We start from the raw sequence: 71,570 nt of genomic DNA, 5'->3' as shown, positions 1-71,570 counted from the left end.
TGAAGAGCCAGCTCTAGCACGTGCTCCTAGGCACTTTGTAAGAATGAAAGGTGGGCCACATAATAAAAAAGTAGTACACTCTTTTGATCTACTATTGTACATGTTAGCTAGATGGGCTGTAAATGACATGGTAATGGCTTATAGCCAGCAGTTGGCTATACTATTAACCATGCTCTTAGAGACAGAAATCAGGGCTTTGATTGGAGGAATGACCGGTCAAGTTTCTCCTTCTCCTCCAATCTGCTTGCACCTTGGTCCCGCTGCACCTTCTAACGTGACTTATTACACCTAGACGGAGGGAGTCGTACGAGATACGGTGGCACACTGACTTAGGTCGAATACAAGTGCCCAAAATTGTGTGCATGTTATAATAAGGATTCACTTAAAATAGTACGTGAGCGAACAGAGGGATCAATTGGACAGTGTTCCCGAGCAGTAGCGAGATGTGTGAGGTAAGATACACCGCTGGCGCTTTTAATTTTTCTTATTAATTTGTTTGTTTCACCCTCTGACTGGTGGGACCCAACGTACTACATGGAGAGAGGTAAGGTGACTAAGGCTGCATTATTTATGCACCACTGTGGATAGTCTTACCACCAAAGCCACATGACACGATTATGATTTAAATCCCAATGACTCCCACACACACAAAAAACACGGCATGCTTGTCACACGAATGCAGGAATGTATAAAAGGTTATTTTCCTCTCGTTGAACATAACGAGAGGGTTGTGTAGCTGGTTAGCCTGTTCGCTCATCAAACTTGAGGTCTCGGGTTAGATAACTACACTTGAGCATAATTCGTGCCAGGAGGATTCTTTGACTGGTCAAAATGGATGGTAACGGAGCTATACGATCTCGTAGTGATCGTATAATCACCTCATCACGTATAAGCTGCAGCCTCGGAGCTTGTTTTCTAGGGTTTGCACTCTTCACACTCTCTCCAGTATATATATACACACTGGAGCCTCAGCGCTTGTAGTTGCTCTCTTCACACTCTCTCACCCTCTCCAGATCTAAACAAGACTTCATTGGCCTCTCTCTCTCCCCTCACTGCTGGTCTGCTTGTTGTTGCTCTCTTCACACTCTCTCACCCTCTCCAGATCTAAACAAGACTTCGCTGGCCTCTCTCTCTCCCCTCACTGCTGGTCAAAGAGTCGTCCGCCGGGAAGGGAAGGAGGCTTAATGCTGTCGCCGTCGGCGAGGGAGGGAATCCACTACCGGCGCAGCTGTTCACTTTCACCCAGCGGCGGCGCGGGAGGGCCTCCGACCCCTTCTTCTTCGCCGCCGTACATAGTGTGGGTCGAACGGCCTCCGGTCACCCACCGAACCACACCCCAAGAACCTTAATGTATAATTTACTTATTCCACATGCATTGCTCTAGCTGCATGTGGGCTTTTTCCGCTTCTGCACTCGAATCTAGGTGTTGGATCAAACAGGAAAGTAGTGGGGAAAGTTGTATACCATGAATCTAGGACATGGTTCAAAGAGGAAAGGAATGGGGGAAAGTAGTGGGAGAAGTTGTATAGCATGAATCTAGGACGTGGTTCAAAAAGGAAAGGAAGGGGGAAAGTAGTGGGGAAAGTTGTATCGCATGAATCTAAGACGTGGTTCAAAGAGGACAGGAATGGGGGGAACTAGTGGGGAAAGTTGTATAGCATAAATCTAGGACGTGGTTCACAGAGGGAAGGAAGTGGGGAAAGTACTAGTACAGACTGGCTATCCAGCACCTACGTTGGTCGAAAAGGGAAAACAATGACAAACGCAGTACGCACATCTATAACGAACTGATCTTTTGTTTTGGGGGACAAGGCTATAGAGTTTGAGCAGGACTAGATTTGCTGCGCTCACATAGGGAAAGGTGTCTAAAGATAAAAAAAACTAGGACCAACACAAATATGCTCCTTGGTTGTTTGTTCTTTGTTGCAACAGACTGTGCATCACCCCAGTACATCGGTAGATGCACATGGTGCTGGTGTGTCCACTGTCCCGTGCAACTCTTTAGTTGTTGTTAATTTAAGGCCCTGTTTGGTTAAAAACTCCCTAGTCCCTACCTGCTTGGTTCCAGGGACTAAACATGGACTAGAGGTTATTAAATGACATGATAAAAGACCATGTTACCCCTAGTAGTGAACTAATAGAGACAAGGTGCGATGCATGGCAGGGGCAACTATTGGAAAAGTCCCAAAAAGACTCCCTCGGGGTCTTCTTTCTTTAGTCCCAAATGCCCACTTTTAGTCCCTAAAAGTCCTTCTTGTTTGGTTTAGATGGGACTGACACGGAGTTTTTTTAGTCCCTCCACCAAAATGTCCCTATAAACAAACACCCTCTAATAATGCCGCTGGAAAATTGATGCAATGCCATAGTTAAAAGCAAATTACATGTTTAACGAATTTTATTGTTAATATAATCTCTCTGTTAATATTAATCAATGCCACCGTTTGAGAAATGCTACTGTCTTGCTTTCTTTCCCATTTAGATAAGGTAGATGCTTCTTTTTGTTGGCTTCTGTGTCATCCACTGTTATTGACCACTAGTTTTTTCCTTTGCACCTCTGTGTAAACAGGGTTATCTACTTCACCTCATTGCCATTGTGACCTTTTGTTGCACTGCACAAAACACTTTTGTTTTAAGAGTGTTTTGTGCAGTTCAACCAAAATGTCACACCGACAATGTTGCTTGATTGCTTGATCTTAGTGGAACTGCACAAGAGGAGATCTTACTTCCTATCCGTGTTGGCAAATTTGGTTCAGAACTTCTTCTTGTGAGTTGTTTGAATTCCGCGTCATGAGAGGTCAGTACTAGCCTTCTTTCACATGATTCTGTAGTGTGCTTTCATATGTTGTGCTACTTGTACGGTAATGTTGCTTGATTTTAGTGAACTGCACAAATGGAGACAAGACTTCCAATCTGTATGTGCAGCGTAATATCCCATTGAGGTAAGATAAGGGTATTTCACAATTGTTGGCCTGTATTTTGCCACTTTCATCAGAAAATTAATGTCATTGTTTAGTGCTATACTTGTGCAACCTAATTGACATGCCAAATCTTACATTGAAGGCGAAGCTTGTCTGTTATTGAACCAAGTAATGAAGGGGAAGAACAAGCGGAAGAAAAACAAAAATCAACTCCTGGTGCTGTAATGAAGCACTGGAACTGTGATGACACAAGTAATGATATAGTTTTGCATCTTAATTTATTGCTATGGCTGGAACGAGCAATTGTTTTGCCACTGATTTGATGCCACTCTTAATGTAATACGTAATTATCTCTACTTGTGCAAACAGGATTCTTTGAAGATACCATATATTTTAGTGGAACTGCACAAGAAGATGTTGGAAACATTAATTTAATCGAGGAGTATATAGTAAGCATGGCCACCACAGTAGATAGAAACAGATGGTTCCGGAGAAATGCTTCAACTGTATGCTCTACACAATAAGCCTCCTGACAAAGGTTCGTACTCGCCCACTGATTTCATCCATATGATTGAGCTTTGTCATCTCTATTGGTGTTGTGCTACTATTTAGATGCTGTCATCAAAAAGTGGTATTGTCCTTGAGAAGTGCTTCATCTGTGTTGTTTTAAATATTTCCTTTCCTTTTTTTCGAGCAAACAGGGATGCTAGCATTTAGTTATCCTCTTGTCTTTGCACAACAGGATCATCCTCCTCTGAAGAAGAATATGGAGTACGTGAAGTGACTAGTTCCGATTATGCCAGGATGAAGAAGCCCTGTCATCAGAAGGAGCAGTTGAAGGATGGTTACATTACCCCCCACAAGATCAAACTAACTTCAGCTCAGAAGGACTGACAAATCTCCATTTTCTTGCTGTGATGCGCGAGTACAATGTTGTTCTAGGATTCTTTCCGGTGAGTTCCATTTTTCCAAAAGTGTGCTCTACATGGACCGTGTAGGTGCCTGTTTAAACTGTCAATTCATAGTATATTTTGCTTTATACTAATCACTTTTTTTGTATTTGTGCAAACAGGGGTGCTCAGCTTGATTTCAATGGGAACTGCACAAAATGTTCATGAATACATCGAATCATTCATTTCCACCACAAGAAAGGAGGTGCCGATAAGTTCAAGGCGTTGCAACATATAAGGGCGAAATCATACAAGCTACGCGCGAATTTGGTTGATTTTGGTGGAACTGCACAAAAAGAACAGCTGGTTTATTTAGCATGAGGTGCCATGTCAATGTCCGAACTAATCGCAAACCCTGCCCATTCCACAATCGTAGGCGTTTGATATTTTGGAATGGGAAAACCTTGTCAAATTTTGCTCATTGATTTTAGCAAGAAGACATGCGTTTGATATTTTTGAATGGGACGCCCTTTGCTGTTAGCAGCGTCGATCCATTTTTGTTTATTCTTTAGTTGTGAAGTAAATATTGGCTTTGACATGTGAATCGCTGAGATGCATAATCATTGATTGTTTTGAATGTTCTCTATGACATGTGAATCGCTGTGATTGCAATGTACAGGAACGCTAAAAAGCTGCTAAAACTCTTTGTACTCCATTTGTTCCTTTTTACTTCGCACATTGTCCGGTAGCATACAACTGAAGTTCTCAAGTTCTCTAGCAAATGACTGTATCTCATGAGCTTGCTCAACCACGGAGCACTCTTCAATCAGCCTGTAATCATAGAGTTGCTCCATGATGTACAGCTCAGTGCCAGCAACCGGAGGGTAGCAGCGGTGGCCTTACTTGGACCCGAGCGGCGGCGACCTACCGTGTTCTACTCTTCCTCGTTTTCTGTGTGGCGCGGCCTCGTTGGCAGCGGGGCGGGGCCTCGGCGGAGCCGGCAATGTCCTCTGTCTCGCTGCCGGCGGGCGGCACCTCGGCGGAGCGGGGAAAATCCTCCCCCTCGTTGCTGGGGTGGGGCCTCGGCGGAGCCGGCGGTGTCCTCTGCCTCGTTGTTGGCGCCGTGGGGCCTCGCCAGTGCAGGGCCTCGTCGGAGCCGGCATTGTCCTCTGCCTCATCCTCGGTCTCGCCAAACAGCGCCTCGGCCGCTTCATCGCCCTCTTTGTAGGCAGCCGCAGCCTCCGCCACCCGCATGCGGTATCGCCAGCGCTCGAGGCGGCCCTCGCGGGTGGAGCGATACGATTCGAGCAGCGCCTCCTGCTCCGCTCGCTCCACGGCGATCTGCTCCTCCGCCTGCAGGTGCTCCCGGAGGAGATGGTGGTTGTAGGCGGCGTCGGCCCGCGCCTCCCGGAACTGCTCCTCACGCTTCTGCCTCACCGTGTCCATATATTGGGCACGGGCCTCGCCGATGGTCATGGTGCAATGCACCGGCGAGGATGGAGCGGAGGAGGGGGTTGGCGCCGGATCGTCAACTACCATGTTCTCCATTGGGACGTCGTCGTCCTCCGGCTGCCTGCCGGCCAGCCAGTCGGCAGCAATGGCTGCCATCTCCTTATGGTCCGTCGTCCGCCCGTCCCGAAGAGCGCTGGAGCGCGAGGAAGCCATGGTGGGCAGTAGTGGTGTCGACAGGAGAATAGGAACGGATGCGGATGACTGCGGCTATGGACGGCGCAGCAGTTTATATAGCAATGGTGGGCGGCGGAGGAATGGACGTGTGGCGCCGGAGTAGCCGCCTCGGCAACCACGTATCATTAATGTGCGCGGCAGAAGGACGGACGGACGGCACTTGTGTCGTTTGAAGGCGGAGCAATCGCATGCACCGGGAAGCGGGGCGGGCGGCGCTGACCGTTTCGGGCGGAAAGTGCGCGCGGGCGAGGGAGGTGGTCTGGGTGGGCCAGGGCAGTCAAACTCGTGCTTGGCAGCGGGTCGGTCCAGCAGCCGGACATGCTGGCTCGCCGGCTACCTCGCCGAGCTGAGCGACGACAATCAGACGATGGACGTAGCTTCCGACCAGGAGCCGGCGCCACTGTCCAAGCCGGTTCATGCCGTGTTCACCATAGAGTAGGTGCGGCCGCACTTCGACGCCCTAATGGCGGAAGAGCTACCAGCGCAGGAGGACCTGTGCTGCAACCTCCGTCTCCTCAACAAGCACCCGTGAACAAGCGAACGACAATGCCATCGCGGACATGTGGCCCTATGATCCTGGCTTCCCGAATGAGCAGCGGGCGCTGTATCAGACCATCTGTAGGGCCCGCGAGGCCCTCTCCGTCGTCCTTCGAGTTGTTGCGCTCGCTGTGGCGCCGCCGTCTCGCGTTGTCAACATGGTCAACGGACATGAGGATGAGGAGATGACTTTACTTGGAGAGGATGACAGCAAGTGCCTCCTTATTAGTATATAAAACTATAATTTGTTTGCTTCCTCCTGGTTTCCTGACATCACGGTCCCACACCATTGTGAACCTATGTAGTCAATAAACGAGAGAATTGCGCAAGAAGCGGCCGACAGCTGGGACCAAGCAGCTCGAGCAGTATTTGTGTTTTTGAGGTGTGAGCACTGCAGAGTTTTTCTTGAGCGATGTTTAGCCCAGATATTAATTTTTCTCCTCTGAACAACAACAAAAACATCGCTGCAGCTATTAACTGGGCGGGCTATGGCCCGTCTAGCCCAGGCCAGATATCCAGCCCAGATATTAATTTTTTCAAGCTGAAAATGGCTAGCCCAGCTATACTTTTTTTTAGGAATACCCAGGCAAGGTCAAGTTGTTATTCTCCGCCCCGCTGGGCTGCAAATCTTTCCTATGAGGGATGCATTAGGCTTAACAAGAAAATGGGCTTTAAGAAATAATAAATGAGATGTAATTATAAAAACTGGGTAGTAACTATAAAAAATGCACCAAACACGTAATTACTTTATAAAATATTATTTTTGGATATTGAAAATTTTAATCTCATTAATTGTTGCGTGCGCAATGTTTCGTTGGATTTTTACGTAATATAAATTTATATTGAAATTGTATTTAATCTGACTAGAAATTTCGGGACAAAAATATTTCGGATCCCATCAAAATGTGGGAAATTTTATTGAATTCTATTTTGAACGGTTGGTTGAAATGGGCTGTACTTTTAACAAACTGTAAATGGGCTGTAGTAAATTCCATTAGAATTCAAAAATTGGCTGCACATTCTTGCAAATCACAAATGGGCTATAAGTTCTCAACCACACACTTGTGGCCTTACTAAGTTGACGCGTCCCCTCAAAAAAAAGAGTTGACGCGTATGCAAGGCTTTGTCAACTTATAGTCAACACACGGTTCTAGCAGCAGTGGCCGTTGGATGTCCATCCAACGGATGCCGTGCTGCTTCTTCAATCTCGGATATTCTAGCTTCACCCGCCCAAAAAATGATTCCTCCCCCTAACATCTGGGGCGCACCGTTTCGGAAGCTGACCTGTGGGCCTACTAAGTTGACGCGTACCAAGGGCTTTGTCAACTTAGTCAATATGAACGATTCTAGCTCCAGTGACCGTACGATGTCCATCCAACGGCCGTAGTGCTTCTTCAACCTCTGGTCTTGTTGCTCCAGCCGCCCAAAGCAGCGCCGGTCGTGCCGCATGCTCCTGCTTCCCGTGGCCGGCTGTGCTGCCGCGGAGGCCTCACCGCCCCCTACTATTCCCACCGCTGGCCAGGCCCTGCGGCGACGGCAGCCTCACACCGCAGCCGAACCAGTGAACCCTCGTACTCCTCTCCGCGCGGGCTTCCACTGCCGTGTCTTCCCCGGCTCCGCATCGTCCCTTTCCTAGGCCTCGCCGTCGTCCACCGCCCTGGTGCTCTCGGCACGGTGTGGTCAACATGGTCAAGGAACGACTTCCATCGGAAGAGTACTGTACGTGGAGAGGCTGACAGCTGGGTCCACGGCGGCCGCAAGGAAGTGCCTCCTTATTACGCGCAAAATAATTATTCCTCCACCTAACAGCGGGGACCCACCGGACGGGCAACTGTATTTCGCAAAACAAACGTTCCCCCCGCTGTCAGCTCGGACCCACCGGAGGTGCCTCCTTATTACGCACAAAAAAATGAATACTCCCCCTGCTAGTTGGGACCCAGCTTGGTGGGAGGCTGACTTGTGGGCCTACTAAGTTGACAGGGACGGAGTGCTTTGTCAACTTAGTCAATATGAAAAACGATTCTAGCTCCAGTGACCATACGATGTCCATCCAACGGTCGTAGTGCTTCTTCAACCTCTGGTCTTGTTGCTCCAGCCGCCCAAAGCAGCGTCGGTCGTGCCGCATGCTCCTACCTCCCGTGGCCGGCTATGCTGCCGCGGAGGCCTCGCCGCCCCCTACTATTCCCACCGCTGGCCAGGCCGTCCCTCTACTCACCCACACCCCCTGTTATTCTGCAGCGACGGCAGCCTCACACCCCAGCGAACCAGTGAACCCTCGTACTCCTCTACGCGTGGGCATCCACTGCCGCGTCTTCCCCGGCTCCGCGTCGTCCCCTTCCTAGGCCTCGCCGTCGTCCACCGCCCTGGTGCTCTCGGCGCGGCGTGGTCAACGTGGTCAAGGAACGGCTTCCATCGGACGTGGACTGTACGTGGAGAGGCTGACAGCTGGGTCCACGGCCGCAGCAAGAAGTGCCTCCTTATTACGCACAAAATAATTATTCCTCCACCTGACAGTGGGGACCCACCGGACGGGCCACCGTATTTCACGAAAAAAACGTTTCCCCCTGACTGCTGGGACCCACCAGCTACATCTTCGCACGCAAGGAAGTGCGTCCGGGCAAAAAAAACGATTCCCCCCTGACTGCTGGGACCCACCAGCTACATCTTCGCAGGCAAGGAAGTGCCTGACAGTCGGGACCCACCTGGTCGAAGCGTACGTAGCGTTGTCATTCTGGTCGCGAACGTGTACGTACATACTGGTCGATGTAGAGGCGCGCACGTAGCATGTACACGTACATACAGCGGCCAGTGTGCAAGAAAGAAAATACGACCACATACGTACATACGGGCAGGGTCTCGAACGCCTACTCGCGCATACGTACGGCCAGGGCTCGTGTACATGGCTGGGTCGGAACGGAGAAACAGCGTCGTCGTCGTGTTCATGGGGAGCCAACCGGCTGGGTCGGAACGGAATGCGTCGTTGTGTTCATCGGGAGGGCTTGGATGGAACAGCTGATGGAAACGAGGCCTGGCGTACCGCAGAACAGAGGAAACGGCCTTGTGTTCGACCGGCCGCGTTCGAAACGGGATCCTGTTCATCGGGAGGGGTCTGGCGTACCGCAAAACGAAGGAAACGGACCTCCTATGGTCGAAACGGGGGTCCTGTTGATCGGGAGGGGTGTGGTGTACCGCAAAACGGAGGAAACGGACTTGTGTTGGAGCGCTACGGTCGAAACGGGGGTCCTGTTCATCGGGAGGGGTGTGGCGTACCGCAAAATGGGACTCCACGGGATACTGTTCATCTCCACCGTCGACCCCCTCCAGCCTCCACGGGCTATTGTTCATCCACCGTCGACCTCCTCCAGCCTCCACCTGCGACTGCTCATCCACGGGCTCCTGTTCATCCAGCCTCCACTGCGCGCTACTCCACCGGCTACTGTTCAACCAGCCCTCTCAACGGGCTCCTGTTCAACCACCCCTCCACGGGCTACTGTTCATCCAGCCCTCCACCGTCTACTGTTCATCCTGCCCTCCACGGGGTGGTCCTGTTCATCCTGCCCTCCACGGGGTCCTGTTCATCCAGCCCCAATCGGCTCGAACAATCGGGGTCCTGTTCATCCAGAGGCAACGCCACGGGGTCCTGTTCATCCACCCCCATCGGGAACTGTTCATCCAAAACCCCCCCAGCAACGCTCACGGGGTCCTGTTCAACCACCCCCATCCAGAGGCAGCATCGATCGGCTTCAGTTAACAGCAGTAGCGAAGGAATCGCTCGATCGGGTTCAGTTAAAAACCATCGATCGATCACTCGGGTTCAGTAACGCGTAGCCTGCAGTGCAATCGCTCGGGTTCAGTTAGAGCCCAACGCCTCGTTCGGGTTCAGTTAGAGCCCAACGCCTTGCACACACACGCGTACGTACGAGAGAAACGCGCATCGCTCGGCCCCCGACCACCCACCATAACCGGGGACTCCCTGATATTTTCCGCGCCCTCGCTTCTATCACGGTTTTTTACGTCATGGACGGCCCAAAGAATGTCATGCAGCTGCGTCTCCGGCCCGCCCAGGACGAAAAGCCCATTTTCTGTCATGATTTTTTGTCATAGAAGTAGGACCCCACCACATCTATGATGATACCGGGTTTTGTCACAATTATCGTCATAGAACTGTCATAAGTATGACAGAAAAGATTTTCATTCGGCCCAAAATGTCACGGATGTGTCTTTTTTTGTAGTGCCATACACCCTGGAAACATCATATACAGAGCCAAAACCCTATTTCCACCGCCGCAACCTTCTGTATCCGTGAGATCCCATCTTGGGGCCTTTTCCGGCGCTCCGCCGGAGGGGGCATTGATCACGGAGGGCTTCTACATCAACACCATAGCCTCTCCGATGATGTGTGAGTGGTTTACCTCAGACCTTCGGGTCCATAGTGATTAGCTAGATGGCTTCTTCTCTCTCTTTGGATCTCAATACAAAGTTCTCCTCGATCTTCTTGGAGATCTATTCGATGTAATCTTCTTTTGCGGTGTGTTTGTCGAGATCCGATGAATTGTGGGTTTATGATCAAGTTTATCTATGAACAATATTTGAATCTCCTCTGAATTCTTTTATGTATGATTGGTTATCTTTGCAAGTCTCTTTGAATTATCAGTTTGGTTTGGCCTACTAGATTGATCTTTCTTGCAATGGGAGAAGTGCTTAGCTTTGGGTTCGATCATGCCGTGTCCTTTCCCAGTGTCAGCAGGGGCAGCAAGGCACGTATTGTATTATAGCCATCGAGGATAAAAAGATGGGGTTTATATCATATTGCATGAGTTTATCCCTCTACATCATGTCATCTTGCTTAAAGCATTACTCTGTTCTTATGAACTTAATACTCTAGATGCATGCTGGATAGCGGTCGATATGTGGAGTAATAGTAGTAGATGCAGAATCGTTTCGGTCTACTTGTCACGGACGTGATGCCTATATACATGATCATACCTAGATATTCTCATAACTATGCTCAATTCTATCAATTGCTCGACAGTAATTCGTTTACCCACCGTAATACTTATGCTCTTGAGAGAAGCCACTAGTGAAACCTATGGCCCCCGGGTCTATTTTCCATCATATTAATCTTCCAGCACTTAGCTATTTCTATTGCCGTTTATTTTACTTTGCATCTTTATTTCTCTTTTCCATAAAAATACCAAAAATATTATCTTATCATATCTATCAGATCTCACTCTCGTAAGTGACCGTGAAGGGATTGACAACCCCTTTATCGCGTTGCTTGTGAGGTTCTTATTTGTTTGTGTAGGTGCGTGGGACTCGAGCATGGTCTCCTACTGGATTGATACCTTGGTTCTCAAAAACTGAGGGAAATACTTACGCTACTTTACTGCATCACCCTTTCCTCTTCAAGGGAAAACCAACGCAGTGCTCAAGAGGTAGCAAGAAGGATTTCTGGCGCCGTTGCCGGGGAGATTTGCGCCAAGTCAAGTCAAGATTTGATTTCCCGTCACCGAGCCATTTCTGGCGCCGTTGCCGGGGAGTCTACGCACAAGTCAAGACATACCAAGTACCCATCACAAACTCTTATCCCTCGCATTACATTATTTGCCATTTGCCTCTCGTTTTCCTCTCCCTCACTTCACCTTTGCCGTTTTATTCGCCCTTCTTCCGTTCGATCTTGCGTTACCATGTGCCTTCTTTTTGCTTGCATCTTTGCTTGCTAAGAGTTTATGGATCCCCACTTGCTAATCTTTTTAAGAGATCCAATTATGATGAACCTATTGCTAGTGAGTTGAGTGCACTAGATTATCTTTATGAGGTTTTGCTTGAAATTCATGAATATGAAAATTGTGATGAAGAAATTTATGAAAAGATTCACGATAGCTCCTTGAATAAAAAGCATGATTGCAATGATTTTACTATAAATTCTCTTGATGTCAATTGTTCTAATAATATGCAAAACCCTAAGCTTGGGGATGCTAGTTTTGCTATGTCTACCACTTGTTGCAATGATCATGATTGGGGTGATTCTTCTTATGATCTTGAAAATTTATTTAAGCCCCATGATGAATATGAGATTGATAATAATGTTTGCAATAATATTGAAAGTGGGTTTGGAAGAGTGTCGACTTTAGATCCCACGTATTTGAAGAATGTTCAATCTTATGATTTTTTTTATAAAAGTGGGTTTGGAGAGGTCATGACTTTAGTTAATGATATTCCCACTATTTTGGAAGAGTGTCAACTATGCATACATGTGGATCGTGTTAAGAATATGTTTTGTGATAGCTATATTGTTGAATTTTCTTATGATCCTACATGTAATTATTTATGAGAGAGGAAAGTATGGTTATAGAAATTTTCATGTTACTAAATTACCTCTCATTATGTTGAGATTGCTATCGTTCCTTTCCGCTTCCTTGCATATGCTAGTTTTTGCTTGCTATGATAATTTGTTTTTCTATGAGATGCCTATGCATAGGAAATATGCTAGACTTAGATGTGTTTGTCACGTGTTTCATGATGCTTTCTTCGCACTTCAATTCTTGTCTTTTATGCGATCATCATTAAAATTATCAATGCCTAGCTAGGGGCGTTAAATGATAGCGCTTGTTGGGAGGCAACCCAATTTTATTTTAGTTTTTTTGCTTTTTGCTTATGTTTAGGAATAAATATTTGATCTAGCCTCTGGTTAGATTTGTATTTATGTTTTAATTAGTGTTTGTGCCAAGTGAAACCTATAGGATCTTCTTGGATGATAGTTATTTGATCTTGCTGAAAATTCAAGAAACTTTCTGTTTGCAAAAACAATTGTTAAAAATCACCAGAACATGATAAAATAATGATTCCAATTGCAGTAGATCAATAAACAAATTATCTAGGTCGTCCTATTTTGGTAGATTTTTCTGAGTTCCAGAAGTTTGCGTTAGTTACAAATTACTACAGACTGTTATGTTTTTGACAGATTCTGTTTTTCGTGTGTTGTTTGCTTATTTTGATGAATCTATGGCTAGTAAAATAGTTTATAAACCATAGAGAAGTTGGAATGCAGTAAGTTTAACACCAATATAAATAAAGAATGAGTTCAATACAGTACCTTGAAGTGGTGTTTTGTTTTCTTTCGCTAACGGAGCTCATGAGATTTTCTGTTGAGTTTTGTGTTGTGAAGTTTTCAAGTTTTGGGAAAAGATTTGATGGATTATGGAACAAGGAGTGGCAAGAGCCTAAGCTTGGGGATGCCCATGGCACCCCAAGATAATCTAAGGACACCAAAAAGCCAAAGCTTGGGGATGCCCCGGAAGGCATCCCCTCTTTCGTCTTCGTCCATCGGTAAGTTTACTTGGAGCTATATTTTTATTCACCACATGATATGTGTTTTGCTTGGAGCATCTTGTATGATTTGAGTCTTTGTTTTTTATTTTACCACAATCATCCTTGCTGGACACACCTTTTGAGAGAGACACACATGATTCGGAATTTATTAGAATACTCTATGTGCTTCACTTATATCTTTTGAGCTATATAGTTTTTGCTCTAGCGCTTCACTTATATCTTTTAGAGCACGGTGGTGGATTTGTTTTATAGAAACTATTGTTCTCTCATGCTTCACTTATATTATTTTGAGAGTCCTACAAAACAGCATGGTAATTTGCTTTAATTGTGAAATTAGTCCTAATATGCTAGGTATTCAAGATTAGTAAAAACTTTTACTCAGTGAAGTGTGCAATGCATGTTCGTGTAAGCTATACACAATTATGAAATTATAGTAATAATCCTAAGCAGATATCACACCATCGTTGTAGATTTAATAGCTGAGCTTACTCTTGGTCGTGCCCCGAGAATGCATGCATGCTCGACTATTGCTTACTCCTTCCGTTTCAAAATATAAGGTATATTTTTTTAAGTCAAATGTGTGCATGTTTGACCAAGTTTCTAGAAAAAAATCAATATATACAATACCAAATTTATATCATTTGATCCATCATGAAAAGAATTTTAAAATACCTATTAGGTAGTGGAGTTGTTGATATTTTTCTATAATCTTGGTCAAACATACAATTGTTTGACTCGCACAAAAACCGATGCGCCTTATATTTTGGAACAGAGGGAGTATCTTACAACAATTCTTCATATAACCATATGATTTTGAATATAAAAATGGTTGTATGAAGAACATGGAAGGACTCGAGCCCTTAATTACCTCATTTTTGCAAGGTTCTTCAGAGGGGAGGTGGCTTTGTAGTTTGAAAGAGTCAGAAAGAACCACCAGTTGAATCTCATCAATGTTGTGACCCGCCATATCTTCATAAAACATGTCTTCATTAATATCCTTGGTTTCAAGACCTCCGTTCACTTTAATGGTCCTCATGATGAACTCGTTTGTGCGAAGTGGAGCCATATCAAGATCATGTGTATGAGCTGCAGGCAATGTTATATCCACCCTATATTTGGATTATGGTCGCACAGTGCCCTTGTTTGGTTCTATGGAGAATGTAAACGGGCTATGCGTTTCAATCATGAAGGCAATTAAACCATTTTTTATCATTGTTGAGTTAGACTAAACATAATATATGCACATTGTTATGCTCAGAACTTGCAAACATTAGCTCGAACGGCTCAACCCCAAGCATATCATCCACCCAATAATGCTCCTGCATTTATGCCAGAATGCCACATATCTAGCACCGTAGGCCATTCTTCAAATGAATCCATTTAAAGAATAATGGCTCTAGTAATATGGTCCAAGAAAATATGGATTTTGAGGTTTATAGGTATGGAGGAGCATATGAGATAACCTGGTCAACGGTAGATTCATTAGCATTCTCAATGGGGTTATTCGTACTTCCCATTTTAGATATTCTGCTCATTATATCTGATGTAGGAGGCCATTCAGAGGAGGCCTCCTTCTGGCATAGTGCCCCTATTTTGATGCATTTTGTTACTTGTTCTATACCAATGGCGTTGTTTTCATTGATTTATTCCATTTACGCCTCCATCTTATAAGTATCTGCCAGACGAGAAGGAGATATAGTGAGATATTTTGAAAAAAAGAGGCTCTTTTAATCATGGGCCTATGCACCAATTATATTTCATCTAAGCAATCTTTGTATGCATCGTGCAAGCACATGAACCATTTCATCTATAAAGTTTTCAAGTGAACATATCACTACAAGGAACCCACATTTGGTGAACTCCAGGAGAAAATAAGTTTACAACATTTTGTTGTCATTGCGGATAAATAGTTTATGTAGACATCTAAAAATTGTCCATTTAAAGAAATTCATGAACCCCGTTCCTACTTTTATATAGCTCAAGGACTGCTCATGGAGGTGGGGAGCACATGCAAAAGGAAGACAATGGGGAGTGTTCTATCAACCAGTCCAACTGGCTAACGATTTAGATGTTTTTCTTGTCACTGTGATAAGGCGGGCGCTATGCGCCCGTCGGTTGTACCGCTAAAAACAATAGGTGCCTTCCCCACCGTGTGATTCAATCTTGTATGAGTGTTCCCAGCTAGCCATCGGATGAGTCAACACAAACAAGCACTCCTCATCAGTAGCACACAACACGTTATGTGGCATCTTTCTTCCCCATTGTAGCATCGTCGACGCGCGGGTGACGTCCATCGCCGGCAGGCTCTCACCCTACTAGTAAAGGCTAGCACTTAGAAGTTGTTGGCGTACTAGGCTGGAAACTTAATATATGGCTCAGAATTCTGCCGGTGTTATTACAGTTTTGGAAAAAAAATTGGGGGTGCAGCTTGGTAAATTGACCAGCACATGTACTGTTCTGTACATTTTGTTTCTTTTACTTATTTTTGTTTCCATTATATTTAAATTTTAAACCTTCATCGCTCGTTCAAAAAATGTTAATGTACTGTTAAGAAAATGTCCGTGCAACTTTTAGGAAATGTTCATAGCATTAATAAAATGTTTGTGATATTTAAGAAATGTTCATGTGTTTGATAAACATGTTCGTGACATTTAACAAAATTATTATACAATGTAAGAAAATGTTCCCGTAACTCAAAAACATGTTGATGGCATTAAACAATGTGCATGACATTTAGAAAACATAAACAAAATGTAAAAAAATCATGTTATTTGAAAACAAATGTATAAACACAGTACAGATGCAGACGCCCTGTGTCTAAACATTCGTTTTTTGAATTACTTGAATCTTCTTTTTATATTTTGTAAAGATTTTTATCAGATGACATTGACAAAATGTATGTGAAACTTTAGAAAAATGTTCACGTGTTTCAGAAATATGTTCGGGGTATTTAACAAATATTTACCCAATGTAAAAAAATGTTCGCGTCGTTGTAAAAAAAAATTTGTGTCAGTTTGAAATAATTCATCATGTATTTGAACAATGTTTAACATATACTCAAAAAAAATTTCAAAAACATGTACTTGGAAAATGTACATCACGTATTTAGAAAATGTCTAATATGCATCAAAATAATGTTGTTGTTTTTGCGAATAGCATCAAAATAATGTTAGGGATGTCTATTGAAAAAACTAGACATGTGTTGAATAAAATAATACTCTATCTATCAAGATTAATGATTATTTTATGAAGAACAACCTTATCTGCTGTCTGGAAAAAGAATTGCTGGAGAAAATTCCTAATTAAGTAATAGTTGAACCTTTTGATGCAGTAAAGATCCTCGTTGGATAAAACGAAAGGCAATGTGCCAGAGCTCCTCATTTGATAATGATTTCTTTTCCTTTCAAGTTGTAGGTTAGATTGTCGGAATAATATGCGGACATCCTCGTCTGGAACTTCACAATAAGATATTGTCATATTGATATAAGTTATTTTTCCGTAAATGGTTAGTTTTGTTTCCCTTTGCAATGAACTTGGTTACGTTGTTGAAAATGAAGTTACTATACCCAGATTTTAGTTTATAAGCATGCTTGCCTCATTGGTTTGTAAATATGGCCATACATTCTTGCTCCCGCTCAAGTTTTTCCTGGGTCCACCGCTCTATGGAGAGCTTTCGCTAGCTAGTGCGACCTCCGACAGGCAATGTATGGGAGGTGTGTGACGAAATGGCCAAAAGCCCCTTTATTCCTTTTCTTTTTTTGCTTTTTCTATAATAATACATAAATAAACTTAGAGAGTTTTTTTATGTAAACAAAATTCTCGCCGTTGTTTGTACAAGCTCCTGAATTTCAACAAGGTTGCTCCAGTGAGACTAAAGCCTAGAGGCGACAAGAATTCTGCTCACAACACATCGCACCGTTGGTGGAAGGAGGGTGCTAATTTTTACAGGGACTTTTCTTATTCCTATATTGAAGTTGTGTCTGGGTTTATTTTACTAGGCCATGGGCCTTCTAAAAGAAAAGGTTCATTGGAAACAAATAGGCACCTGTCAGTCGAGGGGGATACTAATTCTCGCATACAGCGAACCGGATGATGCCCTCGTCTGAAGGACACCCTAAATGGGCTGCCCCAATGCGGGAGCAGCACTGGCTCCCTAGTGAACGTTTATTTTTCTTGTTTTTATTACTTTTATTTATATTTTTGAAATGGAAACATATTTTGCTTAATTTTTTAAAACAGTTTTCATCGCACATTTTGGAAATGTTCATGCAGTGTAAAAAATGTTCGGGCGGCTTTAACAAAATGGTGGTGACATTTAGAACAATTACTCGTTTAAAAAAAGTGGTCCATGATTTTTATGAAAATGTTTATATAATGTAAAAATAATACTCGTGTAATTCATGTTTCATTCCATTCACAAAAATGTACCGGGCGTTCTGCAGAAAGGTTCACGTGTTTCAAAACAATTGTCATGACATTTAAAAAGTATGTTGTACATTGTAAAAATATATATGTCTGCGTAGTTTAAAAGAATGTTTTGTGCCATTATATAAATGTTCAAAGTATTTTCGGAAAATATTTAACCTGCATTCAGGGGAAAAAATGTTGAATATATGTATTTGAAAAGATTACACCATGTATTTAAAAATTGTTCAACTTGTATCAGAAAAATCTTACGCGTATCTAAAAAAATGTACGATGTGTGTTGAAAAACTAGACACCCCTTGAAGAAAAAGGAGAAAACCAAAGAAAAAAACCCGAAGACGAATAAAGGAAAAATGAAACCGAGGAAGATACGCAGAAAAACCGAAGAAGCAAGCCGAAAAGCGAAAGAGCAAAACCGGGAGAAAAATCAAAGAAAACCGTGCGACCGGGCGGCCCAAGGGGACTCGCCATGTCGAGACCTGCCTGACATGTGGGTCCCGGCGTAACCTCCCACATCTCACCGGGGCCCACGCCGGAACCCTCTCTCCTCTCCCGACCTCTCTCTCTTCCCTTCTCCAGATCGAGCCGCCCGCCGCCGCCGCCCCGCCGCGCCGATCTGCCGCTTCCCCAACCCCCGTCGCCGCGCCGCCAACCGCCGCTCACCATGTTCAAGAAGTGAGTACCCCCTTCCCCCCTCCCCCTCTCCGTCCAAACCCGTACGCCTGACAGCGGCCAAGTAGACGAGTGGCACTGGATTCAGAGGCGCCATTGCCGTCGTGGGAGAGAGCTAGAGAGGAGGGAGGGGCGCGTTCCGAATCAGAGGCTCGGGCTTGCCTTGCAAGCACTAGTCTCCCAACTGCACGCTGCGCTTGCTCTGGCCATTACCAATCCCCGTTGGGTGGTTCAATGCAAGATTTTTGTACCCTGCCAAGTGCTAAGCACTAACCATGACAAAAGCTGCCTCTTTTTTTGTCCCTAGGTTCTCTTCCGAAGACATATCCGGGCAGAATCAGGTCAAGGCGTCTGTGCAGCGGAGGATCCGGCAAAGCATCGCCGAGGAGGTTATGTCTAAAATATCCGCATAGCCCCCTCTATATATTATCTTTTGTTTCGGCTGCGGACCCTGCTATCTTCTTCTCTTCAGCTATACTGAAGTTAGCAAGTTTGTTTGTTGCAGTACCCTCTCCTCGAACCTTTGCTGGAGGACATGCTTCCAAAGAAGTCGCCGATGATTGTTGTTAAATGGTCAGTGGTTCCCCATCTTTCTGATTCAGCTTGCTTGATATAGTCTGTTGAACAACCTTTATTTATTGGTTAACATGCTTATTGCTTAATAGCCTGCCTTTGTTATGCCGGTGCTGCTTCTGACATACCGAGAGTTACATTGGCTATTTCCTAGTTCTTTCTACTTCTAGAGGCCAGAATAGGTTAGGTTGCATGTAATTGCTGGTAGATTAGATTGATGACCAAAGACTACTTCAGCTTTTATTGGCAAGATTGTTGCTTCTACAAAGAACTAATGCAGTTGGTTTCTTTCCCTAGCCAAAATCATCTCAATCTTGTGGTGGTGAACAATGTCCCACTCTTCTTCAACATCCGTGATGGTCCATACATGCCAACCCTGCGCCTTCTTCATCAGTGTAATTTTCTTCTCTCTGTTTTTCTGGCATGCCGTCGCTACATTTGTTTCTCCCCTATGACGTACATCATTATCTATGGAATTTGCTTCTATTTTAATATGTTTGGGCTTGCCTATCTGTTAGAGAATTGGAGCACCATCATTCTTAACATTTACCTGTTGAAGAAAGAAAATGTCAACCAGAATGGAAATTATATGAGTTATTATTCGTAAACGCAGAACATCAAAATATCAAGAAACAAGAATGAGCAACTAGCTGCGGGCGCAACCCTTGTCAAAATCCATTTTTTTTCAGTTTCAGAACATATCATAGATGAAGTGCTGTAATATGGGCGTTTATAAAAGAATTAAACAATAGCGTGACCATTTGTGTACTGAGCAACAATACAAATTTGTGTGGATAATTTGTATACTATTCGCCCCTTTCTTGTCTTCTCTGAATAGCACATAGTAAGCCATATTTGCGTACAAATTTTCAAAAGCAAGTGTTCATGTTATAACATGTATATGTATGCCCCTGTTTTGTTTCCATTTTTTAAAAACTTCAAGATGCATGTTTTCAGCATGGGGTGCAGGGACAGCTAGTTGCGAAAAATCTGCATTCCAAAATACCGCCCTTTGTTTTGCTAATTTATGCTTGCATTTGATCAGATCCTAACATCATGAAGAAGTTCCAAGTGGACAGAGGTGCTATCAAGTTTGTTCTCTCTGGTGCCAACATAATGTGCCCTGGACTCACATCGCCTGGTGGTGTGTTGGACAATGAAGTCGAGGAGGAAACGCCAGTGGTACAAGACTAATCTTTTAAATTCCAGTTCATCCATTTATAGATACAGTACAAATGGAATCTCGTCTGCTTCAGTAGACTGTCATATCTAGCAACATAACATTGCTATATTTTAGTGTCTTTGTTTCTAGTATTTTCACATGAGTTAAATTTAGCTGTCTGCAGATTAGTGCACTTCACTAGTTCATAGTATTGTAATTATTTGACATTCGTTACTATGCATCCTAATACACTTTAAAATGATGAAAGAGGTTCCTTCTCCTGAGCATGCCAACCACCAGACTAATTATTTATCTCTTGAAAACTATAATTGTCAGGCTATAATGGCTGAAGGCAAGCAACACGCATTGGCGATTGGATTCACAAAGATGTCAGCGAAAGACATGTAAGCTCCTTTTTGAATTATTAATCACTAGTGGTGCTTCGGAGTCTCTAGAGTCTCTAAATTATACTCCCTCCGTCTGGAAATACTTGTTGGGGAGATGGATGTATCTAGATGTAATTTTTGTTCTAGATGCATCCATTTCATCAATTTCTACGACAAGTATTTCCAGACGGAGGGAGTACTTGTGAAGCATGAACCTTGCGCTCATGGTTTCTTTTTCCATCTTTTTTGACGTTTCAGTCAGGTTCGGTCCTAATGTTTCCAAATGTTAAAAAGAATACATTTGTGGTGGTCTCCTTTGGTATTCCTTACTTTACATCTTAATACTATGTGATAGTACCTGCAAATTAAATCTCAACATAGCAGAACCTTATGCAGATGTACTTATAAACTTAAGCCTTCCTGAATATTACATCCCATAATTCTTTGCTAGTATCATGTCTTGCATTTGGCCATGGATAATGCTGCTCCTGAAATCCTGAGCTTTTGCAGAAGCACCATCAACAAAGGAATTGGAGTTGACAACATGCACTATTTAAATGATGGCCTGTGGAAGGTACTCTCTGCTTTTCCCTCTACCTTAGAGCATCTCCAACAGGCGCCCAAAAAGAGCTCCGCGCACTAAAAGTTTGTTTTTTGGGGCGCCGGACAGCTCCAGCAGAAGCTGTAGCGCTAAAAGTTTTTGGGCGCGCGCTGAAAAACACTATCGCGCGCAGCATATTTGGGGCGCCGGATTGCGCACGCTTCACAATTTGCACTGTCTGCTTTTTGGGCGCGCGTTTTTGGGCGTCTGCTAAAGCAAAGTTGGTCCCGACGCATTAAAAGTGCTACAGTGGCGTGCTATAACGTTTATTGGGCGCGGAATTTTTGTGCGGCCGTTGGAGATGCTCTTATGAAATACTCCCTCCGTTCCTAAATATAAGCCCTTTTAGAGATTCCAATATGGACTACATATGGAGCAAAATGAGTTACACTCTAAAATATGTCTATATACATCTGTATGTAGTCCGTGTTGAAATCTCTGAAAGGGCTTATACTAGAAACGGAGGGAGTAGTTGTTGTAATTGAAGCGCATATCAAGTGGCTTTGCCAGATTTGTGACAATTAGTACCAGATGGTCATTGACAGCCCCTTTTTACCCTTGCAATTTGTTCATGATTGCCACAGCAAGCTCCTTGGGAGCAGAGGAACAGAGATACAGTTGATACATAACACATGCTATTTTGCTAACTTTGGTTTTGTTCATTTGACAGATGGAGCGGCTTGAGTAGTAGGATCGCCGAGGGAAGCAGAATCAATCCGCAGCAAGGCCATATGGAGCTGTAACTAGGCGCATCATGTGTCGTTTTCGCATGGGAGAAATCTTAGTTATCTTAGTTTGGTACTATGCCGCCGCTGAGAACCTTGTATGATATGACATCATCGCTGACCATTTACACTTTTACCAATAACAGTTCAGAAGAACACCCTGTTGTTTATGATGCAGCGAAAACAGAAATATACACTGTTGTGAACTTTACTGAATTTGGTGTTTTATTTACTGAGGTTCTAAGGCACCGCAACCCCAGAGTTTCCTGAAGCTTCATTTGAGCTGTCCTCTTGCCACAGAAGCAGAATCCTCTGTAATTTCTTGTGACATACTCTTTCCGTTCCAAAATATAGAAAGTGTATCAATTTTCATGCAAGTCAAACTTGTGTATATTTGACCAAGATTATAGAATAAAATATCAATGTCTACAATACAAAATAAATTAGATATAATACTTCTTTTCTGATATAAATTTGGTACTGGAGATGTTGATATTTTTTTCTAAAAGACTAGGTGAAAAAACTGTTACACAATATACCTCCATCTGGATTACTTGTCGCGAAAATAGATGTATCAAAAACTAGAATATATCTAGATACATTCATTTCTCCGATAATTCCGGACAGACGGAATTTCTCCAAAGAGTAATTCCGGACAGAGGGAGTATTTTGGAACGGAGGGGGCATGAGCTGATCCTCTGTAATTCCAACCATAACATCCAAGTTTGGAATGACACATAATTGAGCAATCTTCTGCACTGAAACCATCTCACGTTCAAGATGGACAAAGCAGTAGTGCCAACACTGCAGCTCAAACGAGTTACGCTTCTCATAAAATATAACTCTTTCATAAAATAAAATGTGACTTATGGAGTACAACGACGACAAACGCAACGATGTTAGATTATGTCTTCCAAGCAATTCACAGCAAACACACATAATATATCCTTCAGAAAACAGCATCCGCCCGCTACAAGCTAAGCTATTCCAGGAGAAACCTTCTTGCATCCAAGAGTAGGCAGGCCTGCTGTGGAAGCTCTCAGGATCGACGAGTCACGGGATCAAACGGTGTAGCGGTTCTTGGGGCCTTTGTCAGACCTCTTTGCATCCTCCTGCAAACAAGCAGAAAGAGACGGTGTCAGACAGTGACAGCAAAGACACAATGCAATCCAGGCTCAAGTGCAAGCGACTCACATGAACAATGAACCCAATGGAGTCCTTGTAGTCCAGAAACTCCTTCCACTGCTTGCCAATGCTTATCTGGTAAATAAAATAGGGAATGAGTTCAGAGACTAAAAAACGATGACTGGCTGGAAATGATACAAACAGAAACTAGACAGTACATATGCTCATGTATCCATGGCGGCACAGAAAACAAAACCGTTAATAGTACTCCCTCACCTATTTGTACTTCACACTGAGATAGGTGATATAATTTACCCAGGTACCCTCTGATGATTGATTTAGAATGACATGGGAGTATTTTGCATAATGCTAATGAATGAGTGCATATCAGAGAAAATAAATAGAACTATGTTGGGGAATTAAGAACATTTATCAATGGAGCTTCAAATAAACATGTCTCGCCATCCAATGGGGCTCCGCTTGGATGGCCGTTTTCTGGGCCAAAACCAGCGTAAAATACGGCTCCGAATTGTTTTTCCCTCCAGCTGGAAAAACACACTTTGTTGGTCGTTTAGGTGCAGCCCAAAATGATCGTTCTTTCGTTTACACCCGTAAGAAATTAGCGTCTCCAGGGCTCCGTATTTTTTCCGGTGGGATTTCGTGTCGGCCGGTAAGATACAACTGTATCTTAATACACGCAGAAAGCAAAAACGGCCATCCAAGCGGGGCCTGGAGTATAAAGATCTCCTAAATGTATCACACTTTATGATGCTACAGAGGACACTGTCAACAAATGCTAACACAATTAATTGTTAGCCACACTTTGGCTTGCCTAAGGGAATTTGCCACACTTTTTGTGTCTATGACATATGGGGTTCACTGCTCATAAAAAAATTCTTGCCTTAGGTGTGGCTAGAACCAAACACCCACCTAACTTGGTCAAACTTGCCTAAGGTGAGGTGTGGCAAAGTGTGGCAATATGTGGCTAGAAACCAAACAGCCCCATTTTGAGCAACTCAAGTTAGGCAAGTGTGGCAAAAATAATGTGGCAATATAAGGCAAACATAGTCACAATCCAAACGGCCCCTAAATGCTTACACAAAGAGTTGACATAAAAATATAGCCGGAGAATAACACAGACAAATGAGCGTATGTTGCAAGAAGAGTCAAAATAGCTTAGGAGTTACGTAGCACAGCTGGAATATTTGGTTGAAATAGTGAAACTTTCTTCTAATACAAACTTATTTTGGGGAAAAAAGACATAGAAACACAGTAAACCGGAAGATAACAGGTCAAGTTTCATCAACAATGTTCTGCTGTTCAAATTGTACTGCACACATCCTTTCAGGAATATAAGTTAATTCAATTATGCACATAAAATGGGAGCATTGCATACATACTGAAATTTAGCACAATCACACTGTAAAGGGCTACACAGTCAGGTCACCCCTTTTATATGCAAGGTCACAATATTATTATGCATGCTTATATCCGAGACAGTTTAAATTACGATGTTGTAAACTACATGATTGTTGCCTGCAATCAAAGAACAGTTTTATAGTGTGCATTTTATTATACATACCTGAGCAGCTTCATTGGCAGCATTTTTGGTCCAGATAGCTACTCTTTCCTGTTTCTGACGCACGCTAACGACTGCTCCACAAATTTCATCACCAAAGTCAAATTGTTCACCAATCATTGCCAGCAACTAAACATAATATTTGTGAAAAGGGAATTAGGGTGGAAGTCACAGAAAAGATAATTATGCAACAAAAATGATGCAAAAAATCCTTACAGTATGCAACCAGAATGTGTCAGATTTCCCTCTGCCACAGCTGATGGTCCATTTACCGCCATTGGCACAAATGGGGTCTTCCCATTTTGGCTCAATCTTGTTCTTGAAGCAATGGAAGTCGGCTCCCACATTCAACTTGCTAGGGTTATGGATATTGTTGTAAAGGCTGAAATACCACTCAACTTGTTAGACATAAAAGAATATATCAACAGATGAAAGCACAAGCTCAAAAACAAATGGAAATGCAAATTAAATTATCAACACAAGCATAACCAAATTTCTGAAGCAAGCTAGTAGCACGAAAGAAATCATCCTGAACTATATTTCGTGAGTATGGTAGATAATCTGGTGAACAGGTTAAGACAAGCTACAGTGTCATGCAATACACACTATTCAGCAGCTTAATGGACTATCTCAAATCAGTGAACATGGCATGCTTGCAGGTGGCTGAAAATTTCTCATAGAACAAGATCCAGAAACATAAGTATATTTTTAGTTCATATAAACTAGATTTTAGAGGTGTCAAGTATGAGTACGATATTACACAAACTTAACCTACAGAATTTCTTAAGACTACAATAGAACATTGAGTATTCTAAGTAATCTTAGCTGTATGTAACACTAGTTCATCCTAAAATCTAACATAAATATCTAGAAATAACTTATGAGTGCGTCTTGCATCAACTTAAGAAGAATGTCTTGCAGGGAATCTAACTTCAATCTTCGGGTATCCTTCATTGTTAGAAGCAATAGGCTAATTCAAGACAACTGAATTTACACATATAGAATTATCAAATTCAAAGCCGAACATCCAAACAACCGGAAAAGAAACGTAATCTCGAATTTCCACATCAAGTATTTCAGAAAAACCTTCCAACATTTCCATAGATGCTAAAAAAGTTCCTAAAATAGAAGGAAACACAAGAGAAATAAGAAAATGACGAAATAGATTTTTTTCCAGCCATATGTGTGATTGAGTGATCGGTCAACAAATTAATACAGGTATTATTGGTTAACAGCAGCACAAAGAGATACATTTGGATGCATAAAAAATTATAATGATAAGAATATCTAGTCACCTACCAAAGCCTAAAATAAAAATTGTCTTCAATGTACGCCTAGACAACCAGAACAAAAAAACAGCATAATACACAGCACTACAACGCCGTGCCCCATCAAATAATCATGGTAAGAGTAAATAAATGAAATAATATGAATTACTATTAAGAATCAACAAGTAGCAAGCTTGAAGATATGCATCATTCAGAACACGGTGTCCACTTCCTGCCTATGAAACGTGGTGATGTTATATAAGCCTCCCCGTAATCTCAAACCCAGACGTGCGCACCGGACAAAACGCTGTGATGATTCACTTGCAAGCTACTAAAAGGAAACCCTGGCCTCTTTTAACCAGTATATACCCACGGCGCTGCCCCTCATACATGGACCGCAACAAACTGACCAACGCAAAATCAATAGCCACCTGCCTAGCCCCAATCGCATCCACTAACTAAACCTAGCACATCGAAGCGACAAAATTTCACCCAGCCAGCCACCGCAGCGACGCCAATCTTAGGGGAGAGGATCCAATCGAACCACATAAACGAGAGGGGGGTCGGGTTGAAGGGGGGAGGGAGGCAGTACCCCCAGAAGTCCTCGACGGTGGAGAAGGTGTGGATGGGGTGGATGGTGCTCCCCCAGGCCACCTGCCTGGACTTGCCCTGCGGGTTGTCGAACCAGAAGGTCCAGGCGTTCTCGAGCGGGTGGGCGGTGATGCGCCCCGCCGCGGCGGCGGAGGAGCCGTCTCCGTCGTCCGCGATCTCCCCCTCCTCCCTCTCCTCCGCGCCCGCCGACGCGGGCCTCGTCTCCGTGTCCTCGGCCATCCCTGCGGCGGCGGCCGGAAAGTCGCGGGCTTTTCTACGGCGGGCGGCGCGAGCGAGGAGAGCAGGCGACGGCGGCGGCGGTGGTGAGGTCTGGTCTCGCCTTCGCCCAGATGGAGACTAGTAGTAGAAAACGAAGGGGCGGAGTGGGCCGGGCCGGGCCCAGAGCAAGGCCTATCGAAGCCTAATCGTCGTGTTCGCTTAGGTTTGTCACCGACCTCTCATATAGAGTAGTTTGTCTCGTCTTCGCTAAAATATATATATATATAGTTTGTCTCGTCGACCGAACAATAAACGATCGATTATTACTACTATCGTGCCGGCGCACGCACACGGAAACAAAGATGGAGGAGGAGCCGACGCACAAGCCAGCCGCCGGAGACGACGACGGCAGCAGCATCAAGGGCCCGACCGTGACGGCAGTGGTGGAGAGGTGGTCAATTTTCCATGACGATATTCTCAGCCTGGTCTAGGCCAGGCTCGCGAACACCGTCGACCGTGTCCGCCTCGCCGCCGTGTGCACGTCGTGCCGCGTCGTTACGTCGCCGCGCCGTGTTCACCCGTGGCTTATCCTTAATCCGTGGAGCGGCGATAAGGGGAAGCACGCATACTGCATCGAGGATGGCACCATCCTGTCGCGCTTCTGCTTTTCGAACGAGGCCGTTTGGGGTCGCATCGTTGGCAGCCACGATGGTGGATGGGCCGCCATCTCGGAAACTCCCCTGGCGAAGCAAAGGAGTATCATCCGTTTACGCCCGCGCGTTAGTCTGTTCGTTCCGCTGAAGGTAATATTCTCCGAGCCGCCCACCTCGAGCGGTTGTATCCTTGCTGCCATCATCGGCACGTCTGGAGTCGCAATCTGTGGACTTGGCCGCCCGAAGTCTGCATGGACGCCGCAAGGATTTGTTGGGACGACGGTCTTGGATATTGCCTTTTGCAACGGCCATCTTTATTGCCTTGTATTAGAAACGACGAATATCGTTAGGTTTGAGGTCGGCTTAACCAAAAGTGGCGTGTTCAAAGGTGATCCTCAATGGTTGGATATACAAGACCGGTGGTTGTACTTGCAGGGTGATGGTGATCCGGATGAGCGTGCCGTGTATATTATCGAGCTAGGTGGCAAGATCATGATAGCGACAAGGAAGAAAAGACGGTGGGATTGGCGGTCACCCAACAATAGGGGGCATTTTTTCGTGGTTTTTGAGTTAGTTGATGTCGGACATGGCGCGTATATATTGGAACATGTGAAGAGCCTATGCGACCAAGCCTTATTCTTGGGGCCGACGTTCTCCAAGGCAATGTATGTGTCGACGTGCGAGCATGGAAGTCCGCAGAGAAACCACATCTACTACTCCCACCATCGTTGCTACCCACAAAAAGATTGTTTGCCGGACGATGCCAAGGTGTTCTTGACGAGTATGGATAGTGATGGTTGTCATGTGTACTACAAGAAAGATGAAAGTGTTGACAAAGATGAGGAGGGCATCACGTCAGTGGGGCACTATGTGTCGGGTGGTGATAAATATCCTCCCATGTGGCTTTTCCCTCCAGATCTCTAGCAAAGTTTTGTTTTGGTCCTGCTACACATAAAGGAAAGTCGAGATTCATGTGACCTTTTTGAATGATTTGAAGATTGCTGACGGTGCCTGCTGTGCGAGAAGATTCATGTGGCTGAGACATTGTGACACAACTTTAGAGAAGTGTGATTTTTCTTTTATTTTTTGTTGAAGAAGATTACATTGACCGGCCAATTCTTTTGCATTTTCTTTCAAGCTGTGTTACTCTTTTTACTTAAAACCAATACAGAGCCAACTCGTATGTATTCACGAATACATACATATATGTAGAACTAGCTGATTCTTTTTTTTTTCAAGACTTTGCTTCTCCAAGACTTTTCTTAAACTTTTATATTCAAAATATGAAATCCAGTTCTATAATGGGCACCGATGAATAAAAGGAGCACATTCGATTCAAAATTCTTGTGAGTTGCTATGATATTTTACCAAAATTTACATGATGGGTAAGCTTCCATGAGCAATGTACTACAATATAAAATGAAAAAAATTCATACACAAATCTGAAAAAATACATAGGCCGTCGCTACCGATGTAGCTCTTCTCCCAGATGAGCAACGGTAGCCAGCTCATATAGTATTTACGAACACATACATATATTTTTTTCACAAATACGCTAGGATGCGTATCTTTTCATTGATAGGTAGGGAGTGTGTACTAATAGTACAAGAGAGGGGGGGGGGGATGCAAGCTTACATTCTTGTGCACAGGAGGCAAGAAGTAAGCTGCAGAGCGTTGGTGACGGGTCGCTCAGCCCGTGTACAAGGTGTGGTGACTACTCAAGTAACGATCTAAGTCCGTGGGCGCCCGCTCTAGCCCATGACCGTGCCTCATCTTGGATAGACGCAATCAATCTTGGCACGGAGGGGGTCTCGCCATCAAAGATACAACCGTTGCAGTGGCGCCAGATGGACCACGTCGTTAAGATGGCCAGCATGGCGAGTCCTTTACGGTGGCAGGCGGGGGAGCTGGTGATGGCCGACGTACACCATGGGAGGAATCCCTCGTGGCCAGATGGTGCACTGACGGTGGCGCGAATCCAGGCAAGGATGCCATGCCAGACTTGCCTAGAGAAGGGGCAGCCGATGAGGATGTGCTGCATCGTCTCCTCGGCCTGATCGCAGAGGGCACATCGGTTGTTGTGCGGGAGGCCGTGCCGGGCAAGTCTCGCGGCGGTCCAGCAGCGGTCCAAGTCAGAGAGCCAGGTGAAGATCTTGACGCGGAGAGGGGCCCAACATCTCCAGGTAAGGCGCCAGAAAGGAGCGTCGGTCGATCTAGCAAAGAGCGCCCGATAGAATGACCTCGCAGAGTACTTGCCGTTGGCCGTCCAGCGCCAAGAGAGGTGGTCGGGCGTGGCAGAGAGGGTGAGGGGTCCGACCAGCCGCCACAAGTGCACATATTCAACAAGTGCTCGAGGAGTTAGCGCACCATGCAGATCAGCGATCCAGCGTCGATCGGACAGCCCTTCGGTGACCGTGCAGGACTTGTGTCGTCGTCGAGGTACGAGAGGAAGCAGTGAAGGGGCAATGTCGGCTATGGATTTCCCATGGAGCCAGTGGTCCGTCCAGAAGAGGCATGAACGGCCGTCACCCACTGTCCAGGTGGTAGAAGCTCTGAATATAGTGTAGTGTCGGCGTCACTCGGGAAGTGCAGGTGCACCCAAGGCTTGGAGGGGTCGGTGCGCTGCAACCAAAGCCAGCGGGCGCGCAGGGCAATACCCTGACGATGAAGGTCAGGGATTCCCAAGCCACCAAGCTCGAGGGGTCGACAGACGCGCTGCCAGTGCACAGGCCCGTGGTCGTTCCGCGTCTCCTTGCGATCATACCAGAGGAATTCGCGAAGGATCTGGTTAATCTGCTTGAGCATGCGGGGGGGGGGGGGGGGGGCAGAGCGCGAGAACCACCAAGATGTGGGAGGGCATCGCCGAAAGCACGTGCCAGCCTCTCGCCATGGGAGAGAAGTGTGGCGCGCCAAGAGGCTAGCTTGTTGGAGAGCTTGTCGACGATCAACTGTAGAGAAGATGCGGACGGCTTCCTCACCGAGAGGGGGATCCCAAGGTAGGTGATCGGGAAGGGCGTCACGACACAAGCAAGCTCGGATTTGATCGTGAGCAGGTCCGGGTCCTCGCACCGGATGGGGGTCGCCGAGCATTTGGCAAAGTTCGTGCGGAGTCCAGAGACCTTGCCAAAGACATGAAGGAGCTCGCGGATGAATTGCAGATCCTGGCGGGAGGGGTGGCAGAAGATGACGACATTGTCCGCAAAGATATGATGGGGAATGCAGTATTTCAAAAATTTTACCTACGATCACGCAAGATCTATCTATGTGATGCATAGCAACGAGCGGGAGAGTGTGTCCACGTACCCTGGTAGACCAAAAGGGGAAGCGTTAAGTAACGCGGTTGATGTAGTCGAACGTCTTCGCGATCCAACCGATCAAGTACTGAACGCACGGCACCTCCGCGATCTGCACACGTTCAGCTCGGTGACGTCCCTCGTACTCTTGATCGAGCTGAGGCCGAGGGAGAGTTTCGTCAGCACGACGGCGTGAAGACGGTGATGATGAAGCTACCGACGCAGGGCTTCGCCTAAGCACTACAACGATATGACCGAGGTGGAAATTTGTGGAGGGGGGCACCGCACACGGCTAAGACAACTGTCAGCTTGTGTGTCTATGGGGTGCCCCTCCCCCGTATATAAAAGAGTGGAGGAGGGGAGGGCCGACCCTCTCTATGGCGCGCCCAATGGGGGGAGTCGTACTCCCAGTAGGAGTAGGTTTCCCCCTTCCCTAGTTGGAGTAGGAGAAGAAGGAAGAGGGAGAGAGACGGAAGGAAAGGGGGGCCGGCCCCCCATCCCAATTCGGATTGGGCTTGGGGGGGCGCGCCCTCCACTTGGAAGCCTCCTCCTCTCTTCCACTAAGGCCCAATAAGGCCCATTGACTTCCCGAGGGGTTCCGGTAACCTCCCGGTACTCCGGAAAATGCCCGAACTCATCTGGAACCATTCCGGTGTCCAAACAAATCCTTCCAATATATCGATCTTTATGTCTCGACCATTTTGAGACTCCTCGTCATGTCCGTGATCACATCCGAGACTCCGAACAACCTTCGGTACATCAAAACACATAAACTCATAATACCAATCGTCATCGAACGTTAAGCGTGCGGACCCTACGGGTTCGAGAACTATGTACACATGACCGAGACTCATCTCCGGTCAATAACCAATAGCGGAACCTGGATGCTCATATTGGCTCCTACATATTCTATGAAGATCTTTATCGGTCAAACCGCATAACAACATACGTTGTTCCCTTTGTCATCTGTATGTTACTTGCCCGAGATTCGATCGTCGGTATCTCAATACCTAGTTCAATCTCGTTACCAGCAAGTCTCTTTACTCGTTCTGTAATGCATCATCCTGCAACTAACTCATTAGTCACATTGCTTGCAAGGCTTATAGTGATGTGCATTACCGAGAGGGCTCAGAGATACCTCTCCGACAATCGGAGTGACAAATCCTAATCTCGATCTATGCCAACTCAACAAACACCATCTGAGACACCTATAGATCATCTTTATAATCACTCAGTTATGTTGTGAAGTCTGATAGCACACTAAGTGTTCCTCCGGTATTTGGGAGTTGCATAATCTCATAGTCATAGGAACATGTATAAGTCATGAAGAAAGCAATAGAACAAACTAAACGATCATCGTGCTAAGCTAATGGATGGGTCAAGTCAATCACATCATTCTCTAATGATGTGATCCCATTAATCAAATGACAACTCATGTCTATGGCTAGGAAACTTAACCATCTTTGATTAACGAGCTAGTCAAGTAGAGGCATACTAGTGACACTCAGTTTGTCTATGTATTCACACATGTACTAAGTTTCCGGTTAATACAATTCTATCATGAATAATAAACATTTATCATGATATCAGGAAATATAAATAACAACTTTATTATTGCCTCTAGGGCATATTTCCTTCAGTCTCCCACTTGCACTAGAGTCAATAATCTAGATTACACAGTAATGATTCTAACACCCATGGAGTCTTGGTGCTGATCATGTTTTGCTCGTGAGAGAGGCTTACTCAACGGGTCTGCAACATTCAGATCTGTATGTATCTTGCAAATCTCTATGTCTCCCTCCTTGAGTTGATCGCGGATAGAATTGAAGCGTCTCTTGATGTGCTTGGTGTAAGTGCATCTAGTGCCACCCCTAGTTGGTTTTAGAGTATTGACGACAAACTTGGTTGAGGGACTAATGTGTTTGTGAGAATTGCAGGATAACACAGGTAGTAGTCCCTCATTGATTCGGTTTACCTACCGGAGATGACCCCTAAAAATGTATGAAGACATTGAAGACAATGGTGGTATGTGAAGATATTCACATTGAAGACTATGACATGAGAAGACATCGTGTGAAGACTATGGAGCGCGAAGACTTAGTTGTTTCGTGTTTCCTTTTCTTCTTTGTTGAGTCATAGGAACCACCGTACTGTTAAGTGGGGTCCCAGTGAACAAAGTCAGAGTGACTGAAGTGATGCTCAACCAAAATCCTATGTCTTCGAGCGAAGACAATGAGAGCAAATCTTATCCAGAGATGGATGAGTCAGCTTTACTTGTAGCCCAAGTCAAGCTGCTGCGTGTGTTTGAAATCTGACCGTTGGAACACGTGTCAGTTCCTTAGTGACCCAGGGTCATTTTGGAAAAATCAGGTCGGGTTGCCTAGTGGCTATAAATAGCCCACCCCCTACACCATAAATTGGTGGCTGCTCATAGTTAGTGCACGGCTTTTGTCGTTTGAGAGCAACCCACCTCCGAAGCTTTTGAGAGAGAGAAATCCTTGCGAGGACAAAGCCCAAACACCCAGAGCTAAAGAGTGTTAGGCATCACTGAAGTCTTTTTGTCCGCGTGACCTGAAGACTTGTTACACTTGAGGACTGTGAATCCTCCAGCCGGTTAGGCGTCGCGTTCTGAGCATCCAAGAGTCATTGTGGATCGCCGGTGAACGAAGTCTGTGAAGGTTTGGAAGTCTACCTTGAAGACTTACCAGAGTGATTGGGCGAGGACTGGGTGTCCTTAGCTCAAGGGGAATAAGGTGAAGACACGGTCTTCTGAGTTAAATCTCAGCCTCCCTAACCAGACGTACAGTTGTCACAGCAACTGGAACTGGTCCAACAAATCATTGTCCACACCAAGTGACTGGTTCTATCCTCTTCCTCTCTTTACTTACAATTTGTCTTTGTGAAGTCATTGCCTGTTTGCACTACCTGTTTGACTTCACTGTGTGACTACTATTGTTGTTTGGCTTCATACTATCTTCCGTCCTAATCTTTACTACCTAGCTGCTATTAGTCTTCGTGTTTTCACTTCATTGAATACTTGACTATGGCTTGCTTAGTGTAGTCTACCTTCCGCTGCATGTTTATAGGTTCATTTCTATCGTTTGTCTTTGAAACTCCCATGTTTTGAAGACTTTCATAAAAATCGCCTATTCACCCCCCCTCTAGTCGATAACTAGCACTTTCAATTGGTATCAGAGCCTGGTACTCCCTTGTTCTGTGTGATTTGGTTTAACCACCTAGAGTTTTAGCTATGTCGACTGCAGGGATAATCAAAGTCTCCGCTGCGTGCCCCGTTTTCGATGGAACTGAATATCCCTACTAGAAGAATAAGATGCGCATGCATCTTGAAGCCATTGATGTCGACCTCTGGTATGTCGTCAAGAATGGTGTTCCCAAGACCGGTGAAGGTGTCACCGCTGTTGATGTCAAGAAGTTCGTTCAACTGGATTCTACCGCCAAGAACATCATCTGTGGTCATCTGACCAAAGGACAGTATGGCCGTGTGAGCGCTCTGGAAACGTCAAAGCTAGTCTGGGACTGGCTCTCCAAGGTCAACGAAGGCGTCTCAACCCAAAGAGATCAAAGGATTAGTGTTCTTCGCAACCTCTTCAACCGCTTCAAGAGAAACGACAATGAGAATGTCCAGCTCACGTTTGATCGCCTCACTGACATCACAAATGAGCTTCGTGCTCTCGGCGCCACTGAGATCACTTGACAACTCGTTCGACACCCTTGCCCTGATGATACAAGAACGCCCTGACTTCAAGACACTCGATCCGTCTGACATACTTGAGAGGCTCAACACACATGAGTTCCAGCTATCTGAGAAAAGAGACATCTATGGTCCAAACTATGGCCGAACTCGTGCTTCGAAGGCAAAAGTTGTTTCCTCATCTGAAGAAGAATCTGACTGCAGTTCTGGTGATCCTGAAGACATTGGAAAGGAGCTTGCTATGCTTGTGAAGAAGTTCCAGAAGTTCACTAAGAAGAAGGGCTTTAGAAAGTCTTCACGATCCAGCTCAAGAAATGATGAAGCTTCCACTCATGACTACAAGAAGAGAACATGTCACAAGTGCAAGAAACCTGGACACTACATCTCTGAATAGTGGGACAATGAGAACAACAAGAAGAAGAAGATCAAGGAATATGATTCTGATGACAAGAAGAAGAAGAAGAAGAAATCCTCAAAGTCTTCTTCCAAGTCTTCATCACACAAGAAGAGCTCATCTGGCAAGGCTCATGCTTTTGTTGGCAAGGAGATGGATTCAGAGGAGGAGTCTGCTTCTGAGGAGGCAGAGGTGGAGTCTAAGGAGGAGTCTGACCCTGGCGTTGCAAGTCTGGCTCTGGCTACAACCTACGTTGCCAAGTCCATCTTCAACACTGAAGATAATGGCCCCGTCACCAACTCTGATGCTAATGACAAGGACGACTCTGCTCCCACCTACTGCTTCATGGCACGTGGTGCCAAGGTAAAATCACGCGATGCTTACTTTCAAACATCAAGTGAAGATGACTCTGATTGTGAATCCAAACCCAGCTACAAAACACTTGCTAAAATTGCAACTGAACAACAGAAAGCTATGGAACATACTCAAAAACTGTTAGACAAAAGCGATGACCTGTTGGACGCGGAAATGACCCGATCTCAGTCCTTAATGAAGACATAAAATATCTTCATGTTAAGTACCAAGAACTTGAAAGTCGTCATGAAACGCTCTCAACGACTCATGAAAAGCTTTCCTATGAGTATCTTCAAAGGAAGCAAGAGCTTGAGAAATTGAGAGCGGCTCATGAAGATCTTCAAAAAGAGAATGAGTCACTTCGTGCTCAACAGATCAGTCCCGCTCAGGAAGGATTTGAACCACCATGTCTAAAATGCCTTGAGCATGATAACACTACTTCTGTTGCTGAATGTTCTACTGCTGCTACTGTTGCAATATCTTCAACTGTTGATGTGGTAACTAACCCCTCTGCTGAGGATACCACTACTATTGCTGATGAAAATGCTAGGTTGAAGACATTGCTTGAAACAGGGATGTACAAAAGTCTCAAAGGGCATCAGACACTGTGCGATGTCCTCAAAAAGCAGATTCTGAACCGAAACCCTAGGAAAGAGGGTGTTGGGTTCGAGAGGAAAATGAATGTTGATGGCTCCTACTGGAAGCCTGAGCAGTACCCCAAAACCACCTGGGTTGCTGCAAAGGGACCTTCAGTGGATCCATCTACCTTATCTGGCTTCACATTTGCTAACCCTATTATCATTGATGAATCCTTTGATGTAAACTACAAACTGTTTAAGAATCAGAATGGTGAAGTGTTTGCCAGGTATATTGGTACTAACTACAGGAATGGGCCACCTATGAAGAAGATCTGGGTCCCCAAAAGTTGTCTTGAGAATCTTCCTGTGAATGTCATCATGACACCGCCTGGAAAGAATACAAATCCCAGACCAAAAGCTTCATATGGTCCAAAGGCTTCATACAGATACAGGACTCACCTGAGTCACCCTAACGCCAATGTTTTGCAGGGAAATCATACTCAGATGTATGAATATGAGCGTGTTTCTTCAAACCGCTATGTTCATAAAACTAAGAACTATTCTGCCTATTCATATGAGTACTATTCTCCTCCTGCAAGGCTATTTGCTAGGGCTCCAAAGCCGAAGTTCTCAGATGCTGCACTTAGACTCATTGCTTCTAAGCCACCCCTGAAGATGTGGGTGGTTAAGAAGAATTAACTTTCTTTTGCAGGGAAAGGTCTCCAGCTAGAAATCAAAGGCGTCTGATGCTATTGCTGGGGACCTAAAACATCTTGTAGGGCGCAAGATCAAATGCCCAAATGGTCTCACTATGTATTTTGTTCCTGAATCGCATGCCAATCATCCTATCAGTCCTAATCTTGATCTGTGCTTTGATAATCCTCTTGTGCGTCAAATGTTTATGCTTCACAATACTCTTGGTGAAGCCTATCCCCCTAACTGTACTGTAGGGTATGACACCTCATGCTTCAGAATGGATTATGGACAGCGGATGCACTAATCTTATGACTAGTGATCGAAGTCTTCTCATGGACTCAACTTTACGTCCATCTGACAAGAGTCACATCACATTTGCTGACATTGGTAAAAGCAAGGTATTGGGTCTAGGTAGAGTTGCAATCTCAAGGGATCAGCACATGGATAAAGTGATGCTTGTTGAATCCCTTGGTTTCAACTTAATGTCTGTCTCAATGCTTTGTGACTTGAACATGATTGTGATATTTGGAAAATATCGTTGCCTTGTTCTAATGGAATCTAACAAGTCTCTAGTCTTTGAAGGGTATCGGAAAGATGATCTGTACATGGTAGATTTCTCAGCAGGACCACAACTTGCCGTATGTCTTCTAGCAAAAGCTTCAGAGTGCTGGCTCTGGCATCGAAGGCTAGGGCATGCCGGCATGAGGAACTTGCACACTCTCGCAAAGAAGAAGCATGTCATAGGCATCGAGGGCGTCAAGTTCAAGAAAGATCATCTGTGCGGTGCTTGCGAAGCTGGAAAGATGACAAGGGCCAAGCATCCCTCGAAGACAATCATGACGACATCTCAACCCTTCGAGCTGCTACACATGGACTTATTTGGCCCTAGTCACTACTCCACTCTCACTACCACTGCTTGTCTCTATGGCTTCGTCATTGTTGATGATTATTCAAGATATACGTGGGTGCATATAATTCTTTACAAGACTGAAGTGCAGGATGTCTTCAGACGCTTCGCCAACCGTGCCATGAACAACTATGGCGTCAAGATCAAGCATATCAGAAGTGACAACAACACAGAGTTCAAGAACACCGGCCTCGACCTTTACCTGGATACATTGGGTATCACTCATTAGTTCTCAGCTCCGTACACACCTCAGTAGAATGGCATCGTGGAGCGCAAGAACAGAACACTCATTGAGATGGCACGGACGATGCTCGATGAATACAAGACTCCAAGGAAGTTCTGGCCTGAAGCCATTGATACTGCATGTCACGTCATCAACCATGTTTATCTTCACAAGCTTCTGAAGAAGACATCCTATGAACTCCTCACTGGTAAGAAGCCAAATGTCAGTTACTTTAGAGTATTTGGTGCTAGGTGCTGGATCAAAGATCCACATCACACTTCAAAATTTGCACCGAAAGCACATGAAGGTTTTATGCTTGGTTACGGAAAGGATTAGCACTCCTACAGAGTCTTCAACCTCTTTCACTATAAAGTTGTTGAAACTGTGGATATGCGGTTCGATGAGACTAACGGCTCGCAAAGAGAGCACCTGCCAAATGTGCTAGATGAAGTAACACCCAGTGAATCTATCAAGCTTATGGGTACTGGAGAAATCATACCATCTGAAGCACAGCCTGAAGAGGAACTTATCATTTCTGCACCTAATCAACCTGAAGACAATGCTCAACCCGAGGACAATCCTTCTAACAATGACAATGATCAGCAAGAGCAAAATCTTCGTCCAGTTCATCCTCGTGTTGCAAATGAAGTACAGATTGAGAAGATAATTGATAGCATCAATGCACCTGGTCCACTCACTCGTCAGGAGCAACACAGCTAGCAAATTTCTGTGGGCACTTTGCATTTGTCTCAATATCTGAACCCAAGAAAGTTGCTGAAGCCTTCATGGAACCTGAATGGATTCAAGCTATGCAAGAAGAGCTTCAACAGTTCAAGCTGAACAATGTCTGGGAACTTGTCAAGCGTCCTGACCCCCGCAAGCACAACATAATAGGCACAAAATGGATATATCGCAACAAGCAAGATGAGCATGGTCAAGTTTTCAGAAACAAGGCTCGTCTCGTTGCTCAAGGATACACTCAAGTTGAAGGGATTGACTTCGATGAAACATTTGCTCCCGTGGCGCAAATCATCACAACATCCTTCTGTATCAAATGGATGTGAAGAGTGCCTTTCTCAACGGCAAGATGGAAGAAGAAGTGTATGTTGCACAACCTCCTGGCTTTGAAGATCCAAAACATCCTGATATGGTATACAAGCTTAACAAGGCACTGTATGGCCTCAAACAAGCCCATCGCGCTTGGTATGACACACTCATGGACTTCCTGAAGAGCAAAGGCTTCAAACCTGGTTCCCTGGATCCCACACTCTTCATGAAGACATATGATGGTGAACTGTTTGTGTGCCAAATATATGTGGATGACATTATCTTCGGCTACACTAACCAAAAATACAGTGATGAGTTTGGACACATGATGCAAGAGCAATATCAGATGTCTATGATGGGTGAGCTGAAGTTCTTCCTTGGTCTTCAAATTCATCAGCAAAGCAATGGCATGTTCATATGTCAAGAGAAATATCTCAAAGATTGCCTGAAGAAGTTTGGAATGCAAGATTGCAAAGGTTATACGACGCCAATGCCAACCAAGAGTCATCTGGGTCCTGACGCCAATGGTAAAGAGTTCGATCAAAAGGTATACCGCTCCATGATTGGTTCTTTACTTTATTTATGTGCATCTAGGCCAGATATCATGCTTAGTGTTTGCATGTGTGCTCGATTCCAAGCGGCACCAAAGGAATCGCATCACTTAGCTGTGAAGCGAATTCTTCGATATTTGGCTTACACCCCAACACTAGGATTATGGTATCCAAAGGGCTCAGAGTTTGATCTAGTTGGATTCTCGGATGCTGATTATGCTGGTGACAAGGTGGATCGCAAGTCTACATCAGGCACATGTCACTTTCTGGGACGATCACTTGTCTGTTGGTCTTCAAAGAAGCAGAACTGTGTATCACTCTCCACTGCTGAATCTGAATACATTGCTGCTGGATCTTGCTGCGCTCAGCTTCTATGGATGAAGCAAACACTCAAGGACTATGGAATCCATCTGAAACAAATACCACTCTACTGCGACAACGAAAGCGCCATCAAGATTGCCAACAACCCAGTTCAGCACTCGAAGACAAAGCACATTGAAATTCGTCATCACTTTCTCAGAGATCATGTCATGAAGGAAGATATTGATATCATACACGTCAACACTGAAGAGCAATTGGCAGATATCTTCACAAAGCCCTTGGATGAGAAAAGGTTTTGCAAGTTGCGGTGTGAGCTAAATATCTTGGAATCCTCAAATGTCCTGTGATCAGGCATACATCCTAACACTTATGCATGTAGATGACTTAGATGTGCAACACACAAAGTAATGTATGTCTTCAATCAATGAAGACTTACACTCTAAGTGTGAATACATTAATGCGGAATTTGACTTCGGAGCGCCACGATAATTGTGCGTCGTGTCTGGGTCTAATACTTCCTATACGGTGGGTAACGCCACCACCAAACCTTTATTTGAAGTGTTTCTCCCGGCGTTATATTTGCAAAGTTTCGCATTTGGTTTGTCTTCAATATTAACATGACTTCATGTTTATCTTCACAATGTTGATTTGGTCTTATTCTGATATATACATATATTAGTGTTCTGTCCTCTACAGCATTCACTTATAGCTATGTCTTCTCGTTTGAATCTTTCGAACTAAGTGAATGTGATCGGACCCTAACCTCTCTATGCTTCCTACCTCAAACTCTATCTATCCAAATCATATGCATTCTATTGAAGCCATCGAATGTCTTCTCTGTGTCCTTGTCAGCAGAAGATACAGAGACAAACATTATATCTGTTTTAAATGCTCAATTCTTATTGCCTGAAACTCGGAGAAGCGGGAACGACCTCCCGATAGTCCAGGCGTGCGTGGGAACGTGGAACAACTGTTGGAAATATGCCCTAGAGGCAATAATAAATGGTTATTATTATATTTCTTTGTTCATGATAATTGTCTATTGTTCATGCTATAATTGTGTTATCCGGAAATCGTAATACATGTGTGAATACATAGACCACAACGTGTCCCTAGTAAGCCTCTAGTTGACTAGCTCGTTGATCAACAGATAGTCATGGTTTCCTGACTATGGACATTGGATGTCATTGATAACGGGATCACATCATAAGGAGTATGATGTGATGGACAAGACCCAATCCTAAGCATAGCTCAAAGATCGTGTAGTTCGTTTGCTAGAGCTTTTCCAATGTCAAGTATCTTTTCCTTAGACCATGAGATCGTGCAACTCCCGGATACCGTAGGAGTGCTTTGGGTGTGCCAAACGTCACAACGTAACTGGGTGACTATAAAGGTACACTACGGGTATCTCCGAAAGTGTCTGTTGAGTTGGCACGGATCGAGACTGGGATTTGTCACTCCGTGTGACGGAGAGGTATCTCTGGGCCCACTCGGTAATGCATCATCATAATGAGCTCAAGGTGACTAAGGATTTAGCCTCGGGATCATGCACTACGGTACGAGCAAAAAGACTTGCCGGTAACGAGATTGAACAAGGTATTGGGATACCGACGATCGAATCTTGGGCAAGTAACATACCGATTGACAAAGGGAATTGTATACGGGATTGATTGAATCCTCGACATCGTGGTTCATCCGATGAGATCATCATGGAACATGTGGGAGCCAACATGGGTATCCAGATCCCGCTGTTGGTTATTGACCGGAGGGGCGTCTCGGTCATGTCTGCATGTCTCCCGAACCCGTAGGGTCTACACACTTAAGGTTCGGTGACGCTAGGGTTGTAGAGATATGAGTATGCGGAAACCCAAAAGTTGTTCGGAGTCCCGGATGAGATCCCGGACGTCACGAGGAGTTCCGGAATGGTCCGGAGGTGAAGAATTATACATAGGAAGTCCAGTTTCGGCCACCGGGAAAGTTTCGGGGGTTATCGGTATTGTACCGGGACCACCGGAAGGGTCCCGGGGGTCCACCGGGTGGGGCCACCTATCTCGGTGGGCCCCGTGGGCTGAAGTGGGAAGGGAACCAGCCCTTAGTGGGCTGGGGCGCCCCCCTTCGGCCTCCCCCTGCGCCTAGTGTTGGAAACCCTAGGGGTGGGGGGCGCCCCACTTGGCTTGGGGGGAAAGCCACCCCCCTTCCCCCTTGGCCGCCCCCCCATGTAGATGGGTTCTAGGCCGGCACCCCCTCCAAGGGGCCTATAAATAGTGGGGGGGGGGGGGGAGGGAGGGCAGCAACACAACAGCCCCTGGCGCCTCCCTCTCCCCCTGCAACACCTCTCCCTCTCGCAGAAGCTTGGCGAAGCCCTGCCGAGACCCCGCTACATCCACCACCACGCCGTCGTGCTGCTGGATCTCCATCAACCTCTCCTTCCCCCTTGCTGGATCAAGAAGGAGGAGACGTCGCTGCTCCGTACGTGTATTGAACGCGGAGGTGCCGTCCGTTCGGCACTCGGTCATCGGTGATTTGAATCACGGCGAGTACGACTCCATCAACCCCGTTCATTAGAACGCTTCCGCTCGCGATCTACAAGGGTATGTAGATGCACTCCTTTCCCATCGTTGCTAGTATACTCCATAGATGGATCTTGGTGATGCGTAGGAAATTTTAAAATTCTGCTACGATCCCCAACAGTGGCATCATGAGCCAGGCCTATGCGTAGTTACTATGCACGAGTAGAACACAAAGCAGTTGTGGGCGTAGATCATGTCAATTTACTTGCCGCTACTAGTCTTATCTTGATTCGGCGGCATTGTGGGATGAAGCGGCCCGGACCGACCTTACACGTACGCTTACGTGAGACAGGTTCCACCGACTGACATGCACTGGTTGCATAAGGTGGCTAGCGGGTGTCTGTCTCTCCCACTTTAGTCGGATCGGATTCGATGAAAAGGGTCCTTATGAAGGGTAAATAGTAATTGGCATATCACGTTGTGGTTTTACGTAGGTAAGAAACGTTCTTGCTAGAAACCTATAGAAACTACGTAAAAACATGCAACAACAATTAGAGGACGTCTAACTTGTTTTTGCAGCAAGTGCCTTGTGATGTGATATGGCCAGAAGATGTGATGAATGATATATGTGATGTATGAGATTGATCATATTCTTGTCATAGGAATCACGACTTGCATGTCGATGAGTATGACAACCGGCAGGAGCCATAGGAGTTGTCTTTATTATTTTTGTATGACCTGCGTGTCATTGAATAACGCCATGTAAATTACTTTACTTTATTGCTAAACGCGTTAGCCATAGAAGTAGAAGTAATCGTTGGCGTGACAACTTCATGAAGACACGATGATGGAGATCATGATGATGGAGATCATGGTGTCATGCCGGTGATGAAGATGATCATGGCGCCCCGAAGATGGAGATCAAAGGAGCAAAATGATATTGGCCATATCATGTCACTATTTGTTTGCATGTGATGTTTATCATGTTTTGCATCTTATTTGCTTAGAACGACGGTAGTAAGTAAGATGATCCCTTATAATAATTTCAAGAAAGTGTTCCCCCTAACTGTGCACCGCTGCGAAGGTTCGTTGTTTCGAAGCACCACGTGATGATCGGGTGTGATAGATTCTAACGTTCGCATACAACGGGTGTTGATGAGCCTAGCATGTACAGACATGGCCTCGGAACACACGCAATACACTTAGGTTGACTTGACGAGCCTAGCATGTACAGACATGGCCTCGGAACACGGAGGACCGAAAGGTCGAGCATGAGTCGTATAGAAGATACGATCAACATGGAGATGTTCACCGATCTTGACTAGTCCGTCTCACGTGATGATCGGACACGGCCTAGTCAACTCGGATCATGTTTCACTTAGATGACTAGAGGGATGTCTATCTGAGTGGGAGTTCATTGAATAATTTGATTAGATGAACTTAATTATCATGAACTTAGTCTAAAATCTTTACAATATGTCTTGTAGATCAAATGGCCCACGTTGTCCTCAACTTCAACGCGTTCCTAGAGAAAACCAAGCTGAAAGATTATGGCAACAACTATACGGACTGGGTCCGGAACCTGAGGATCATCCTCATAGCTGCCAAGAAAGATTATGTCCTAGAAGCACCGCTAGGTGAAGCACCAATCCCAGAGAACCAAGACGCTATGAACGCTTGGCAGCAGCGTGCTGATGATTACTCCCTCGTTCAGTGCGGCATGCTTTATAGCTTAGAACCGGGGCTCCAAAAGTGTTTTGAGCAACACGGAGCATATGAGATGTTCGAAGAGCTGAAAATGGTTTTCCAAGCTCATGCCCGGGTCGAGAGATATGAAGTCTCCGACAAGTCCTTCAGTTGTAAGATGGAGGAAAATAGTTCTGTCAGTGAGCACATACTCAAATGTCTGGGTTACACAACCGCTTGACTCAGCTGGGAGTTAATCTCCCGGATGACGCGGTCATTGACAGAATCCTTCAGTGCTTCCACCAAGCTACAAGAGCTTTGTGATGAACTTCAATATGCAAGGGATGGAGAAGACCATTCCTGAGGTATATTCAATGCTGAAATCAGCGGAGGTGGAGATCAGAAAGGAACATCAAGTGTTGATGGTGAATAAAACCACTAAGTTCAAGAAAGGCAAGGGTAAGAAGAACTTCAAGAAGGACGGCAAGGGAGTTGCCGCGCCCGGTAAGCCAGTTGCCGGGAAGAAGTCAAAGAATGGACCCAAGCCTGAGACTGAGTGCTTTTATTGCAAGGGAAATGGTCACTGGAAGCGGAATTGCCCCAAATACTTAGCGGACAAGAAGGCCGGCAACGCCAAAGGTATATGTGATATACATGTAATTGATGTGTACCTTACCAGTACTCGTAGTAGCTCCTGGGTATTTGATACCGGTGCGGTTGCTCATATTTGTAACTCAAAACAGGAGCTGCGGAATAAACGGAGACTGGCGAAGGACGAGGTGACGATGCGCGTCGGGAATGGTTCCAAGGTCGATGTGATCGCCGTCGGCACGCTACCTCTGCATCTACCTACGGGATTAGTTTTAAACCTCAATAATTGTTATTTAGTGCCAGCTTTGAGCATGAACATTGTATCTGGATCTCGTTTAATTCAAGATTGCTACTCATTTAAATCCGAGAATAATGGTTGTTCTATTTATATGAGAGATATGTTTTATGGTCATGCCCCGCTGGTCAATGGTTTATTCTTGATGAATCTCGAACGTGATGTTACACATATTCATAGTGTGAATACCAAAAGATGTAAAGTTGATAACAATAGTCCCACATACTTGTGGCACTGCCGCCTTGGTCACATTGGTGTCAAACGCATGAAGAAGCTCCATGCAGATGGACTTTTGGAGTCTCTTGATTACGAATCATTTGACACGTGCGAACCATGCCTCATGGGTAAGATGACCAAGACTCCGTTCTCCGGAACAATGGAGCGAGCAACCAACTTATTGGAAATCATACATACCGATGTGTGTGGTCCAATGAGTGTTGAGGCTCGCGGAGGATATCGTTATGTTCTCACTCTCACTGATGACTTAAGTAGATATGGGTATGTCTACCTAATGAAACACAAGTCTGAAACCTTTGAAAAGTTCAAGGAATTTCAGAGTGAGGTTGAGAATCAACGTGACAGAAAAATAAAGTTCTTACGATCAGATCGTGGAGGAGAACATTTAAGTCACGAATTTGGTACGCACTTAAGGAAATGTGGAATCGTTTCACAACTCACGCCGCCTGGAACACCTCAGCGAAAAGGTGTGTCCGAACGTCGTAATCGCACTCTATTAGATATGGTGCGATCTATGATGTCTCTTACCGATTTACCGCTATCATTTTGGGGATACGCTCTAGAGACAGCTGCATTCACTTTAAACAGGGCTCCGTCGAAATCCGTTGAGACGACACCGTATGAATTATGGTTTGGGAAGAAACCTAAGCTGTCGTTTCTAAAAGTTTGGGGATGCGATGCTTATGTCAAGAAACTTCAACCTGAAAAGCTCGAACCCAAGTCGGAAAAATGCGTCTTCATAGGATACCCTAAGAAAACCATTGGGTATACCTTCTACCTCAGATCCGAAGGCAAGATCTTTGTTGCCAAGAACGGGTCCTTTCTGGAGAAAGAGTTTCTCTCGAAGGAAGTAAGTGGGAGGAAAGTGGAACTTGTTGAGGTGATAGTCACCCCTTCCGAACCGGAAAGTAGCGCAGCACGGGAAGATATTCCTTTGGTGCCTACACCGACTGGGGAGGAAGTTAATGATGATGATCATGAAGCTTCGGATCAAGCTACTGCTGAACTTCGTAGGTCCACAAGGAAACGTTCCGCACCAGAGTGGTACGGCAACCCTGTCCTAGAAATCATGTTGTTAGACAACGGTGAACCTTCGAACTATGAAGAAGCGATGGCGGGCCCGGATTCCGACAAATGGCTAGAAGCCATGAAATCCGAGATAGGATCCATGTATGAAAACGAAGTATGGACTTTGACTGACTTGCCCGATGATCGACGAGCCATAGAAAATAAATGGATCTTTAAGAAGAAGACAGACGCGGATGGTAACGTGACCATCTATAAGGCTTGACTTGTCGCTAAGGGTTATCGACAAGTTCAAGGGGTTGACTACGATGAGACTTTCTCACCCGTAGCGAAGCTGAAGTCTGTCCGAATCATGTTAGCAATTGCCGCATTCTATGATTATGAGATATGGCAAATGGACGTCAAAACGGCATTCCTTAACGGCTTCCTTAAGGAAGAATTGTATATGATGCAGCCGGAAGGTTTTGTCGATCCTAAGAATCCTAACAAAGTATGCAAGCTCCAGCGCTCAATCTATGGGCTGGTGCAAGCATCTCGGAGTTGGAACATTCGCTTTGATGAGATGATCAAAGCGTTTGGGTTTACACAGACTTATGGAGAAGCCTGTGTTTACAAGAAAGTGAGTGGGAGCTCTATAGCATTTCTCTTATTATATGTGGATGACATACTATTGATGGGAAATGATATAGAATTCTTGGAAAGTATAAAGGCCTATTTGAATAAGTGTTTTTCAATGAAGGACCTTGGAGAAGCTGCTTATATATTAGGCATCAAGATCTATAGAGATAGATCAAGACGCCTCATTGGTCATTCACAGAGTACATACCTTGACAAGATATTGAAGAAGTTCAATATGGATCAGTCCAAGAAGGGGTTCTTGCCTGTATTGCAAGGTGTGCAATTGAGCACGGCTCAATGCTCGACCACGGCAGAAGATAGAGAAAAGATGAGTGTCATCCCCTATGCCTCGGCCATAGGGTCTATTATGTATGCCATGCTGTGTACCAGACCTGATGTAAACCTTGCCGTAAGTTTGGTAGGAAGGTACCAAAGTAATCCCGGCATGGAACACTGGACAGCGGTCAAGAATATCCTAAAGTACCTGAAAAGGACTAAGGATATGTTTCTCGTATATGGAGGTGACGAAGAGCTCGTCGTAAAGGGTTACGTCGACGCTAGCTTCGACACAGATCTGGATGACTCGAAGTCACAAACCGGATACGTGTATATTTTGAATGGAGGGGCAGTAAGCTGGTGCAGTTGCAAGCAAAGCGTCGTGGCGGGATCTACATGTGAAGCGGAGTACATGGCGGCCTCAGAGGCAGCGCAGGAAGCAGTCTGGATAAAGGAGTTCATTACCGACCTAGGGGTGATTCCCAATGCGTCGGGCCCGATGACTCTCTTCTGTGACAACACTGGAGCTATTGCCCTTGCAAAGGAGCCCAGGTTTACAGGAAGACCAGGCATATCAAGCGTCGATTCAACTCCATTCGTGAAAGTGTTCAAAATGGAGACATAGATATTTGTAAAGTACATACGGACTTGAATGTAGCAGATCCGTTGACTAAACCTCTCCCTAGAGCAAAACATGATCAACACCAGGACGCTATGGGTGTTCGATTCATCACAATGTAACTAGATTATTGACTCTAGTGCAAGTGGGAGACTGTTGGAAATATGCCCTAGAGGCAATAATAAATGGTTATTATTATATTTCTTTGTTCATGATAATTGTCTATTGTTCATGCTATAATTGTGTTATCCGGAAATCGTAATACATGTGTGAATACATAGACCACAACGTGTCCCTAGTAAGCCTCTAGTTGACTAGCTCGTTGATCAACAGATAGTCATGGTTTCCTGACTATGGACATTGGATGTCATTGATAACGGGATCACATCATAAGGAGTATGATGTGATGGACAAGACCCAATCCTAAGCATAGCTCAAAGATCGTGTAGTTCGTTTGCTAGAGCTTTTCCAATGTCAAGTATCTTTTCCTTAGACCATGAGATCGTGCAACTCCCGGATACCGTAGGAGTGCTTTGGGTGTGCCAAACGTCACAACGTAACTGGGTGACTATAAAGGTACACTACGGGTATCTCCGAAAGTGTCTGTTGAGTTGGCACGGATCGAGACTGGGATTTGTCACTCCGTGTGACGGAGAGGTATCTCTGGGCCCACTCGGTAATGCATCATAATAATGAGCTCAATGTGACTAAGGAGTTAGCCATGGGATCATGCACTACGGTACGAGTAAAGAGACTTGCCGGTAACGAGATTGAACAAGGTATTGGGATACCGACGATCGAATCTCGGGCAAGTAACATACCGATTGACAAAGGGAATTGCATACGGGATTGATTGAATCCTCGACATCGTGGTTCATCCGATGAGATCATCATGGAACATGTGGGAGCCAACATGGGTATCCAGATCCTGCTGTTGGTTATTGACCGGAGGGGCGTCTCGGTCATGTCTGCATGTCTCCCGAACCCGTAGGGTCTACACACTTAAGGTTCGGTGACGCTAGGGTTGTAGAGATATGAGTATGCGGAAACCCGAAAGTTGTTTGGAGTCCCGGATGAGATCCTGGACATCACGAGGAGTTCCGGAATGGTCCGGAGGTGAAGAATTATATATAGGAAGTCCAGTTTCGGCCACCGGGAAAGTTTCGGGGGTTATCGGTATTGTACCGGGACCACCGGAAGGGTCCCGGGGGTCCACCGGGTGGGGCCACCTATCCCGGAGGGCCCCGTGGGCTGAAGTGGGAAGGGAACCAGCCCTTAGTGGGCTGGGGCGCCCCCCCTTGGGCCACCCCCTGCGCCTAGTGTTGGAAACCCTAGGGGTGGGGGGCGCCCCACTTGGCTTGGGGGGGGAAGCCACCCCCCTTCCCCCTTGGCCGCCGCCCCCCCATGTAGATGGGTTCTAGGCCAGCGCCCCCCCTCCAAGGGGCCTATAAATAGTGGGGGGGAGGGAGGGCAGCAACACAACAGCCCCTGGCGCCTCCCTCTCCCTCTCGCAGAAGCTTGGCGAAGCCCTGCCGAGACCCCGCTACATCCACCACCACGCCGTCGTGCTGCTGGATCTCCATCAACCTCTCCTTCCCCCTTGCTGGATCAAGAAGGAGGAGACGTTGCTGCTCCGTACGTGTGTTGAACGCGAAGGTGCCGTCCGTTCGGCACTCGGTCATCGGTGATTTGAATCACGGCGAGTACGACTCCATCAACCCCGTTCATTAGAACGCTTCCGCTCGCGATCTACAAGGGTATGTAGATGCACTCCTTTCCCCTCGTTGCTAGTATACTCCATAGATGGATCTTGGTGATGCGTAGGAAATTTTAAAATTCTGCTACGATCCCCAACAACAACTCCCAATGTGTTGCATGTTCGCCACGTGTCCCTCAGATGTGAACCGCTAGGGGCACCTGCGTAATTGCGCTGTGCCGTCCCTTTCCTTATAAATGCACATCCCATCGCGGTCAAAAATCCTTCTTCCACCTCTCCACCTCAACAAACCCTAGCGCCACTGGTAGCTCTCGACGACGCCGGCGACGAAGCGCTTAGCTTCTGCGACCTCTCCGACGCCGTCTTCACGCCGGCTGCGGACATCGTCCTCTCCGCCGTCGCCGTAGGTGTCCTCCGTCGCCAAGTTAGGGCACAGAAGATCGAACTGCTCGGCCTCATCTTCTTCTCTGTCTAGCAGTTCATCGTGTGGTAAATTAAAACTCCTTTTTACCGTCTTTTTGATCCAATAGATTCATCCTTTCTACCAAAAGTAGTTTCTGCCTCCACAAATTTGGATCTATCCTGTTCTGCATCTCATCATATGCCTAGTATGTTCACTTATGCTTCACACGAAGTTAGATTCCTCACTTGTACCTATTCTTGGATTCGTACAAATCTGGAACCAACTCTCAACATATAAGTGAATGTCTTCACGCTATGAGGTCAATGTCATCTAAACCGATTTATTTTCAAAATCTTCTGAGAATGCATATGACCTCTTCCCCTTCCCTCGCATCTCTAATGCTATCACAGGTACATGTCCGTGGGAGAATCCCTTGGTTCTCATAGTCTGCATTCATTTGCAGAATTCTTACAGCATCATATCAACTCTCCTGAAACTAGTTCCTGTTTGACCAGTAGACGGAAGCCTTTGGCAGTTTTGAAGCCATTCAGTCTGAACTTCATGGCAACTGATAAGTCAGCAAGGAAGGGAGGCAGACAGCGCCGTGGGGGAACTTCAAGAGATTTGCCGCCTGACCTCTATGAGCTATACAAGAAAGATCCAGAAGAGGATTACAATCAACGCAAAACACGAATCCAATGGGTTTGAAGATATTGGGCAGAACAATGGTACAAGTACAGGTTCGTGACCCAGGAATATGCTAAGTAGAATGCCATCAAGCGACCCTGGGGAGACATCTTGTACAAAAATCTTCCACCCAGGTCCAGAGCTGAAGCCATTGAACAAGGCTTCTACCCTTGCATGGTCCGTGGACCGCAGCCTGCTGATGCCGACCCATCTTCATTGATATGGTGTCATGACGACAATCTGTTCAAATGCAACTTTCAGTTTGCCAAGAACTCGGCCAAAGAGAACAAGAATTCACGGGTATTAGACTTCAACCCAGGTCCCTCTGCTCCTCGTGCAGATGGCACACGCGAAGCTGAACCCAATCTTGTCGGCCCCTTCTACAACCTAGAAGGTCTCATCACTCACATTATGGTTCAAGGGACAGTCATAGATCAACCTGCAGATGACGCTAATTCTGACGAAGCACCTGCAACACCGAAGCCTAAGAAGCTTAAGAAACCCAAGGCTTCGAAGCCTTCCACTGCACCAAAAGCTTTGCGACCGAAGCCTCTGGCCACTGCTCCTCCTGCACCAAGTGTGCAGTCTAAAGATCTATCACGCATCTCCAAGTCTGAAAGGAAGAAAAAGAAGCCCATGCACACCACTGGTCCAGCACTGACTCCTGCTGCTGTTCTGAGGAATGAGAACGACGCCATTGATCTGTCGAGTGACGACGATCTTGCGGATGATGCTCTTGAGCTGCTGATAAAGAGCAAGAGAGGCGGAAATCTTCAATGATTTGCCCCTCTTCGATGTGGACATCCTGAACAAGTTCATTGATGAATGGTTTGATAGCCCAAACCTCAGTTTTGATGATCTGCAACTCCCCATTGGCCTCAACGTCTCCTTCCATGGAGCCATTGCCCCTGAGCTGGCTCTTGCTCAGAAAATCGTTGAACTGAAGCACAAGATCGACTATGAAAAGGCTCAGTTCAAGAAGCATATGGCCAAGCTCAGTGTGACTGACGTCCAAAACTTCAAGACAATGCTGCATGAACTCAAGGAGGCGTTTCACAAGAAGCGTGATGAAGCCAAAGGTTCTCGAGAGCGCATGAAGCTCTTGGCTGCCAAGTGTGTTCAAGCTTACAATGAAGCTGAGAAGCGCAAGGCACTTGGGCGTCCTGGCATCGACCCCAAGATGGCTGCCAAGCAGAAGAGGCCTGCTGTGGACCAAGCTGATACATCCAGGCGGGAAGAACCTCGCATTGTCTTCCCCGCTAGTATGACAGGCGTGAAGCCTAAGGTCCCCACAGTGGCTTCAGAACTTCAGAAAACAAGGGAAACTGAAGCCAAAGCCAGAAAGCGCAAGACCAAGAACACCACTGACGATGCTCCACCCACCAAGAGGCGCAAGACCAAGAAGAAAGATCGGCCTGATCCCACAGAGCCCCTTGTCGTCGAGCCAATTTCTGTTGCTCGTCCTACATCTGCACAACAAGAACGTCGTTTGATAGTTCATGAGCCTGCTTCCCCAGAGGCTCCTGAAGCTGAAGACATTCCAGCTGTTGACCCCACCGCAGCTGAAGACATTGGTCAACAAGACAATGTAGAAGATGATGAAGTCCTTCCTCAGATCATGCACAATGTGGTATCATCGCCTGTTCTCACGAACATCGAACTCATCAGCATTGGTCGTCCTTTGACGCCAATCGCTCAGGATGATTCATGGGCTGATCACCCTCAAGACTCCCCCCGAGAAGAAGAAACACCAGCTACTCCCCCACCTCAAGTCACCACTCCGGTGCTTGAAGATGAAGACTTTGTGGTCCAGACAACTCCATTTCCACAAGCGTCGCCAGCATTCTGCAGGCATCAGCCGATGACCAAGAAGAACCAAGAGTTGAAGAAGAACATGTTGCTACACCCCCAACCAACCGTGAAGTTGTTCTCGAGGAGAACGTGTCTGACCCTCCAGCTACTCAAGTGGAGGTTAACAACATTGAGGCGACTACCAACATCAACACTGAAGCCAATGACGTTGTCATGGCTGACGCTAATGTGGCGCCTGAAGTTAATGTGGTGCCTGAAGTGATTGCACCTGAAGCCAATGCTGCACCTGATGCAAATCTGCAGCCTGAAGTTGATGACATTGCTCCTGTACCGCCTCCAAGGCCACACACTATCGAGCAAGCATACAATTATGGTCAGCTGGTCACTGTCAGATGGCCCATTCTGGTTCCTCCACCTGCTGCTGGTCCGCAATTTGACTATCATGTCGAGCACATGCCTCAGGTCCAGAAGCCGAAGCCAAGACTGCCCAGGTTTCCAGGTACTGCCACTTCACCAGGGTCCTTCAATGCAAATGGCTTCATTGCGCACAACACTTTCTTTGATAGTGCCAAGAACCCCTATTCCAAGCCAAGGATTTCATCAGATCGGTTCTGGAGCTATCAGCAGCGCAGTTATTATTCTTGTGTTCTTTATGACCAAGGGCGCATCTTTCCACATATGCTTCTAGACTGTGAAGCCATTGCTGGATTGCCATGTCTTGAAGAAGCCCTTGACTGCTTCCGTGATGCTGGTTTGCTAAACTTTGTGACTGATAAGGAGCATTGGAATGAAGAGCTTCTGCTGCAATTCTATGCCACCCTCCACATTCGCGGCTACAACAGGGATCCGAAGACATGGGTCCTTGAGTGGATGACAGGCAACGTACACCATGAAGCTAAAGCTCTTGACATTATTGAGCTCACTGGTCTGCCCACTCCAGGTGAACTATATGAACCTGGTTGTCAGCTTCACCGCAATGCATTGGAGAGCATCTTTCAGAAGCCAGAGCCCAACATGAGCCAAATGCTAAGCATGATGAAGCCTCTGCCGCGGGATGCTGAATACCCAAGAGAATTATTTGTTGAAGACCTAGAGTATCTGCCCCGCACGATCTATCATATCATAAGGCGAACTCTATGGCCTGTCAAAGGACATTCTTCAGCAGCGAAACTTGAAGGAGCAATGAAGACTTTGGTCTTTTATATCTTCAATGGCATCAGCTTCAATGCTCAAGACTTCTTTATCAGGCAATTGGCTGCATCAGGCTCTGATCTCTTTGGACTGAAATTCTACGCTCCATGGGTTATGCGCCTTATCAAGCTTCATTCTGCTGTCAACTATCAGCCTTCTGCTCGCAACCATCTGATATTTTTGCCAGAGGTTGATATGTCAGTTGAAGCCATATACCCGGAGCCTACCAAGGAACCTGTTTGTCTTCACAATGCTGATCACCAAAGCTTCACACAGCCCATTGAAGGAGTCCAGGCAGTCACTCGTGTTTATCCTTTGGCTGGAAACACACGCTTACCTCACTGTGCTCAAACTAAAGCCACTGAAAGCACTATTGCTCAAAGGCCTCGGAAGCGATCTCGTGTTCTCAATGACCGAGAGCTTCTCGTTGCCCTTCATCAGAAACAGGATAAGCATCACTACTGGCTGAAGCGACAAATGCAAAGTCTCTTGGTGGATGTCAATCGCATTCGCAACCTTGCTACCAAGAATGCCTTTGTCACTCATGAAACCTGTCGGAGGTCATGGAAGAGTTTGACATTGCTGAGTGCTGAAGCAGATCTTCAAGACGATGGCTTCACTGAAAGATTCAAGTTTGACTCCACTCCTCCAAGCAATGCTGTCTTGCGTTGGACTCCCTCTCTTGAAGACTCTGACTATTCCTCCTCAGCTGCAGCGGTGAATGCCAGAGTCATAGATGACCAAGATGATGCTACTTCACCACCTCCAACTTCAGTGCGTGTCGATACTGCACCAAGTTCTTCTGCACCGCCAAACCCCGACGCCGACCCTGCTGCTTCACCTACTTCTTCTGGGAACGAGTAGAAGCTCTATGTCTTCAAACCTTTTTGGTCCTTACTGACAAAAGGCGGAGAAGCATATGAGTTGATAGTCTTCAAGCGGGTCCATATGGGCGGTTGCTTTATATTTTGCCTAGTGTTTACAACTCTTGCTTTTGATACATTTGGTTCTTTGAGTTGTAACACTTAAACTTGATGGTCGTCTGCTACGTTTTCTGCTATTCTGTGATGCGATGATAAATTCCGCATGTGCGATGCTAAATCCCGCACGAAGTCATATTGCAGACGTCCATTTTTCATTATGCATGTCAATATCTTCGTTATATCAATTCATGCATGATGAATTGTCTTCATAAGTTGAAGAGGATCTCCATAAGTACAACCTGCCATGTGCATTTGCATTCCAAAAGCAAATTACTTATACGCACATCTTCAGGGGGAGCCTTTTGCTACTTATGAAGACAATACCTTTATCCTTTACAATTTCACATAACTTTATCCCCGTTGAAAACTTCAACCAGTTTGTCATCAATAACCAAAAAGGGGGAGATTGTAAGTGCATCTAGTGCCACCCCTAGTTGGTTTTGGAGTATTGACGACAAACCTGGTTGAGGGACTAATGTGTTTGTGAGAATTGCAGGATAACACAGGTAGTAGTCCCTCATTGATTCGGTTTACCTACCGGAGATGACCCCTAAAAATGTATGAAGACATTGAAGACAATGGTGGTATGTGAAGATATTCACATTGAAGACTATGACATGAGAAGACATCGTGTGAAGACTATGGAGCGCGAAGACTTAGTTGTTTCGTGTTTCCTTTTCTTCTTTGTTGAGTCATAGGAACCACCGTACTGTTAAGTGGGGTCCCAGTGAACAAAGTCAGAGTGATTGAAGTGATGCTCACCCAAAATCCTATGTCTTCGAGCGAAGACAATGAGAGCAAATCTTATCCAGAGCTGGATGAGTCAGCTTTACTTGTAGCCCAAGTCAAGCTGCCGCGTGTGTTTGAAATCTGACCGTTGGAACACGTGTCAGTTCCTTAGTGACCCAGGGTCATTTCGGACAAATCAGGTCAGGTTGCCTAGTGGCTATAAATAGCCCACCCCCTACACCATAAATTGGTGGCTGCTCAGAGTTAGTGCACGGCTTTTGTCGTTTGAGAGCAACCCACCTCCGAAGCTTTTGAGAGAGAGAAATCCTTGCGAGGCCCAAACACCTAGAGCCAAAGAGTGTTAGGCATCACTGAAGTCTTTCTGCCCGCGTGACCTGAAGTCTTGTTACACTTGAGGACTGTGAATCCTCCAGCCGGTTAGGCGTCGCGTTCTGAGCATCCAAGAGTCATTGTGGATCGCCGGTGAACGAAGTCTGTGAAGGTTTGGAAGTCTACCTTGAAGACTTACCAGAGTGATTGGGAGAGGACTGGGTGTCCTTAGCTCAAGGGGAATAAGGTGAAGACACGGTCTTCTGAGTTAAATCTCAGCCTCCCTAACCAAACGTACAGTTGTCACAGCAACTGGAACTGGTCCAACAAATCATTGTCCACACCAAGTGACTGGTTCTATCCTCTCCCTCTCTTTACTTACAGTTTGTCTTTGTGAAGTCATTGCCTGTTTGCACTACCTGTTTGACTTCACTGTGTGACTACTATTGTTGTTTGGCTTCATACTATCTTCCATCCTGATCTTTACTACCTAGCTGCTATTAGTCTTCGTGCTTTCACTTCATTGAATACTTGACTATGCATGGCTTGCTTAGTGTAGTCTACCTTCCGCTGCATGTTTATAGGTTCATTTCTATCGTTTGTCTTTGAAACTCCCATGTTTTGAAGACTTTCATAAAAATCGCCTATTCACCCCCCTCTAGTCGATAACTTGCACTTTCACTTGGTTCTCTTGTGAAACCTGGATTCCTTTGCCAAGGCAATTGCACCAGTATTGTCACAAAAGATTTTCATTGGACCTGATGCACTAGGTATAACACCTAGATTGGATATGAACTCCTTCATCCAGACTCCTTCATTTGCTGCTTCCGAAGCAGCTATGTACTCCGCTTCACACATAGATCCCGCCACGACGCTTTGCTTAGAATTGCACCAAGTGACAGCTCCACCGTTCAATATAAATACGTATCCAGTTTGTGACTTAGATTCATCCGGATCAGTGTCAAAGCTTGCATCAACGTAACCATTTACGACGAGCTCTTTGTCACCTCCATAAACGAGAAACATATCCTTAGTCCGTTTCAGGTATTTCAGGATGTTCTTGACCGCTGTCCAGTGGTCTACTCCTGGATTACTTTGGTACCTCCCTGCTAGACTAATAGCAAGGCACACATCAGGTCTGGTACACAGCATTGCATACATGATAGAACCTATGGCTGAAGCATAGGGAATGACTTTCATTTTCTCTCTGTCTTCTGCAATGGTCGGACATTGAGTCTGACTCAACTTCACACCTTGTAACACAGGCAAGAATCCTTTCTTTGCTTGATCCATTTTGAACTTCTTCAAAACTTTATCAAGGTATGTGCTTTGTGAAAGTCCAATTAAGCATCTTGATCTATCTCTATAGATCTTGATGCCCAATATATAAGCAGCTTCACCGAGGTCTTTCATTGAAAAACTCTTGTTCAACTATCCTTTTATGTTATCCAGAAATTCTATATCATTTCCAATCAACAATATGTCATCCACATATAATATTAGAAATACTACAGAGCTCCCATTCACTTTCTTGTAAATACAGGCTTCTCAAAAAGTCTGTATAAAACCATATGCTTTTATCACACTATCAAAACGTTTATTCCAACTCCAAGATGCTTGCACCAGTCCATAAATGGATCGCTGGAGCTTGCACACTTTGTTAGCATCCTTTGGATCGATAAAACCTTCTGGTTGCATCATATACAACTCTTCTTCCAGAAATCCATTCAGGAATGCAGTTTTTACATCCATTTGCCAAATTTCATAATCATAAAATGCGGCAATTGCTAACATGATTCAGACGGACTTAAGCATTGCTACGGGTGAGAAGGTCTCATCATAGTCAACTCCTTGAACTTGTGGAAAACCTTTCGCAACAAGTGGAGCTTTGTAGACAGTAACATTACCATTAGCGCCATTCTTCTTCTTGAAGATCCATTTATTCTCTGTGGCTTGCCGATCATCAGGCAAGTCAACCAAAGTCCACACTTTGTTCTCATGCATGGATCCCATCTCAGATTTCATGGCCTCAAACCATTTCGCGGAATCTGGGCTCATCATCGCTTCCTCATAGTTCGTAGGTTCGTCATGGTCAAGTAACATGACCTCCAAAACAGGATTACCATACCACTCTGGTGCGGATCTTACTCTGGTTGACCTACGAGGTTCGGTAGTAACTTGATCTGAAGTTACATGATCATCATCATTAGCTTCCTCACTAATTGGTGTAGGAGTCACAGGAACTGATTTCTGTGATGAACTACTTTCCAATAAGGGAGCAGGTACAGTTACCTTATCAAGTTCTACTTTCCTCCCACTCACTTCTTTCGAGAGAAACTCCTTCTCTAGAAAGGATCCATTCTTAGCAACGAATGTCTTGCCTTCAGATTTGTGATAGAAGGTGTACCAACCAGTCTCCTTTGGGTATCCTATGAAGACACATTTCTCCGATTTGGATTCAAGCTTATAAGGCTGAAGTTTTTTCACATAAGCATCGCAACCCCAAACTTTAAGAAATGACAACTTGGGTTTCTTGCCAAACCACAGTTCATAAGGTGTCGTCTCAATGGATTTAGATGGTGCCCTATTTAACGTGAATGCAGCCGTCTCTAAAGCATAACCCCAAAACGATAGCGGTGAATCAGTAAGAGACATCATAGATCGCACCATATCTAATAAAGTGCGGTTACGACGTTCGGACACACCATTACGCTGTGGTGTTCCGGGTGGCGTGACTTGCGAAACTATTCCGCATTGTTTCAAATGAAGACCAAACTCGTAACTCAAATATTCTCCTCCACGATCAGATCGTAGAAACTTTGTTTTCTTGTTACGATGATTTTCCACTTCACTCTGAAATTCTTTGAACTTTTCAAATGTTTCAGACTTATGTTTCATCAAGTAGATATACCCATATCTGCTTAAATCATATGTGAAGGTCAGAAAATAACGATACCCGCCACGAGCCTCAACATTCATCGGACCACATACATCAGTATGTATTATCTCCAATAAATCTGTTGCTCGCTCCATTGTTCTGGAGAACGGAGTTTTAGTCATCTTGCCCATGAGGCATGGTTCGCTAGTACCAAGTGATTTATAATCAAGTGATTCCAAAAGTCCATCAGTATGGAGCTTCTTCATGCGCTTTACACCAATATGACCCAAACGGCAGTGCCACAAATAAGTTGCACTATCATTATCAACTCTGCATCTTTTGGTTTCAATATAATGAATATGTGTGTCACTACTATCGAGATTCAAAAAAATAGACCACTCTTCAATGGTGCATGACCATAAAAAATATTACTCATATAAATAGAACAACCATTATTCTCAGATTTAAATGAATAACCGTCTCGCATCAAACAAGATCCAGATATAATGTTCATGCTTAACGCTGGCACCAAATAACAATTATTCAGGTCTAAAACTAATCCCGAAGGTAGATGTAGATGTAGTGTGCCGACGGCGATCACATCGACTTTGGAACCATTTCCCACGCGCATCGTCACCTCGTCCTTAGCAAATCTTCGCTTAATCCGTAGTTCCTGTTTCGAGTTGCAAATATTAGGAACAGAACCAGTGTCAAATACCCAGGTACTACTGTGAGCATTAGTAAGGTACACATCAATAACATGTATATCACATATACCTTTGTTCACCTTGCCATCCTTCTTATCCGTCAAATACTTGGGGCAGTTCCGCTTCCAGTGACCAGTCCCTTTGCAGTAGAAGCACTCAGTCTTAGGCTTAGGTCCATACTTGGGCTTCTTCACTTGAGCAGCAACTTGCTTACTGTTCTTATTGAAGTTCCCCTTCTTCCCTTTACCCTTTTTCTTGAAACTGGTGGTCTTGTTGACCATCAACACTTGATGCTCCTTCTTGATTTCTACTTCCGTAGCCTTTAGCATCGCGAATAGCTCGGGAATTGTCTTATCCATCCCTTGCATATTATAGTTCATCACGAAGCTTTTGTAGCTTGGTGGCAGTGATTGAAGAACTCTGTCAATGACACTATCAACTGGAAGATTAACTCCCAGCTGAGTCAAGTGATTATGATACCTAGACATTTTGAGTATATGCTCACTGACAGAACTATTCTCCTCCATTTTGCAGCTGTAGAACTTATTGGAGACTTCATATCTCTCAATCCGAGCATTTGCTTGAAATATTAACTTCAACTCCTGGAACATCTCATATGCTCCATGATGTTCAAAACATCGTTGAAGTCCCGGTTCTAAGCCGTAAAGCATGGCACACTGAACTATCGAGTAGTCATCAGCTTTGCTCTGCCAGACGTTCACAACGTCCGCCGTTGCTCCTGCAGAGGGTCTTGCACCTAGCGGTGCTTCCAGAACGTAATTCTTCTGTGCAGCAATGAGGATAATCCTCAAGTTACGGACCCAGTCCGTGTAGTTGCTACCATCATCTTTCAACTTAGCTTTCTCTAGGAACGCATTAAAATTCAAAGGAACAGTAGCACGGGCCATTGATCTACTACAACATAGGCATGCAAAATACTATCATGTACTAAGTTCATGATAAATTAAAGTTTAATTAATCATATTACTTAAGAACTCCCACTTAGATAGACATCCCTCTAATCTTCTAAGTGATCACGTGATCCAAATCAACTAAATCATGTCCGATCATCACGTGAGATGGAGTAGTTTTTAATGGTGAACATCACTATGTTGATCATATCTTCTATATGATTCACGCTCGATCTTTCGGTCTCAGTGTTCCGAGGCCATATCTATGCTAGGCTCGTCAAGTTTAACCCGAGTATTCTGTGGGTGCAAAACTGGCTTGCACCCGTTATATGTGAACGTAGAGCTTATCACACCCGATCATCACGTGGTGTCTCGGCACGACGAACTTTCGCAACGGTGCATACTCAGGGAGAACACTTGTACCTTGAAATTTAGTGAGAGATCATCTTATAATGCTACTGCCGAACTAAGCAAAATAAGATGCATAAAGGATAAACATCACATGCAATCAATATAAGTGATATGATATGGCCATCATCATCTTGTGCTTTTGATCTCCATCTCCAAAGCACCGTCATGATCGCCATCGTCACCGGCTTGACACCTTGATCTCCATCGAAGCATCGTTGTCTTCTCGCCAACTATTGCTATCACGACTATCGCTACCGCTTAGTGATAAAGTAAAGCAATTACATGGCGATTGCATTTCATACAATAAAGCGACAACCATAAGGCTCCTGCCATTTGCTGATAACTGTTACAAAACATGATCATCTCATACAACGTCATCTACTTGTTGTTGCAAATTTTACGTGGCTGCTACGGGTTTAGCAAGAACCGTTCTTACCTACGCATCAAAACCACAACGATTTTTCGTCAAGTGTGCTGTTTTAACCTTCAACAAGGACTGGGCGTAGTCACACTCAATTCAACTAAAGTTGGAGAAACTGACACCCGCCAGCCACCTGTGTGCAAAGCACGTCGGTAGAACCAGTCTTGCGTAAGCGTACGCGTAATGTCGGTCCGGGCCGCTTCATCCAACGATACCGCCGAATAAAAGTATGACATGCTGGTAAGCAGTATGACTATTATCGCCCACAACTCTTTGTGTTCTACTCGTGCATATAACATCTACGCATAGACCTGGCTCGGATGCCGCTGATTGGGAACGCAGTATTTCAAAATTTTTACCTACGATCACGCAAGATCTATCTATGTGATGCATAGCAACTAGCGGGAGAGTGTGTCCACGTGCCCTCATAGACCGAAAGCGGAAGCGTTAAGTAACGCGGTTGATGTAGTCGAACATCTTCGCGATCCAACCGATCAAGTACCGAACGCACGACACCACCGATCTGCACACGTTCAGCTCAGTGACGTCCCTCGTACTCTTGATCCAGCTGAGGCCGAGGGAGATTTTCGTCAGCACGATGGCGTGATGACGATGATGATGAAGCTACCGACGCAGGGCTTCGCCTAAGCACTACAACGATATGACCGAGGTGGAAATCTGTGGAGGGGGGCACCGCACACGGCTAAGACAACTCTCAACTTGTGTGTCTATGGGGTGCCCCCTCCCTCGTATATAAAGGAGTGGAGGAGGGGATGGCCGGCCCTCTCTATGGCGCGCCCAAGGGGGGGAGTCGTACTCCCAGTAGGAGTAGGTTTCCCCCCTTCCCTAGTTGGAGTAGGAGAAGAAGGAAGAGGGAGGGAGAGGGAAGGAAAGGGGGGCCGGACCCCACCCCAGTTCGGATTGGGCATGGGAGGGGGGGCGCCCTCCACCTCACAGCCTCCTCCTCTCTTCCACTAAGGCCCAATAAGGCCCATTGACTTCCCGGGGGGTTCCGGTAACCTCCTGGTACTCCGGAAAATGCCCGAACTCATCCGAAACCATTCCGGTGTCCAAACATAGCCTTCCAATATATCAATCTTTATGTCTCGACCATTTCGAGACTCTTCGTCATGTCCGTGATCACATCCGGGACTCCGAACAACCTTCGGTACATCAAAACACATAAACTCATAATACTGACCGTCATTGAACGTTAAGCGTGAGGACCCTACGGGTTCGAGAACTATGTAGACATGACCGAGACTCATCTCCGGTCAATAACCAATAGCGGAACCTAGATGCTCATATTGGCTCCTACATATTCTAGGAAGATCTTTATCGGTCAGACCGCATAACAACATACGTTGTTCCCTTTGTCATCGGTATGTTACTTGCCCGAGATTCGATCGTCGATATCTCAATACCTAGTTCAATCTCGTTAGCGGCAAGTCTCTTTACTCGTTCCGTAATGCATCATCCCGCAACTAACTCATTAGTCACATTGCTTGCAAGGCTTATAGTGATGTGCATTACCGAGAGGGCCCAGAGATACCTCTCTGACAATCGGAGTGACAAATCCTAATCTCGATCTATGCCAACTCAACAAACACCATCGGAGACACTTGTAGAACATCTTTATAATCACCCAGTTACGTTGTGACGTTTGATAGCACACTAAGTGTTCCTCCCGTATTCGGGAGTTGCATAATCTCATAGTCATAGGAACATGTATAAGTCATGAAGAAAGCAATAGCAGCAAACTAAACGATCATCGTGCTAAGCTAATGGATGGGTCAAGTCAATCACATCATTCTCTAATGATGTGATCCCGTTAATCAAATGACAACTCATGTCTATGGCTAGGAAACTTAACCATCTTTGATTAACGAGCTAGTCAAGTAGAGGCATACTAGTGACACTCAGTTTGTCTATGTATTCACACATGTACTAAGTTTTTGGTTAATACAATTCTAGCATGAATAATAAACTTTTATCATGATATAAGGAAATATAAATAACAATTTTATTATTGCCTCTAGGGCATATTTCCTTCAAGATGGATATGCTCGAGGGGGCATGCCGGGTGGTGAGTCGCTGAAGCAGGCCATGGCGGTGCGCATGGAGCAGCAGGGAGTTCAGAGCGTCGATGGCGATCGCGAACATCATGGGGGAGATGGGATCACCCTGGCGAAGCCCTTGGGCGTGCACGATGGGGGGGGGGGGGCGATCCGTTGATGAGGACCCGGGTGCTGGCGGTAGATAGAATATAGATCCACCCAATCCAGCGTCTGCCGAAGCCAAGGTGATGCAGCACGTTGAGGAGGAAGGGCCAAGAAACGGTGTCGAAGGCCCGTGCGATGTCAAGCTTGAGGAGAACCCTAGGAACTCGCAGGTTGTGGAGCTGGCGTGCGGTCTGCTGGACCAGCATGAAATTGTCGTGCACGCAGCGGCCGGCGATGAAAACACATACATATATTACCCGCAAAAAAAAAAAACACATACATAATGGAGTACAGATATGTAGAAGTAGCTGATTCTTTTTTTTGTCAGGGGAAGAAGTAGCGGCGGCGGGTAGTAGACAGACGAAGGGGCGGAGTGGGCCGGGCTGGGCCGCCCGCGGACAAGCCTGTGGAATGCCCATCATCGTGGTGGCCCGTTAGGTTGGTCGGTCACGCCCACGCACGCACGCGCAGAACCTCATGTAGTTTGTTGTCTCGTCGGCCGATCTAATCTAGGCCACGGAGATGGAGGAGCCGACGCAAACGGCCGCCGCCGGCAGCATCCCGACAGCGGCGACCGAGCGGTGGTCCGCCCTCCCGGGAGATCTCCTCAGCGTAATCTACCTACGGCTTGTCGCCGGCCCGATCGTCGACCGGCTAAGCTTCGCAGCCGTGTGCGGGTGGTGGCGCGCTGTCGCCTCGACGCACCCGCCGCGCCGTCTCCTCCCGTGGTTGGTCCTCGACCCGGGCGGCAGCGACAGGGCGAAGCACGCGTGCTGCCTCGAGGATGGCGTCGTCCTGCCGCCGCGCCTCCGGTTCCCCGACGAGGCCGTCGGCAGGTGCATCGTGGGCGGCCACGACGGCGGCTGGGTCGCCTTCCTGGAAGCCCCTCTGAGGATCGTCAACCTCTTCTCCGGCGCCGAGGTGACGCTCTCCCCGAAACAGAGAAGGATCGTCCGCTTGCGAAACCGAGGAGGATCGTCAACCTCTTCTCCGGCGCCGAGGTGACGCTCTCCCCGAAACAGAGAAGGATCGTCCGCTTGCGAAACCGAGGAGGATCGTCCGTCGACGACCGGTTTGTTCCGCTCAAGGTGATATTCTCCTCGCCGCCCACCTCGAGCGGCTGTATCCTCGCCGCCATCACCGAGAGGGATGAAGTCGCGGTCTGCGGGCTTGGCCGCCCCAGGTGTTCATGGTTGCCACGGAGGCTTCCTGGTAAGACAATCATGGATATTGCCTTCTGCGACGGCCATCTCTATTGCCTCGTATCGGAAACGATGGAGATTGTCAGGTTCGAGGTCGGCTTAACCAAACACGGCGTGTTCAAAAGTAATCCCCAATGGTTGTTTGTAGGTGGTCTGCGGTCCATGGTATTATTCTACCAGCAGAACGGGGGTGATCCAGATGAGCAAGCAGTGTACATTGTTGAGCTACATGGCAAGATCGTGATAGCAATAAGGAGGATGGAGTGGTCACGCCCGCGCAACACTTATGTGTCTTTTTTTTCAGTTTTCGAGCTAGCTGAGGTCTATGGTTATATGAGCAAGTGGAACACGTGGAAGCATTTGAAGAGTCTAGGCGACCATGCCCTTTTCTTGGGCTCGACGTTCTCTAAGGCAATGCAGATGTCAGCTGATGAGAACGGCTACCTGCAAAGAAACAACATCTACTACTCCCACCACCGATGCTACCCACAGAAAGAATCAGTGCCCGGCGACGCCGAGGAGTTCTTTACGGCCTCAAATAGCAATGGTCGTCATGTGTACTACAAGACACACTACAAGGAAGATGAAAGCAACGTGGGCGGGATTACGACGGTGGGGCACTATGTGATGGGCGCTGATAAATATCCTCCCGTGTGGCTTTTCCCTTCAGATCTTTAGCCAATTTTGTTTTGGTACCAGTACCACTACTCCTATTTTCTCTTCATATGCTTTTTGTTTCTTCCCAAAACAATTGGTGACTCGAGCACTCTATCCCGCGAGGAGTATGTTGCTGGCACCGGACATCCAACGGTTTTAGATTGCCACTTTATGCAATGCTTCAAACCCCTTCATATTATCATGTGCAAAAAGAAAAGGGCGAGATTCATGTTACTGACATTGAGAAATGTGATATAACTTTTGTTTTTAGAGAGATTATGTTGATCAGTAGTTTCTTTAGATTTTCTTTCAAGCTGTGTTACTCCTTTTCAATTATTGAACTTTGGTGACTTTATTAAATAATGATCAGGTCCTTTACAATGAATGGAACTAACAAATCAAGAGTTTATCTGACCACATGAAGCTAAAACGAGCAATATGATGTGTTGATACATTCGCTTACCGTGTGCAATGATCTGTTGTCGTGTTGCCGAAAGTCATCATGAGCTCACCACGCTCATCCGCCAGAACTGCACCTGAAGCTCTATATTCCAAAGGATTTAGAACAACTTGTACAATCTCAAGTGAGTTGCTTTCAATCGTCATGTAGAATCAATATTCCCAGGTTAGCTGCTAGACGGAGGCCCATCAGTAGTGTAGCTGCCTCCTTGGACGACACATCCAATGCAATGCCCCTGAAACTTGCTGGCGCCTGATATTAAAGTATCACTAGAGTCTCACAAGGTAGCTCCTAGAGCCCCAGTTTCCGAGTTTAATTATGTCGAACGGGGCGTCTGTTGGAAATATGCCTCCGACCTCGAGGCCGGACAATTCAGCCACGCCCTTGGCCGATGGCATCGCGTCTGCACTCTGCCATCCCGCACGTGGCGGGCGAGATTAGGCTACTCATAGTGGGGAGTAACATATACTAGTATCATGCATATGATACTAGTACATGATACTGTAACACTCCGGATGTAACTTTCCATATTTGTAACTCCAACTCTTGCCATTTTCGGCTATGTGTTATGATATTCCCTTCGTGGTCGGGTTTTGTTTTTCGTTTTGCTTTTTGTTCATGTCATGCATATCATATCATGTCATCATGTGCATTGCATTTGCATACGTGTTCGTCTCTTGCATCCGAGCATTTTCCCCGTTGTCCGTTTTGCAATCCGGCACTCCCACCTCCTCCGGCGCACCCCTCTTGTTTCGTTTCGTGAGCGGGTGTTGAACGTTCTCGGAATGGACCGAGTCTTGTCAAGTGGCCTTGGTATACCACCGGTCAAGTTTCGTTCCATTTGAAGGTCGTTTGGTGCTCCAACGGTTAACCGGGTAACCGCAAAGTCCTTTTGTGTGTTGCAGCAAAACCCCTCTCTAAACAGCCCAAAACCCCTCTAAGTCTCTTCCATGCTCTCGGTCGTTCTATCACGATCGTGTGGGCGAAAATCGCACCTCATTTGGACTCTCCTAGCTCCCTCTACCTATATATACACCTCCTCTCCCGAAATTTCCGGATCCCCGAAACCCTAGCCTCTCCCTCCGCGCGCCGGACGTGTCCGCCCGGCGCCGGACGAAACCTGCCGCCGCCCGCAGCCAGTCAGAGCACCCCATGTGGCAGCCCGCCGCCGCCCGTACGCCGCGGCCCGGGGAGCCCGCATCCGGCCCCCGAGCCCACGGTGCTCCGCCCGTCGCCCGCCGGCTCCGCCCGCGTCCCCGCGCCTCAGCTCCTCTGCCCGTGCCCGCGGATCCCCGCGCTGCCGCCTCCCGCGCCCGACCGCCGGCGCCGCCATCCGCCGCGCCCGGAGCTCCGGCGACTTCACCGCGCCGCGCCCGAGCTCCTCCGCTGAAGCCCGTCGCCGGGACTCTTCCCCGCGCCCGACTCCGGCTCCTCCTCCTCGCCGCTTCCTCTTCCCCTCCGTCGCCGGCCACCGTCCCCGCCACTTCTCCGGCGAACTGCAGCCTCGAGCTCGGCCAGATCTCGATCTACATACGGGTTGACTTTTCCTCACCTCCCCGAAAATATTCCAAGTCTTGTGAATTTTACAATATCTTGTCCTATTCATTGCATCATAACTCTCGGCATATAGCTCTGTTTCATGCGTTTAATATATCGAAATGTTCGCTTCAAGATGCTCTTCATTTTGTTCCATTGGACCATGTTCATTTGAGTCCATCTTGATGCCCAAATCTCTGGTGCAAGAGTGCTAGTTGCTGTTATCTGCTGTTACTTATCAGAACTTGAGGATTTGTTATTTTTGTTGCATTTAATCTGTGCATCTTATGGGCATGAGCTCTACATGTGTTTTGATGTATGCCATGCCATCTTTACAGAGGTGTATGCCATGTAGTTTTGTGATCTCTGTGGTGACTAACACAAGAATGCAAACTAGGCTCCGTAATGTTTCTGATTTCAGGGACTTGTTAATTTACCAAGTCTTTGTCTGCTGTTATTTTGTTGCTATGTATCCATGTGGCTACAGAGAGATCCATGCTTATTTTGGTGATGTTCAGTAAGGATGTTTTATAGATATTGTTGTAATTGATCCAAGCATGCCCTTGTTTGCAATTATGGAGTGCCATAGCATGACGTAATCTTGCTCTACTTTTGCTATAAAATATTTCTGGCAGATTCTTAACATTATATTCAATTTTGCCAAGCTGGTTGTAGTTGTTTCATACATGCTATGTATTTGCTCTTGCCATGGATAGCTTCATAAACTTTCCATCTTGCTGTAGGTATGCTTGTTTTGTCATGCATTACTTTTTGGTGAGTGCATCAAGCTCATGAAGATGCCTTTATAATGTCTGTTTCTGCCATGCTCTGTTTTCTGCTAAGTCTGGAACCTGTTAACGAAACTTGCTATGTTTACATGGGTGCCATCATATCTTCTGCTCCTTTTTGGCTTATGGTCAGTAAGGGACTTTTGTCATATGCATTCATTAGACTCTGTCCATGCTTTGTTTTATTATGTTAAGTTCCTGTAGAATGTTGGTTTCTTGCTCTGAACATTGCTACCTGATGCTGTTTCAGCCATGTCCAGTAATTTCACTGTCTGTGAACCTGATATCTTTTGCACTTTTGCCATGCTTGTTTGAGACTATTATGTTGTGATCTAGCCGTAGCTCAGTGTTCATCTTTTGTCAAGCATCTCCTGTAGATTACTTCCATATGCTTTGTTGCTATGTTGGAGTGTTGTAGCATAGTTGGTTGTTGCATTTAAGTGCTATCATGCTGTTAATCACAGATTCGTGTCATTCTTGTTTTGCTTGCCATTTGCAAACCGTGCATCCGTTTCCGTTGATCTTTATATCGATTTCGACCGAAATCATCTCATCTTCCCAGTGGCATACTTGGTTTGCCAAGTTACTGCCTTGTTCATCATTTTTCTTCCGGAGCACGCATACGCATCGCATACCACATCTCGCATACCATACATGTTTTGCATCATGTTGCTTGTGCTTTTCCCGTGATTGATTGTGGTTCCGTTGCTTGTGTTCTTGTTTGGGTAGTGCCGGGAGACGAGTTCGTGAACGAGGAACTTGTTGAGTACGCTTACGAGGATCAAGCTTTCGACAACTCTGAGAACCTTGCAGGCAAGATGACCATACCCTCGAAATCACTTCTATCTTTGTTTTTGTCGTGGAATTGTCACGGCAGATGTCCTCGAGCTAGGACTTAGTCGTGGAGCCATCGCAACTAGGAAGCTTGAAGGGGTTAAACGGGACAAGGAACGCGAAGGTTATACTGGTTCGGCCCCTTACGGTGAAGGTAAAAGCCTACGTCCAGTTTGAGGTGGTATTGATTAGGGTTTCGATGACCAGGGAGCTTAACTGCTATGCCTGACTCTCGACGAGATTTTTTCTCTCTAAACCGCTGCCGGGTCATCCCTTTATATAGAGAGGTTGACGTCCAGCAGCTCTCAGAGTCCCGGTCGGCTCATAAGTGTGTCCGGCTCGGTCTCTCAACTATTCTTGCCTTACACTACAAGTTCTACCATAATGACGGTTGTAACTACGGGCCTTAAGCCATCTCCGGGTCTTAAGCCCATCTTTGGCCCACCGTCTTCAAGCTTGGCGCCGGGCTTCAGGTGATGACCTTTATGAGTAACCCGGCCCCACCGGGCGGGTGACTCTAAGGTTTATATCCCCAACATTAGGCCCCAGATTGATTTGAGCCGGCTCATGTCAATCTTCAATATTTTCGACAGAAAATCTCCGGCTTACAATTGTGTGAAGATCATAACCCGGCGTGACGTCATCCTCTGGATTCCGGGTAATCCGCTCTGACGTCATCTTCCATTAAGTCCATTTTTACTCCACCATATCCGCAACGGATCTTATCTTTACTGCCATCCCGAAAATCGAGGCGTTTTTATGGTGAGATAACCGCGCCGTGGCCTCCTCGTTTCTCGCGCCCACTTATGAGTCTCACCCTTATAAATAGCCCGGCCCAATGAGCCTCCAGCCACTTCGCCACCTCCATCTTCTTCCTCTCGCTACTGTGCTGCGCTCGAGCTCCATCGCCGCCGCCGTCGCGAGTCTCCTCATCCTCACCAACTCCGGCCGCTGCATCAACCTGTTGTGTCCAGAGAAAACGGCGGCAACCTCCGCGACTCACCAGCACCCGTAAGCCATCGCCACTCCATAGAGTAGATCCACATTAAGCTCCTGCTGTTCTTTCCGTGTTCTTCATCGTTCTTCGCGAGTTCTCGGTAGATTTGATTTTTACCACCTTTCTTGATCTTAGACTGTATAGAACTGCTGCGGTAGTTGTTTCACGCCCGTTTCCAATGTACATAGATCTCCTTTTACTGCATAGAGGCTCCGTTCGAACCCACGAACTTCTTGTGCGTCTGTTTTAGGTCTAGAAACTTTCCTCTTTAGTTGACCATTTTGATCCAAATTAGTTACTGCGATGTGTGAAACCTGTTTTCACCACACTTAGTAAAAAATTGTACCTGCTGAGTCATGGCGGCTTACATTTCCGGCTTAAAGAAGCCACGCGCCGTAAAACCTTCCGACTCAAAAGAAGCCATGCGCCGTAAAATTTTCCGGCTCATTTACGACAAAACTGTAGACAATTGAATTACTCTCAATACCTCCAGCGGCTTAGATAACCCGATGCACTTAGCTATATGTCATTAGGCCCCTCCATAAGCCGCCACTTTAAACATTGAACTGTAAATTTCCTCCGGCTTATAATTAAATCGGACATTTCCTTTTATCATAGGCTTCCGACTTTCATCATGCCTCCCAAAGCTCCCAAAGCACCCATCACGTGCAACTGGACGAGGTCCAACGTCACCGACGAGACTTTAGCGGATTTTGTGAAGTCGGGTTACCTGCCCAAGAAAGACGTCATGTCCTACCGTGCCCCCGACCCATCAGAGGAGAGACCACAGCCAAGGGACGGGGAGGTGGTAATTTTTGCTGATCACATGAGACGGGGCTTCGCACCGCCCGGCTCAAAGTTCTTTAGAGATGTACTGAATTTCTTTGACATGCGGCCACAAGACATAGGACCCAATTCGGTGTCGAATATATGCAACTTCCAAGTATTCTGCGAGGTCTACCTTGGAGAAGAGCCCAGCCTGCTGCTCTTCAGAGAACTCTTTTATCTGAACCGCCAGAACGAGTGCGCCAACGGGCCGAGTTTAGAACTTGGTGGAATCTCCATTCAGCGACGGAGAGACTGCCTTTTTCCTTACGCCGAGCCGCCAAGCCACCCAAAGGACTGGAACCAGACGTGGTTGTACTGCCAAGACACTTCGCCGGCTGACGAGAGCCCGCTGCCCGGCTTTCGTCCTTCGCGTCTGGAACCAACTCACCCTCTGTCAGACAAGTTATCTCAGGCGGAGCACCAACCTCTGATCCCTACCATCAATAAAATCAAGGCTCTCCTGGGAAATGGCCTTAATGGCATTGATCTGGTCCGAGTCTGGATTTCGTGGCGGGTTGTAACATCCCAAATTTTCAATTTGGTATGTTATACATAGATCATCATTGCATACCATGTTTTATTGCATTTTGACAAATCCTCGATAAATCCTAAGCAACTCAAGGACCCTCGGAGAGAGTTGGGGATTTTTCTCGAATTTTCATATTTGATTTTCATCAAATATTAAGACGAGGATTTTGGTTTTAATTATTTTCTCTCTGGAATAATATTTCATTCTAAAAATAAACGAGAGGAGAAAATATGACTTCTCCAAAACAATTGAAATACTGGAGGAAAAATGTTAAAATCATTTATTGGAATTTATTTGGATTTTATTTGCAATTTTTATTGCATTAAATATATTGCATGTTTTCAAAATATTTATTTTGTGTTAAAAAAATGTTCACCCTATTCTAGATTTGCTAACTAGACGGAGAAAATTTATTTTATATTTTTTTGACTTTTATTTATTTTTCTACGAATTATTTTCCGCGGAACTTATTTAAAAAAAACGCGCGACCCCCGACCGGGCCACAGCCCAGCCGAGCGCCGGCCCGCCCGCGCCCCTCTCCTTCTCCAGCACGCGCCCGCCGCCGCCTTAGTCCGCCATGGCCACGGGAGCCGCCTCCCGCTCGGCTTGCCCCCTCCCCCAAGCCACCGGAGCCCCCCTCCCCTCTATATATACCCCCCTCTCTCTCTCCTCTCATCTCGCCCGCCGCCGCCGATGTGAGCTCGGGAGCCGCCGCCGTTCGTCGCCGGAGCCGCCCCTCGCCCTTTCCCCGAGCCGCCGCACCCCGCCGCCCCTCGCCCGGAGCCCCGCCGGAGCACTGCCCCGACGAGGTACTGCCTTGCTGCCCCGTTCGTTTTGCCGGTTTTCTTTAAAAAAAAACCGTTCGTTTAAAAAAAAACCTAGATCGGTTTTTTTTCGGTTTTATTCTTTTGCGAGCGTTTACCGAACCGTTCGTTTTAACGAACGCGTTCATCGGTTTTTCTCTGTTAACGAACGTCCGTTCTTTAACCGTTCGTCCGTTTTTCTTTTTCGTCGGATTTTTCTGCGATTTTCTCAGATTCGATTTCTGATCGAATCTTCGT

At 45.9% G+C, this 71,570-nt stretch overlaps 4 protein-coding genes across 4 annotated transcripts; 3 read left to right on the top strand and 1 right to left on the bottom strand.

The window, feature by feature from the left end:
- Nucleotides 1–18,293: 18,293 nt before the first annotated feature.
- Nucleotides 18,294–22,123, top strand: LOC109754744 (uncharacterized). The gene is made up of 8 exons (XM_020313651.3): nucleotides 18,294–18,463; nucleotides 18,768–18,849; nucleotides 18,966–19,033; nucleotides 19,331–19,428; nucleotides 20,079–20,215; nucleotides 20,532–20,599; nucleotides 21,092–21,155; nucleotides 21,853–22,123. The coding sequence occupies exons 1-8, from the start codon at nucleotides 18,453–18,455 to the stop codon at nucleotides 21,868–21,870; spliced, it is 546 nt and encodes a 181-aa protein (XP_020169240.1). The 5' UTR covers nucleotides 18,294–18,452; the 3' UTR covers nucleotides 21,871–22,123.
- A 610-nt stretch (nucleotides 22,124–22,733) lies between these two features.
- On the bottom strand, nucleotides 22,734–26,860 carry LOC109754740 (eukaryotic translation initiation factor 4E-1). The gene is made up of 5 exons (XM_020313648.3): nucleotides 26,472–26,860; nucleotides 24,828–24,993; nucleotides 24,615–24,740; nucleotides 23,102–23,167; nucleotides 22,734–23,019 (listed from the first exon to the last, which is right to left on the bottom strand). The coding sequence occupies exons 1-5, from the start codon at nucleotides 26,708–26,710 to the stop codon at nucleotides 22,969–22,971; spliced, it is 648 nt and encodes a 215-aa protein (XP_020169237.1). The 5' UTR covers nucleotides 26,711–26,860; the 3' UTR covers nucleotides 22,734–22,968.
- A 191-nt stretch (nucleotides 26,861–27,051) lies between these two features.
- Nucleotides 27,052–28,266, top strand: LOC141020850 (uncharacterized). The gene is made up of 2 exons (XM_073495799.1): nucleotides 27,052–27,140; nucleotides 27,186–28,266. The coding sequence occupies exons 1-2, from the start codon at nucleotides 27,052–27,054 to the stop codon at nucleotides 28,264–28,266; spliced, it is 1,170 nt and encodes a 389-aa protein (XP_073351900.1).
- Nucleotides 28,267–63,200: 34,934 nt separating this feature from the next.
- LOC109752897 (uncharacterized) lies at nucleotides 63,201–64,558 on the top strand. The gene is made up of 2 exons (XM_020311808.1): nucleotides 63,201–63,599; nucleotides 63,701–64,558. Exons 1-2 carry the CDS (start codon nucleotides 63,201–63,203, stop codon nucleotides 64,556–64,558), a joined length of 1,257 nt encoding a protein of 418 aa, XP_020167397.1.
- The last annotated feature ends 7,012 nt before the right edge of the window (nucleotides 64,559–71,570 follow it).

This window comes from Aegilops tauschii, chromosome 3 (genome assembly GCF_002575655.3).
Source record: "Aegilops tauschii subsp. strangulata cultivar AL8/78 chromosome 3, Aet v6.0, whole genome shotgun sequence".
Classification (NCBI taxonomy): Eukaryota; Viridiplantae; Streptophyta; class Magnoliopsida; order Poales; family Poaceae; genus Aegilops; species Aegilops tauschii.
Note: the sequence above shows the minus strand (reverse complement) of the source record. Positions and strands in the feature narration are given on the sequence as shown.

What these genes read in the sequence shown, in the direction of transcription:
- LOC109754744 (XM_020313651.3), top strand. An exon ending in CCTGCGCCTTCTTCATCAGT is followed by an intron (nt 19,429 to 20,078) that starts GTAATTTTCTTC and finishes GCATTTGATCAG; the next exon opens with ATCCTAACATCATGAAGAAG. An exon ending in TCGAGGAGGAAACGCCAGTG is followed by an intron (nt 20,216 to 20,531) that starts GTACAAGACTAA and finishes TATAATTGTCAG; the next exon opens with GCTATAATGGCTGAAGGCAA.
- LOC109754740 (XM_020313648.3), bottom strand. Translation starts at nt 26,710, where the DNA reads ATGGCCGAGGACACGGAGACGAGGCCCGCGTCGGCGGGCGCGGAGGAG. An exon ending in ACCGTCGAGGACTTCTGGGG is followed by an intron (nt 24,994 to 26,471) that starts GTACTGCCTCCC and finishes GTGGTATTTCAG; the next exon opens with CCTTTACAACAATATCCATA. An exon ending in CTGCCAATGAAGCTGCTCAG is followed by an intron (nt 23,168 to 24,614) that starts GTATGTATAATA and finishes TTTATTTACCAG; the next exon opens with ATAAGCATTGGCAAGCAGTG.
- LOC141020850 (XM_073495799.1), top strand. Translation starts at nt 27,052, where the DNA reads ATGGAGGAGGAGCCGACGCACAAGCCAGCCGCCGGAGACGACGACGGC. An exon ending in GTGACGGCAGTGGTGGAGAG is followed by an intron (nt 27,141 to 27,185) that starts GTGGTCAATTTT and finishes GGTCTAGGCCAG; the next exon opens with GCTCGCGAACACCGTCGACC.
- LOC109752897 (XM_020311808.1), top strand. Translation starts at nt 63,201, where the DNA reads ATGGAGGAGCCGACGCAAACGGCCGCCGCCGGCAGCATCCCGACAGCG. An exon ending in ACCTCTTCTCCGGCGCCGAG is followed by an intron (nt 63,600 to 63,700) that starts GTGACGCTCTCC and finishes TCCCCGAAACAG; the next exon opens with AGAAGGATCGTCCGCTTGCG.